This window comes from Xenopus tropicalis, chromosome 10 (genome assembly GCF_000004195.4).
Source record: "Xenopus tropicalis strain Nigerian chromosome 10, UCB_Xtro_10.0, whole genome shotgun sequence".
In the NCBI taxonomy this organism is placed as follows: Eukaryota; Metazoa; Chordata; class Amphibia; order Anura; family Pipidae; genus Xenopus; species Xenopus tropicalis.
In genome coordinates this window covers 17,845,907-17,915,251 of record NC_030686.2, presented here as the reverse complement: position 1 = coordinate 17,915,251, position 69,345 = coordinate 17,845,907, and the positions used below count along the sequence as shown (strand labels likewise).

The 69,345-nt window shown below is 42.3% G+C and overlaps 3 protein-coding genes across 6 annotated transcripts; 2 read left to right on the top strand and 1 right to left on the bottom strand.

The window, feature by feature from the left end:
• Positions 1-19,871: 19,871 nt before the first annotated feature.
• higd1b (HIG1 hypoxia inducible domain family member 1B) lies at positions 19,872-27,354 on the top strand. The gene is made up of 4 exons (XM_002935564.5): positions 19,872-20,021; positions 20,230-20,379; positions 22,627-22,761; positions 26,955-27,354. The coding sequence occupies exons 2-4, from the start codon at positions 20,283-20,285 to the stop codon at positions 27,050-27,052; spliced, it is 330 nt and encodes a 109-aa protein (XP_002935610.1). The 5' UTR covers positions 19,872-20,021; positions 20,230-20,282; the 3' UTR covers positions 27,053-27,354.
• Positions 27,288-51,514, bottom strand: eftud2 (elongation factor Tu GTP binding domain containing 2). Of its 2 annotated transcripts, none has more exon segments than NM_001030366.1 (28): positions 27,288-27,748; positions 28,263-28,370; positions 28,667-28,820; positions 28,898-28,992; positions 29,209-29,327; positions 29,440-29,527; positions 30,788-30,914; positions 31,269-31,355; positions 32,007-32,089; positions 32,173-32,274; positions 32,361-32,501; positions 33,777-33,888; positions 34,480-34,673; positions 35,340-35,467; positions 35,716-35,851; positions 35,937-36,027; positions 38,724-38,787; positions 38,894-39,018; positions 39,649-39,815; positions 40,440-40,522; positions 42,318-42,408; positions 44,487-44,522; positions 44,669-44,734; positions 48,053-48,128; positions 48,216-48,294; positions 48,514-48,679; positions 49,561-49,682; positions 51,464-51,514. In NM_001030366.1, coding segments are annotated over 27 exon segments (2,925 nt in total). In that variant the 5' UTR covers positions 49,672-49,682; positions 51,464-51,514; the 3' UTR covers positions 27,288-27,652.
• A 229-nt stretch (positions 51,515-51,743) lies between these two features.
• ccdc103 (coiled-coil domain containing 103) lies at positions 51,744-57,144 on the top strand. 3 transcript variants are annotated; one of them, XM_012971710.3, is made up of 4 exons: positions 51,744-51,864; positions 54,593-54,750; positions 55,314-55,446; positions 56,580-57,144. In XM_012971710.3, exons 1-4 carry the CDS (start codon positions 51,814-51,816, stop codon positions 56,979-56,981), a joined length of 744 nt encoding a protein of 247 aa, XP_012827164.1. In that variant the 5' UTR covers positions 51,744-51,813; the 3' UTR covers positions 56,982-57,144.
• Positions 57,145-69,345: the final 12,201 nt, after the last annotated feature.

The following is a 69,345-nucleotide window of genomic DNA, read 5'->3' as shown; positions in this document are numbered from 1 at the left end:
TCAAAATCTTTTGATCGGGCGTACGATATTATCGGTGCGTGTATGGCCAGCTGTAGGTAGCCATGTAGCAGGCCGAGACTGGGATTCATAATAGGCTCTGATATTTTAGGGCCACAGAGGCCGTTCCTGGAGCTGCTGCCGCCCATCTTTCCCACTCCGCACCTATAATTTTAGTGTCGGAACAGGTCCAGAGGGGACTGCATTGCTAGTTCCCTTTAAAAAGTAAATTCAGCTCTTAGTTACCAGAGGCGACTTTTTGCTTTTTAACTTTAGCTACACATATTGCAGGGCACTTCCTTACTATACACACTACCCCTGTTACATCCCTTTCACGTGACTCTGTGGTTCCTTACTATAACCGAATCCCAAGTTTACAACTTTTTCCTCTGACACCATTATGCCTTACTATTCACATTATTCCACAGTTACAGGTAAATATATATCTGTGGAGCATGGTGGAGTTACTTTATTCTGGTACAGTGAAAAGCCCTAACTGGCGCATTTGTCCAGTGGTAGATGGGTGTCTCAGTCCCAGTGTAAGGGGGCAGTCCCAGTCTGGGGCAGTTCTGGGGTTGAGTGATGGGTCCCAGTATCTCCTTTCTATTCCAGTTTAAATCACCTAAATAGATTCTAGTTTGACAAATTCATATGTGCCTCTCCCCTCTGAAGTCACTCATCGTTCTCCCCACCCCTACTATACACTATTGGACTTTCTCACTGCTTCCTGTCATTCCCAAACCAATTCCTTCCCTCCAGTCTGTTACTTCCCATCATTTTTGGATCCCCCCTTAGTCTTTGTCTTGCACCTTGGGTGCTTCTTCTGCTGCTCAGGGCACACTGGTCTTACACTCTCTTCAAATATTCCCCTTGTCACACTTCCAGCATTTAGCAAGTAGCCAGCCATATGTGTCAGGTTATTAGGAAAAAGGAATAGCCCCAGACAGTGCAGAATTCAGCCATGCAAGTTGGATGCAATGTAGCACTTTTTATTTTGTTGTCAATAAACTCGTCATTTCTAAAGAGGAGAAGAGAGCAGCACATTAAGTTGAAACAAAGTTCACCTCCAGCTAAAGGTGTCCACACAGATTTAAAGGAAAACTATACCCCCAAACATTGTAGGTATCTATAAAAATAAAGCTCCATTATTTCTGGTCATGCGATCTCTGAAGGAGCACACAGGCCATGACTCAATGGTGGCTCAAGGGAAAGGATGTAAAAGGGCAATCAGGCCCAGGTCAAGGCAAGGGGCTGGGGCGGCATCAATGTAGGCCGCAAGTTAAATTTGCTAACATACAGAGCACTAGGGATGGGATGCACAAAAAGCCTCAGTGTGTCCTATCCTATCCTGTCCTATTCTAACTTTTGCAAGATTAATAGGAAAGTAAACCCTCACATTTTTTTCCTTTGCCGATCTGTTTTGCAGTTCCTCCACTGGGTCACCAACTCAAAACAAAATACAGATCAGTACCACAGGTTATGGAAAAAAAAAATAACAGATCCTAGCGCAATATTGTTAACACCAGGGTGTGTGTGTCTAGAATCATAGAAAGTCTATACGCAGATTTTTCTTTGTGTTTTTAAAGTGCTGTAGCGATTATTGCTAAGCCTCTGAAGAAGCTGTCCTCAGCAAAACGACATCACTTCAGGTTGTGTCTTTGCAGAGAAAAGCAGTACCCTGAAGTTGGTACTGATATGCTTTTTTGAAATCAGGAATCTTGTAAATTGCTATTCCCATAGGAGAGGGAGAAGCCACATGCTGAGATTTGTTGTTTGGAGAGAGCACTATAGCATCTTGTTTCAAGTCATTTTATGCCTAGAGGAAGCACAATAACACTTGGCAATAATCACTACAGCACTTTAAAAACACACAGAAAAATCTGCGACTTTCTATGGTTCTGGACACACACAGAATTGTGTTGTAACACCCTGGTGTTTGTACTGAGTGTTAACAATATTGCGCTAGGTTCTGTTATTTGTTTTTATCCCATAACCTGTGGCACTGACCTGTATTTTGTCTTGAGTTGGTTTGCCATACTCTGCCTGCCTGGAAGGGGTTTCTTCTGGGATTTTGTTAGCATTTGGAAATAGCCATTATATGGTCTGTAAGGTGTGTAATTATGTGTTCAGGGTTGCTGTGCTATCCACAGGGGAGGAGGAGGCATATGGATTTAAGGGTATGTCTTAATATGACCAACCATTTGGGTGTTTGCTGCGCTACCACCATTAATGTGGGTATGGTCTTAAAAGCTCTTGTGATAACATGGGTATGGTTTGAAGCAGGTGCGGTTTTAAAAAGGGAAGTGGTGAAAACTGGGTTCCAGAATCGGCCCTCCACCATGTAGGCCAGAAAAATTGTGGCCCTTGGTACGACACAAGTTGGACAGCATATGGGTCCCCCCAAAGGCCCTGCCAAACTGATATCAGGCCAAAAATTGTCAGGTTTCCATTGGGCAGGTTTGAGTTCTTTAGTCAGATTGGGGAGCACATGTCATTTTAATTAGGTGGCCATATCAGGGAAAGATTCACTCATTTAGTGATCTTGCCAAACTAGCAAATCTGATGAATGTATGGCCACCGTAAGACTCCATTTACTACAGTATTTACATGCTTTTTTACAGAGCTATTAATTGAAGAACATGCAAGGCATTGTGGGAACTGAATGAGAGCTGGCTTCTTGATTTTTACAACCATATAGCAGAAGCCAGCTCTCCTCCAGCCAAGACTCTTGTTATGTCAGAGCTGTAGATTCTACATTTTAGTCACAACTAAAAAATTTGTATTATTGTATTTTATATATTCATGTTACTGTACAGGTCCAAAAGTTCAGCAGCCCTATAACTGAAATGATCTAGGCCTTCAAATGTATCCACAGAAGCTTCCTATCTTGGATTTGTTCAGCCATATTTTGTGTGCCAGTGGCACTGAACATGCTCTGTCCCTAAAGTCAGGCAACTGAAAGTAGCTCAGAGCCTGTGCATAGATCTGCATCTTCCTCTAATATTATACCACAGTGCCCAGCAGTAAAGATACAGAACCACAGTACCCAGCAGTAAAGATAGAGAACCACAGTGCCCAGCAGTAAAGATACAGAACCACAGTACCCAGCAGTACAGATACAGAACCACAGTACCCAGCAGTAAAGATACAGAACCACAGTACCCAGCAGTAAAGATACAGAACCACAGTGCCCAGCAGTAAAGATACAGAACCACAGTACCCAGCAGTAAAGATACAGAACCACAGTGTCCAGCAGTAAAGATACAGAACCACAGTACCCAGCAGTAAAGATACAGAACCACAGTGCCCAGCAGCAAAGATACAGAACCACAGTACCCAGCAGTAAAGATACAGAACCACAGTGCCCAGCAGTAAAGATACAGAACCACAGTGCCCAGCAGTAAAGATACAGAACCACAGTACCCAGCAGTAAAGATACAGAACCACAGTGCCCAGCAGCAAAGATACAGAACCACAGTACCCAGCAGTAAAGATACAGAACCACAGTGCCCAGCAGTAAAGATACAGAACCACAGTACCCAGCAGTAAAGATACAGAACTACAGTACCCAGCAGTAAAGATACAGAACCACAGTACCCAGCAGTAAAGATACAGAACCACAGTACCCAGCAGTACAGATACAGAAACCACAGTGCCCAGCAGTAGATATTCTGTAACCACAGTGCCCAGCAGTACAGATACAGAACCACAGTGCCCAGCAGTACAGATACAGAACCACAGTGCCCAGCAGTACAGATATAGAAACCACAGTGCCCAGCAGTACAGATACAGAAACCACAGTGCCCAGCAGTACAGATACAGAGACCACAGTGCCCAGCAGTACAGAAATAGAAACCACAGTGCCCAGCAGTACAGATACAGAAACCACAGTGCCCAGCAGTACAGATACAGAAACCACAGTGCCCAGCAGTATAGATACAGAATCACAGTTCCCAGCAGTACAGATACAGAACCACAGTGCCCAGCAGTACAGATACAGAAACCACAGTGCCCAGCAGTAGATATACAGTAACCATGATTCCCAGCAGCATAGATACAATAACCACAGTGTCCCAGCACTGCTTTTTTTGTGTTCCACTGCACAGCATGCTATATTGAATCTAGTGATCTCTAATGACCCAGAATGTATAGCAAATGTGCAAGTGGTTGAACCATTGGGTAATAGTGACCATAATGTTATTTCATTTGATGTTTGGTGCAGGAAACAAATATACGCTGGGGCAACAAAGACCCTGGATTTTAGGAAAGCAAATTTTACCTCTTAAGGGCAGCGCTTCAGAGCATATTGGGGCATTATGTTTTCTGATAAAAACACAGAGCAGAAATGGTTGTCATTTAAATTGATATTAAATCATTACTGTTCTCAATTTATTCTATTAAAGGAGAAGGAAAGGCTAATAAAGAGTTAATCTCAAGTATGTGAGTATATAGATTGGTAGGTGTCAAACAGCCAAACAGGAAGAAAAAACCTTGAGCTGTGTAAAGAAAGTTCCCATAATGCCTCACTCCTGCACAGACACCCAGACCAAGTGAACATGCTCAGTTAGTAAGACTATGAGTCAGCTTCCTGCTGATTGGCTCAGATCCACATCCCAAAGGGGGGGAGTGAGTTCCTAGCATTCTTGAGGGAGGGGGGAGCAGGAGAGCCTCTTCTGCCTGATAAAAGATAGAGCTCACTCTTAGCCCCTGACCCGCACTCTTAGCCCCTGACCCGGTGAGCAGGAGCAAGGAGAAGAATGCCCGCCAATGCTGATAGTTGACCCTTGCCTGTCACAAATGCTCCTCCCAGGACAATTAAACATCAAGGTAAACCTGTGAGCTTTTTTTCCGGAGCAGAGCAGGCACAGCAATCAATCAAATGGCAATGCTGAGAAGCGGGACATCTAACAATGAATCCGGGACAGCGGGCAGTGCTATATATATATCGGGACTGTTGGGAGGTATGATATTAACAGTAAAAAAATGCAGGTTGAGGGTGTGGCCCCATTGAGTTATAGTAACAATATGGTTACAGCGGATACAGAAAAGGCAGATGTGCTTAACCAGTTTTTTTCTTCTGTGTATACAGTAGAGGAGCCAGAGGGCCAAGTCCCACCCAATAGCTTCACTGTTGCCTCAGCTCCAACTAGCCAGTGGTAGACACAGGGATATCGGCAGCTACTATTGGCCCGTGTATGGGGACCGATATCGGCAGCTACTATTGGCCCGTGTATGGGGACCGATATCGGCAGCTACTATTGGCCCGTGTATGGGTACCGATATCGGCAGCTACTATTGGCCCGTGTATGGGGACTGATATCGGCAGCTACTATTGGCCCGTGTATGGGGACCTTAAGACTAATGGCCACATAGAGTGCTTTGTCTGATGCTGCTACTGCCATCCAGTGGAACGTCTCCAGGGTCGGACTGGGGGGTGCAGGGCCCACCGGGGCTCCTGCCCCAGGGGCCCTGCAGGTGCCCCAGCCGCGTCCCCTAACCCCCCCCCAGGGGCCCCCCTAACCCCCCCCCCCCGCAGGGCCCCCGCCTGACGTCCTCCCCGAGCACGTATAAACTGAACGCGTCAGGGGAGGAACAGTCAGTAGGGGGAGTGCCGGCAAAGGTCGGACTGGGCCGCTGGGGCCCACCGGGATTTTTCCCGGTGTCCCGGTGGCCCAGTCCGACCCTGAACATCTCAGTTATGAAGAAAGACAGGCCAAGTTGAGTTTGTTTACCCCGGAGAAGAGGTGCTTAAAGGAACAGTAACATAAAAAAATGAAAGTGTTTTAAAGTAATTAAAATATAATGTGCTGTTGCTCTGCAAAAAACTGGTGTTTTTGCTACAGAAAAGCTACTATATAAATAAGCTGCTGTGTAACCATGGGGGCAGCCATTCAAGTTGGAAAAAAGGAGAAAAGGCTCAGGTTACATAGCAGATAACTAGTAGATAAGCCCCATATAGTGGGGGTTTGTCTGTTATCTGCTAAGTAACTTGTGCCTTTTCTCCTTTGAATGGCTGCCCCCATGGCTACACAGCAGCTAACTTATATAAACTATAGTAGTCTTTCTGAGGCAAACACACCAGTTGTAGCAATGCAGGGCAACAGTACATTATATTGTTATTACTTTTATACACTTTCATTTTTTGGTGTTACTGTTCCTTTAAGGTGAATAAATATATAAGGGGATCATATAATAACCTCTCTAATGCTTTATTTACCAGTAGGTCCTTCCAACTGACACAAGGGCACCCACTCCGTTTAGAAGAAGGGAGGTTCCATTTAAATATTCGGAAAGGAAAGTTCGGAAAGTGTAAACTGATTGCATTCTACCCTTTGAATTTGTACCTCTAAGACTAATGGCCACATAGAGTGCTTTGTCTGATGCTGCTACTGCCATCCAGTGGAAACAGCAGCAAGTACAGGCAGACAAAATGCCCCTGTATGCCTTTCACCACTTGTGATGTTATTGATATAAAGCAGTCTGGCTGACACGTGCAGAATAGTGACAGGCGGACCTATGAGTGTTTTTGCATCAGGGCGTTATCTTTTAAATAACCCTTTACACTAGACAAAAGTTCAAGATTTGATTACAAGCATCACATTAAATTTGACTGCTTAAAACATTCTCGGACTGCAGTCAGGACAATGTTAATACCAGATAAAAGGCACTAGCAGTTGGGTCTCAGTTCCATTTGTTTGACTCCACATGATGACGTCCACGGGGGTTGCGATACCTCACGAGGCGGCTTTAACCACCTAACATAGCAGCGATCTTCTTCTCCTAAAAATGATCAGGCGTTCTATCGCCTCCTAGCAGTGAGTGACTGGCGCATTTCTTTGTGCACTCCTTATGGTAAGCCTTATCTGCGTTCTTGTTTGACTGATCAGCAATATTGTATCTAAATCTACCCGATACTTTCAGTGAGAGCTTTGGTTATAAGTATCTATTTGTTTCACTTCTTTTATCCCTATCTCTTCATGCACAGTAGCAATCCACTATACATGCTAATACCTCTATTTGTTTTCACACTTGTGTTTCTTATGTTGTTTATTGCCACATGTTATTTGTATATAGGGGTTACCATGGTTACGGCCAGTGTGTTTTGGCGCCGTTTTTCTGCAATAGGGTATTTAAGGGGTTTGTATGCACTTTGTCTTTTGGTTTGTCCCTGAGGAAGAGCACAGTTTGGTGCTCGAAACGTCGGATCTCTTTCAATAAACCTTTTTTTGTTTTTTCATAAAGTCCCTGTGTGTGCGGTACTCTGTTTGCTTATAAAAATTTTTTTGACCAGCACCGAGGGCATTCGTTAGCCTGATGGGTGTGCTCCTTTCTGTTTCTGTACCTATAGCCAACTGTTTGGCATGCAGGAAGCACCCCTAATTTTTGTTTTTCTTATTGATTTTGTTTTTCTTGGGCCTGTTACGACTGCCCACTCAATTTTCCCAGAGACTATTCCTTACATCCCCTTTTTTGTACAAGGAAGGGATGGCATTTGGCAACACTGAAGTGTTAGCTGAATTGGATCTTTCAGGTGAACTGTCTTACAGCGCTGAAGATGCGGAGAAACTTTACTTCACAGATACTTTGCTAGCTGATAGCGGTAAGACCCCCCTTGAGTTATATCACACACTGTTATCGTTGAAAAAACGTGAAATTGACCTGCTACTTCATGGTACATATTTATCCTCTTATCACAAACAAAAATTGATCCCTAGGGGTTTTCGTATTAAGAATATACCTACCATAGGCAGGAATAATCCTGAATTTTTGAGCAAATGGTGTAAAATTTTGAATAAATGCTCCCTGGACCTAATTTTGCTAGTGATAGAACAGGCGGGGAAAGACTTGCTACCAGTTAGACTAGATATTACTACTACAGAGAATCTTTCTCTAAACACTCTTAAACAGGATAAATCTATAGACTGGCTAAAAAAACTTGATGACAATATTAAGAAACATAGAGAGGATTTAATTAAGTTCAAAGAAAGTAAGCTTAACACTGTTAAAAGAGATTACCAAGACCGACGTGTGTATGGTTGGCTACTGGGTCTGACTGATCGCAAACAGAGACCTAGGACTAGAACCAGGTTCAACAAGAAACCACACGCACTGAGTACTATTGATAGCTCTGGACACTCCTCCGACTCTGATTTGACCACCTCCACTGAATCTAACACTCCCTCTTTTTTAGGGGTATCCACAAGGTCCCAGGGACCAAGAGGGGCTATAGAAATAGACGGCCTAGGAGGGGTGGGCACCAAACAAAAACCCCCCAGACAACCCCCCAGCCAGACGACCAAGAAACGGTGATCTTTAATTTATCCAAACACATTGTGTCTGAACAGGAGATGGCTGTTTTGTCTAAGGGTATGTCCTTTGTCCCCACACACCATGCAGATCCCTTTGAAATTACACAAGACATATTTAAATTTACACGCACCTTGAAACTTAAGGATCACTTTAGGAACTCGAACAACACGCCCATTACTCTATTTAAACCTAAGAGTAATTATATCCCCCCTAATACTCCAGCCTCCATTTCTACTTTTTCTCGTCTATTGATGAAAGACTGTAAAACTTTGTGCAGTACACCCGACAAATCACACACTACTTACAGTAATCTTTCCAAAGATGAATGGGGGGCCATTAAATCATTGAAGTCTGATAATGATCTTATCATACGTCGGGCTGATAAGGGAGGGGCCATTGTCTTGCTTGATAAACAATACTATCGAACCGAGCTCCTGCACCAGTTATCTGACAGAACCACTTACAGTAATTTGACCAAAGATCCAACTACTGAATATAGTCACGAACTGGGGTTGCTACTTCGCCTGGGAATAGACAGTGGCTGGATAGATATGCCCACCTATGAATATTTACTGAACCCCAATCCCAGAATTCCGTTTATCTATACCATCCCTAAGATACATAAGTCTTTGGACAAACCTCCTGGTAGACCGATTATTTCAGCCACAGATTCTTTATGCCAACCGGTAGCTGTTTATCTGGATCATTTTTTACAGCCTTTAGTAAGGTCCATGGATTCTTACATACAGGACAGCACTCATTTGATCTCCATGTTACGCACTTTGTCCATTCCTGATGACTGCACATTAGTCTCTATGGATGTGTCTAGTCTCTATACTATTATCCCACATAAGGCTGGGATAGAAGTGATTCGATCATCACTTACCAATTTCGGTCACTCAAAACCCCCTACTGATTTTTTATGTGCTCTCCTTGACTTTGTACTGACACATAATTATTTCCTATTTGAAAACAAGTTTTACCTGCAGACCTCTGGCACCGCCATGGGGTCAAATGTTGCCCCCTCATTCGCAAATTTGTTTATGCATCACTATGAACACACATACATCTACCCTAGAATAGGAACCTCTATACTATTCTATAAACGCTACATAGATGATTGCTTCATGATTTGGCAGGGTTCGGCTTCTGACTTATCTGACTTTGTTGGTTACCTAAATGACTTACCTAGCCCAGTAAGGTTTACAGCTGAGTGGAGTGACGATTGCATTCATTTTCTTGATTTAGAAATTTTCAAAACTGAGGATCGTTTAGGCACTACACTTTTCCGTAAGCCCACGGACCGCAATACCATCTTACACGCACGGTCGCATCACCCTAGTTCAACCACAAGGGGGGTCTTGTTCTCTCAGTTTCTCCGGGTTATTAGAAATAACTCTGACCGCAACAAAGCAATATCCCAAGTCAATCTGATGGCTGAGAGATTTCTACAACGCGGTTATAGCCAAAAACTGATTTTGGAACAGAAAACCAAAGCATTAAAATTGACCCAGGATGATCTTTTATTACCTAAGATTGAAACTTTGGTTAAACAGCCTCCATTGATTTTCACTAACACTTTTTCTGTGGAAAGTAGAAACCTACAGCATGCTCTCCTCAACAGATGGGACATTGTTAAGTCGGATGCTTCACTACCCTTCGCAGAAACCAAGAAACCCCTCATGGGCTACAGGAGAGCAAAGAATCTGGGCGATATGCTGATGGTCAAGGATTTAAAGCCTCCGATAAAACCCACTACCTGGCTGGGCTTACTACATAAACCAGGGTGCTTCAAGTGCACTGGCTGCCAGACATGCAGTGGGATGGTCCAGGGAACAACCTTTAGACACCCACACACTGGCCAAATTTTCAAAATTCGTCACAGACTGACTTGCACAAGCAATTATGTGGTATATTTAGCATGGTGCCCCTGTGGCCTTGCATATGTTGGAAAAGCCGCCACGGCCTACAGGGATAGGATGAACAATCATCGTTGTGCGATTCGAGCTGGTCTCTCCTCTGGGAGCGCGGATCAACCTGTAGCCAAACACTTTGTGACTGCTAAACATTCTCTCCCTCAATTCAGGCATATGCTGATAGACCATGTCCCTGTTCCTAGGAGGGGCGGCAATCGAGATTTGGAACTACTCAAACTGGAATCCAGATGGATTTTCAAATTGGACACTGTTAACCCGCGCGGATTGAACGAAGTACTTCCTCTCTCTATCTTCATTTGACTTTGACTTCTAATCTTCTTTTTTAGGACCAACTATACATGTGACCAGTATTCATTGGACTAGGTGTTTTTTCAGCTTTTGTTTTTTGTTTTTTCATTTTTCATTATTTTTTCATTTCTCTACTTTTTACTTGGCGTTAGCAACGCCATGCTGGACTTAATCCGAAAGTCCATATTACTGGTTGACAATACAATTTTGATCTAACTTACTTAGACACCCCAGTCCCTTCCTGTTCTAGAATGTATACAACTGATTTCTCCTCTACACAGTTCTTGCCCGATTAGTTTACACCTGTATTGTTCACTGAATGTTTTTTCTTTATGTGTATATTTATAATATGATTTTATGCTTTATATGTTGTTTGCTGTCCCCACAACACTTAGACCCTCACTCGTATGGTGTTTTGCATAATATCTCTCACTATATCTGGCTCTACACTTGCCTTTGTCTTTACTTACCTTACTCTATGATCCTGCAATGTTAACAAGGTAGGTTTCATGCCATATGCCCACCACTTACTGTCTAATGGAGTTATGTCCGTTTTTTCTTTAAAACAGTTAACATGTGGTAGCTTATATGTTTAAGCCACGTATTATGATATTAACATTCACGGGCTAGTTACTCCTTTTTTGGCATCCTTTAAGGATGCATACTATGCCCACGGCTAAATGTTTTGTCTTACACCTACTACCCATACAGGTGCCTCTTAGTAAGGCCTAATCTGATGTGGACACCATTAGCCACCTTTGTCCCCCGTGGTGGCGCAATTAATAACACCCGCAGTGGTGTTGGTGAACTAGCATTCACCTGATGCATATGGTGCCATTACGAACAGTTTCTTAAGAGGGACATGGAACAGCGCCTATATGTGTACTGCTACCAAGGCCCTCTGAGATACTATTGTTCAGCACCCGCAGTGGTGCAATTGATTAGCGCCCATAGTGGTGCAAGCTCGTTACACTGATATACAAATGAGCAGTGCCCGCAGTGGCACATTGCATTGGCATCTTTCTTGGTGTAACCATATGGGACTCGCATTGGGGCCCCCTGTACGATGGTACCACACGGTAAACTAAGTGATGTAGACAATTAAATCCCTTGATGGCACCTAAGATTTGACCCAATAACTTATGAAGCCTTTGAGCTGTTCAACAATTCAAATAATTTTGTTCTTTATATATGTTTTTATTTTATTTTTATTTTTTTCATCAGTTAAAAATATGACTCAACTTTAGGTACACCTGCTCTGTTGTGCCTAGCGGCTCAGGCAGGCTCTCCTCATTTGGGGTGCGCCAGCTTTTGCCCCCCCCCACAATGTTCGGTTTTAGCCATTACCATGACGACGGCGCTTTGTTTGACTCCACATGATGACGTCCACGGGGGTTGCGATACCTCACGAGGCGGCTTTAACCACCTAACATAGCAGCGATCTTCTTCTCCTAAAAATGATCAGGCGTTCTATCGCCTCCTAGCAGTGAGTGACTGGCGCATTTCTTTGTGCACTCCTTATGGTAAGCCTTATCTGCGTTCTTGTTTGACTGATCAGCAATATTGTATCTAAATCTACCCGATACTTTCAGTGAGAGCTTTGGTTATAAGTATCTATTTGTTTCACTTCTTTTATCCCTATCTCTTCATGCACAGTAGCAATCCACTATACATGCTAATACCTCTATTTGTTTTCACACTTGTGTTTCTTATGTTGTTTATTGCCACATGTTATTTGTATATAGGGGTTACCATGGTTACGGCCAGTGTGTTTTGGCGCCGTTTTTCTGCAATAGGGTATTTAAGGGGTTTGTATGCACTTTGTCTTTTGGTTTGTCCCTGAGGAAGAGCACAGTTTGGTGCTCGAAACGTCGGATCTCTTTCAATAAACCTTTTTTTGTTTTTTCATAAAGTCCCTGTGTGTGCGGTACTCTGTTTGCTTATATTTATATATAAATATATCAATATTTATATAATATCACTTATATATCATATACATTGCATATTACATATCATATATCTCATACATCAATTATCATATAGAGTAATAGATTTATATATATATATATATATATATATATATATATATATATATATATATATATACAGTATGTATATATGTGTGTGTGTGTGTACTGTACATCACATATGATATAGTGTATAATATATATTACATATATACCCTATACATTACATTAAAAAATCATAAGGTAGGACTTTAGGGAATGAGGCTCTTTATTGCGGCATATCATAACACCAAATGTACACAGTTCCCTCAATAATTTTACAGTTGCAAGCCTGCCCTTAGCTTTTGGTTGGTCAGTTGGGGGACCTATTAGACAGAAAAATAGATTGTGTACTTGTGTGTAGTAATACATTTAGGATGCTGGATAGGTAGGCTTAAGACCTGGATCAGGTTGCTCCTATCTATTTTTGTGTCTAATATGTCCCCTGTCACATAACAAGATCCTAGAGACTGCATAGATGCAACCACCACAGATAAACCTTCATGTTTCAGTGAACAACCAGTAGCAGTACCCAGCCACCAACCCAAACCTAAGTGCAGGCTTGCTACTGTAAAATTATTAGGGGAAATGTGTACATTTGGTGTTGCTGTGCTGCAATAAAGAGCCTCATTCCCTAAGGTCCTACCCCATGGCCAATGACCACCAAGGCCTGAGAATGTCATACATATATTATATACCGTATATACTCGAGTATAAGCCGAGTTTTCCAGCACTCCAAATGTGCTAAAAAAGGAATCCTCGACTTATACTCGAGGCAAGTAGTAAGGGCACTTACATGTCCGACCGGCGCAACCGCCGATGAGCATGCACACACGCTTGCACGTCACGTTGCGTCACACGGGGAGGGGGTGCGCACGACGTGCCGTGCGTGCATGCTCGGCACTCGGTGTCAGTACAGGGTCATAATACAGGAGCAGGAAATAACAGGAAAGTCAATGTCTTTGGTAAGTAAGAATGGAAGGCTTTATGGGAAAATAGCTTGTTTAACAGGTAAAGGTTGCTTTGATTCTGCAACTGGCACTTTGCTTGGAGAACAATGGTACAACATTGTGCATACTCGGCGACAGCCTCAAAGCTTTGGCCTCCTTTCCATCGCTGGCTTCTTCTCCAGGTTTGAGTAGTCAAATTCCATTGTTTCCTATGGGCTAAAACCTTCATCTTTCAATTTTACAGCTAAAAGTGATTTATAAAGTAACAGAAACAGTGGTTTCTGCCAACTAACAAGTATGGAGACCCAGTTAAAACAAATTGCTCATCTATATAGATCACTTGACCACACCTCTTTTTTGTCTAGTTCTGTCCAGTTGATGATGGCCCCTGTGGCTCCATAAAGTAGAGCTAGTCCTGTGTCAACTGGTCAGAGTTACATTAGCAGCTTAATGCTGTTAGATGGCCAGAGAATGTATCCATGTAACAAGCGCCGGTGATTTACACTAATTAGTCCATTTGAGTGTCCTTTTATTAAATAATTTGATTATTGAAACTTAGTAATAGCGGCTGCATTTCCCACCCTATAGGCTTATACTCGAATCAATACGTTTTTCCAGTTTTCTTAGGTAAAATTAGGTACCTCGGCTTATATTCGTATTGGCTTATACTCGAGTATCATATATCTAATATCAGATGTCTATTATATATCTAAAGCATTGTTTGGGTTCTTTTTTGCTGATGTTCAAGAAACATTGCTCTGGATTTTTTTCAAATTGAAAGTAAAGTAAATAAATAGAAATTGGTGTTAGCGTTCTTCCAGCTAAAAATGAAGCAACTGCTATTTTGTTGGCTGCTACACTGAAGAGCTGTTGGAGGAGAAAAGGCTGAAGGTCATCCCACCTGTCCTGTTGGGCCCTGAACCCTTTAATCCATTTTCACCACTGCTGCTATAGGCACCATCTCTCCCTACTATACCTGCTATCCCACAGCCCCAGTCCCTTCCCAGAGGCTATTATCCCCCCACTGCTACTATAGGCACCATCTCTCCCTACTATACCTGCTATCCCACAGCCACAGTCCCTTCCCAGAGGCTATTATCCCCACTGCTACTATAGGCACCATCTCTCCCTACTATACCTGCTATCCCACAGCCACAGTCCCTTCCCAGAGACTATTATCCCACTGCTGCTATTGGCACCATCTCTCCTTACTATACCTGCTATCCCACAGCCCCAGTCCCTTCCCAGAGGCTATTATCCCCCCACTACTACTATAGGCACCATCTCTCCCTACTATACCTGCTATCCCACAGCCACAGTCCCTTCCCAGAGGCTATTATCCCCCCACTGCTACTATAGGCACCATCTCTCCCTACTATACCTGCTATCCCACAGCCACAGTCCCTTCCCAGAGGATATTATCCCCCCACTGCTAGTGTAGGCACCATCTCTCCTTACTATACCTGCTATCCCACAGCCACAGTCCCTTCCCAGAGGCTATTATCCCCCCACAGCTACTATAGGCACCATCTCTCCCTACTATACCTGCTATCCCACAGCCACAGTCCCTTCCCAGAGGCTATTATCCCCTCACTGCTACTATAGGCACCATCTCTCCCTACTATACCTGCTATCCCACAGCCACAGTCCCTTCCCAGAGGATATTATCCCCCCACTGCTAGTGTAGGTATCCTATCATCTACTGTACCCAAATGTATTCCCAAAAACTGCAACTCTTCAAGGCTTTAAAATGTGAGGGGACCAGCAGAGTTTTCTCTAGGTCAGACAAATTGCTTGCTGTTAGATAAAAGTGCTGATCTATGCTACATGTACTTGTTACAGTGATGTATGCTTAATGTAGGCTATCAGTTTACATATTTCTGGTCATGTTTGATGCTTAATATGCTCTTGTACTGAAAGGGTTAATGACCTAGAGGAAAAGAGAAAGAAGCAACATGGACACATAACCAGTAGCCTGGGACCCAGAAATCCAATTAGCCTAATGAAGTGAGACAGGAGGCCACCTCCCCCATCCCAATAGCTCACTGTCTCTCCATTATGGGAAATATCAAAGCCAAACTCTACCCTGAGACGCACAGAGGAACAGATAATAAGAGACATTAGGATTTGGCCGGCCAGCACAATTGCATAGAGCAAGTTGTCAGTAATTACAAAATGCACAGTCAAGTATAAATTCGGATCGGACCGTGTACTTGTGTATATTTATAACTGCATTTTGCCAACAGGGTATTTAACTGAACAAGTAACAGGATTAGAGAAGAAAATACATTTTATACATATAAATGGCTGATATATAGGTCAATCAGATCGCACCAACAAATGTATGGTTTGCAAACCCAATGAGGTTCATACACATTGAGAATAAAACATTTTAAACACCTAAATCCCTGGGATTCTGGATAAAGTTGGTGGACGATACACTTTTGCGGCAGAAACTTACCTACCTTGCACGAGGATGTCCTGCTAAGTTTGATAAAATATGGAACCGCTGGCTGGCGGACCTACGAACGAACAGCACAATACATTAATTCTGCCCGGCTGGATGCTCAACAAACCCCAGACAAGTAGTTAGGCACTGTTAAAAATGAAACTCTTTGAAAACGCCCACCACCGACTATTCCACCTTTCCTTCTTTTCCTATTTTCTTTCACTTCCTACTTTACTACCTTCTTTGTTAAAAAATCAATAAAGAAAATCAGATATCAGAACCTATAAGACTCCATTCAAATTGCAGAAACCATCTGTCTAGTCTTCTACCATGTGCCATCAGGAAGATTCCAGCACCTCTCATTTCCCAACGCTGTTGCTAAAAAGGGGGTGTTCCCAAACAATGTCTGTCATGGTACCAGCATTGGCCACGGGCAGGTTTACAACCACCATTTACCCTGTGAGTCAAGACTTTTGAGCTTTTGAGCCTGGGCCTTAGGTAGATTTATGTAATTACACGTAGGTCACCTTTTCCATAGCACCCTAATACCACCTTTGCAGTGGTAGATCTTGATGGGATGGTATAACTTAGATAGAACCCCTCATCATGTAAAGTCTGGGTGCTCTCAACTTACAGATTGCTTGATTTATTTATGCATATTTGGATCCTGATAGACAGTTAACCAACTCATTGGTAGAAAAATTGTCTTCTGCTTATGTGTATTTTTTCAAGTGTAAACAGAAATAAGAATGATTTTAAATATAGCAGTGTGTAATACCTAATACATAATTACCTACACCCTTCCAAATATCTCATGACTAAGTACCAAAGGTAGGCTACAGGTCACATAGAAATAATCTTGCATGTCTACAAGGGGCAGTTTATAAGGGGAGTTTGCCAATGCAGACTTATGCCCAAGGGCAAGCCCCCAACCTCATCCACCCCCTACTTGTCTCAGTCCAGCACAACTCCCTCAGCTGGCTGCCTTGGCTGGCAGTGGACAAGTGGCCCTAGTGCCCCCTCCCCCACCATAGGCATGTGACTCTTCTGACAGGGTGATGGGTTACACCACCCATTCACAAACACACTGCAAATTTCCGAGCTTCAGGGTTCATTCTCAATTGGCAGCCAGAGGTTAAAAAAACCACTCGAGTGCCAATGGAGACTGAACCTGTAGCTCATGTAAAGCGTTAGCCCCCCTTGAACAGGGGCCCCCCAACCTTTTTTACTCATGAGCCACTATCATATGTAAAAAGACTTGAGGAGCAACACAAGCATGAAAAATATTCCTGGGGGTACCAAATAAGGGCTGTGATCAGGGTCGGACTGGGCCGAAAAATCCCAGTGGGCCCCGGCGGCCCAGACCCAACCCTTGCGGCGCCCAGACCCAACCCCTGCCTGACCGCTCCTGCCCCGACACGTTAAATTTACGCGCTCGGGGAAGGACATCGGGTGGGGGGCCCTGCGAGGGGGGTTAGGGGGGCCCCTCCGGGGGGGGAGGCTATGGACGCGGACCATATGGGCGGGCTATGAGCGCGGGCCCCGGTGAGCCCTTCACCCCCCAATACGACCCTGGCTGTGATTGGCTCTTTGGTAGCTCCTATGTAGACAGGCAGCCTACAGGAGGCTCAGTTTATCAGTACACCTGCTTTTTATGCAACCAAAACTTGCCTCCAGACTAGAAATTCAAAAATATGCACCTGATTTGAGGCCACTGGGAGCAACATCCAAGGAGCTGCTGAGCAACATGATGCTCATGAATCACTGCTTGGGGATCAATAGTTTGAAAGAACATTACAAAAACACAGTATAAAACACTAGTGTAACAGTCACCCAGGTGTAGTTTAAGGTTTATCCAGGGCAGCAAATGACAATTCCCGCCAGGCTGTGCCACCCACCTACAGTACTGTGCTCCCCTAGAGAAGTGAGTGACAGCCTTTAGCTTGTAGGTAGATCAATGCCTCATAAATAAATATATTTTTGCTGTTTGCTAGAGATATACAAGCTACACTCAGTTTCCATAATCATAAAATATTCTTCACATCAGGGGATCTATCAGTTAGGGTGGGGCTCGCTTTGCTCATCCCTGTGCTTTAGTATCTCTTGTCCCATCCCTTTTGTATTCATTTAGGAAACACAGTGAGGTCCATGGTTCTCCCAGGCCTTTTGCTTTATAAACATAAACCATGGGAAAGTGGAATACATTCAAATCCTATGGGAATCAATGATCACCCCAGCTGGAAAAGGCTTAGTTTTTTGCATTGTTTAGCCCACCCCCCTTAGAGCTTATTTATTACTAATAAATCAACAAATATTCTTGAGCTTTTCCCCCAAGTTCTGGAGAGTGATTAACACAATGTTAATGTGAACAAGCAAAATCACGCATTTGGAAATTTTCAGGAATCCATAAACTAAACGGGTTTTAGCAGGAAGTGGCAGATCATTAATTTATCCTTTCAACTATGGGAGGTCACCATCATGGAAAATGTGAGAAATGACTTCATGTCCACAATTGTCTCCCAGAAGAGTTGGTTTGTGCTTCTAACTTAAACAAATACGTATTGAAAGGAAGATTACAGATGTTTGAAAGGAATATTACAAGTGTCGCAGGCAAAAACTTGTGAGGGTCTGAAATGCAACCAATATGTGCCACTAAGCCAGAAATTTACAAATAAGCACCATCTTTGAGGCCACTGGGGGCAACATCCAAGATGTTGGTGAGCAACATGTTGCTCCTGAGTCACTGGTTGGGAATCACTGTAAGGAATCACATAATTCTTTCTCTTTGGACTCCACTCTATAGAGGGGGAGGCTGTGCTGGAGGGCAGGAGACAAGAGAAAATATTCAGCCTTTTCATGATTTTTAATAATACGGTTTGGAACAGTTACCTAAGCCTGGCCCCATGTTCTCCTGCTGATCTGGCTGACTACTTTGACAAAAAATGTAACAGTAGTCAACTGTCCTCAGCCTGCCCTCAGCCTTATCCTCCAAATCCCACAATTCCCTGTGCACATAATGTCAATAAGTAAAGTAATATCACAGTGCAATGTATCGTGATTTATGTAGTTCCTGCATGCTGTTTGTAAGCTGTGGAAAAGTTGCTACAATTTGGAACATCAATGTTTTAGCCCCTCCTCCTCTGTCAGGCTTTCAAAAGATGCAGAAAGGGAAGAACTGTTTTGCAGCTGGACTTCAGCATATGAAAAAAGTATCTATTCATACTTTTTGAAGAAACAGATTAAAGTGATAGGTATATTAATGGTTTCTGTGTTGTGTGGGGCTCAAACAAATTTTGGTTTGGAAGCCAGAGTTGCTCTTTAAGATTATGACTGAGGGTCATTGTGGAGTCTTTAAATGCTCATGTACCTGAGGGTCTGGTGATGGTGCACCATGGTCATGGCACAATATAGGAGTGGGAGATAGGCGAGGGAACTAGTAAGAGAAGTTACATGCTCCACTAAATAGGGACAGTGTGGGGTAAGTACAGGCTCAGTTGACACCCGCCAGTGCCATCGGTGCCCAAGACTTCCATTGTTTCACATCAGGAACTATCTGATGTGTCCTTGCTTGGCAGGTACTTTTTGCAGTGATAGAGAGTTCCCTTCCAGCTTCCCCAAGCTAAAGTAGTGGGAGCTACCAAGATAATAACATGGCAACCTCATAGGTACAATTCTAAAATTTTGAAAATATAATTTCTGCAGAAGGTCTATGTGACAAACAAGATCCAGAATTTACCATAAGGACACTTGACCGCAAGCTTTAGGCCTGGTGAAAACGAAACTTCAGCACTGACAGAGCCCTCCCTGTCAGAGAGAGAGAGGGTGACAGGGGGATTAGGAGAGAGGTGTGTGCCAAGTTACCCCCCCCCCCTCAAGCAGTCCTTTTTATGTGTGCAATGAATAAAGGCTCACATTGCAACCCAGTTACTCTTCCCAGGCTATTCATGGAAAGATGCCCAGCCTGATTCGTACATAAAGCAGTGCCGTGAGAACAGCCACCCAGCTCCTGCCAGAGGGACCCAGGAGAAGGATGTGCTAATACGTGAACCAAGTTGGTTGGAGTCCGAAATTATCTGTGAAAGTGGTAACTATTAGACTCCCCATGCTGTACTTGTACTAATGTTACCTTCTGTGAGATGCTGAATATCTTGTGTCTGTTAGTGAACTGCCAGGCTGTTGCTAGGACAATGCTTGGCTGTCAGTCTACCTGCTAATCAGTCCCTTTCTTCTGGATTTTGTCACAGTGATTTTCTACCTCTTCCCCTCCCTTTCTCTTCTCTCCTGTGCTTGAGGTGCCCACCCTGACACCATGTAGCACATCGGCACTGCTCTTCGTGGTGGCAAGATGTCCAAAGACCAGGATGGCTGGGTCTCTGAGAGCCAAGAAACAGTTACGGGCAAACTGCAGCGGAAGATGAAACAGTCACCTCTGGTCCCTGTTGGTGAGTGAGAGGAACAGATAAGCAGTGCCAGATTCATTTTGTGATCTGAGACCCTTTATTGTCTATATGCAGCATCCACAGTCAGTGTATTGGTACCTTAATGGGCAGTGTCTCATTTGCACCACTGAATGGCAGAAGTCATCTAACGCCCAATGATGGGAAGTGACACATTCAATAGTTAAAGGGGACATTCTCCCTAATAACTGTATGTAGAGCAGGTGTTTATTACATCTTCTGCTGCTTGCCTTCCCACTGCTTGGTATGGGCTACAAACCCCCTTTTGTTATAGCACATCATTCCATACTTTAAAGGAGATCCCAAAAAGTAAATTGACACAAGCTTTGCCACCTTTTGCAATTTACATTGCAGCCCCGCAGCTCCCTTTGAAAGGCAGAAAGCCAACAACCCTTAGTTATTAAGTGCTGCCTGGGCAGGGTCGACGCTGAGCCGAAAGTTTGGCATTAGTAGTCTATTGGGAGGCATTTAGCAAAGATCACTTTTTCTTTTTTTTTTTGCGATTTGTATTTTTTTGCACAAAAATGTTTTTTCGCTGAAAAAATTTGATCATTTTCACCTTTTCACTATTATACTTAGAGCTAAGTAAAAATACGCCATCTAAAAGCTGTAGAAATCAATGGCAGGCGTCCTTTTTCAGCAGGCTAATCTTTCTTTGCCTCCTGGTTTAAAATGTTTTTTTTTTTGGTGCTTTCATTTGTGCAGAAAAACTAAAATTTTGCGTTTTGGCGTTCTTTTCACGTTTTTCTGTTCGTGCTTTTTTTTAAAAGGCTGTTTTAACAAATCACTTGGCATTCCTGGTTTTAGAAAAAATTAGTTTTTTCATTGTTTCAAAAACTTCTAAAACCACAAACAATGAGAATGTTGATAAACGGGCCTCCCCAAGCGCTTTCTCAGAATCCATTAATAATAGAAATGTTATATATGATGCAAAAGTGCTCAGAGGAGCACACAAAGTTTATTTTTTGGGGGGGCTTAGATTGCCTTTGTAAATCCCAATAGGGATACAATATGATGTATGTGTGTAAGCATATACACGCTTCATATATTGGGGGTCATTTATAAACACAATTTGCACCTGGGCAGTAACCCACAGCAACCAGTCAGAAATTTGCTTTCATTGGTCTACCTGCTGCTGGCTGGAAAAATCTAATCACAGATAGGCTGCTATGGGTTACTGCCCAGGTGCAAATTTGCCCAGTGTTTATAAATGAGCCTCAGTGGATAGAGATCAGAACTGGAGGGATCACTAGGGGGAGTATTGATTAACATAGGACAAACATCACGGTTAAAGTCGCCTATAGCAATCAATCAACAATTGGACAGTCACCTACAAGGTAGAAAACAAAAACAAAGATCTGATTGGTTACCATGTGCAACATCATCGTTAATTTTTGTCTCCAATGTTAATAAATACTCCCCTAAGACCAAACTTACAAAAGATTAAGGAAACTCAGTTGTCCTAATGAAAACCATCTATACTAGGCTTCATGTTTTTCTACAATGTATCCCAGAACTGCATGCAGTGGGGGGGGGGGGGGGGGAGTTTAATATTTATAGTCATTTATACATTCAGAGTTTTATTATTAGTGTAGTGGTCACATGACAACCATGATGAGATCCCTGCCATGTATATCATTGGCTTTTGGATGAGGAACTAGTAGTGGTGTTTACGGTTGCCGGTTGCAGACTAGCGGTGACAAAGGGACAGGCCATGACGTCATGGCATCAAAAGGGACAGGGTGATGACATCACAGGCTACTCCAGGAGGATCAGGGAAAAGAAAAGGGGTTTCCACTGCTTAAGGGGCAGGCCAAGGGCTGAACTAAAGGATATTATAAATTTACCCAACGGTATTTTACTGGATGGGCCAGTAATGGGTGCCAACCTTATTTGTGATGCCAAAACCACTGTAGAACAATGCTAGGAAGGGTGTAGCTAGAAGCATATGAGCCACTGCTCTGCACCCCTGTCCCCGTCATCCCCAGGACCACAGTTGGCAGCAGTCTGGCCATCTCATTCAATATACCACTTAGTGGTAAATAAGCCATTTGAAGGGGCATTCTAGCATGTATATTTGGGCACAGTAAGTGCGCTGAAGCTGAAAGTGATTTTGTGAGCCATTGCTGTCACTATACAAACATGGTTCTTAGCTGAGAGCACTCAGTGGCTGCGGGGAAGGTGAAGCAATGACAGTGTTTGCTATACTGTATGTCTGTGCATCGTCCCCAGGCTTGGCTGGATTCGCTGTCATTGTCGCCTATGGACTGTACCGCCTTAAAAGCAGAGGAGATATGAAAATGTCTGTGCACCTTATTCACACGCGTGTTGCCGCTCAAGCTTGTGTGGTGGGGGCCACAGCTCTAGGTAAGACCCTTCCATTGCTGGCCTCTGTGCCTCTGTTCTTTCTCTCTGTGCATAACCTGTCACTTTACACTGATAAACAGAAAGAAGACCGTGCAGATATTTATTAACATGCTTCAGCGCTGAAATCAATATACGTAAATTGTGTCATTTCAACACTGACATCCGGACAATGACCCCAATGTCTATACAATGACTCATTGGGAATTTGCAGTCACATTAATGTCACTGAAACAGGGCTGCCGATACCAGAGGATCTCCCAGGGGGCCCCAGCCAATTCCCTTTAGCTCTAACATCTGTAACATTTAGTGCCATTTAATTGTGGTGGTGGGGGGGGGGGGCCTTGGTTTCTGGTTCTTCAAAAGGCCCAGTTTGACTGCACTAAATACAATGTTGTTTGCCCATTTGTAACTACACCTATGTACCAGGCCATCTTAATAAATGGGCAACCTAGTGCCCAACCTTAACACTATTAAAGGGGTGATTCTCCTTTAAGCTGAGTATGTTTTAGAAAGGCCTACCCGTAGCAACTTTTCTTTCTTTTTTTTCCTAAATATTCGCATTTTTCTTCTTTCCAGACTTTCAAATAGGGGTCTATGAGGCTATTTGTTATTTTCTCATTTCAAACCACTGCCTAGTTGCTATGGCAATTTGAACCCTAGCAACCAGATACTTGCTCAACCTCCAAACTGGAGAGCTGCTAAGAAAAAAAGCTAAATTATTCAAAAACTCACAGGAAATATAAGGTGAAGACTCAGAAATTTGTCTGGTGAACAACCCCTTTAAAAGTATATTGACAAGTTCTAATTTTAACAAGAACATATCTATATGCCTATATAAAACCTGCTTCCTTTTTAGAGCGTAAGTGCTCCTTGGACCCCCCCCCAACTTACAACCTGTATATCCTGATACAATTTGAAGAGCAGCTTGGGTGACGCCATGCATAGGGATGGGCCACTGATGACATCAGAACACTGTCACAAAAGTGTTACCACCTAAGCTGCTTGGTTTGTAAGAAGGGGCTGTGGGGGGCAGCAGGAAAGCCCCTGCATTAGAAAGGTTAGCAATGCTAGGATTTATATAGGCTGTGACATGAGTCTGTTAAAAACTGGAACCTGTCACTGTCCCTTTAACTACTATAAATTTGAAGCAGACCTCCCATCATGCCTGAAGCAGGGATCTAAGTCGTTACAAAAATGTTTAAATTTACTTAGTCAATCAAAGGTATCACCTACTCTATTATTTTCTGGTTCTCCCACCAATGGAAGATCAGTCAGAGTTTTTTTGGTTTTTTTTTTAAATCCAGTATAAAGGGGGATACTACTTTGCTTTATTAGCTGTGCAGCCCACCCTTGCAGAGGAACAGGTAACGCAAGACACTCACTATTGGACTGTTTGGGACACTGTGTACTTGAAATGCCAGGGCTGATTTTGAATCCCAAACCTGCATGGTTGGACTGGGCCGCCGGCGCTCCCCCAGATCTCCTTCCCATGATCGAGCTGAAGTATAATGTATGCATGATCAGGGAATTGGGGGCCATGGCTGGGCCCCTGGGATAGCAGCCCCGGCGAGCCCTGCACACCCCACAGTCCGACCCTGGTCATGCAGAAGTATTATGGACTTGTAAACCAGCCAGAGTTAATGCACTGACACACATCATTAATGTGTCTGGAGGCTGTGGTCACTTGTATGTTGCGTGCAACTGCCTGTAGTTAAACCCGGGCACCAGAACGGACTCCATGCTGTGTCAGTATAGATCCGAGTGTTTAAATAAAGCTAATGGCTGATGGTGCCTGCAGCTGCATGATCTAAGTGTGTGTGTGTGTGTGCATCTTGTATGTAAGTGGTATTGACTGCATGCTGCGTGCGTGTGAATATGGATGTGTATGTGACCCATTAGTGCACTCTGGCAGCCCTAAGGTCACACTTACAGGAAACGGATCTTTAGCTCACTCTGCTGTTTCCATGTGAATTCCAGCAATTTCTGTGGGAATGAAGAGGAAGCCATTGAAAAGCTCCAAGATATTAAAGTAAATGTGCACTGTTAATATAAATTATTTTTTTTACAACACGCCACCTGCTGGTCATTTTCTGTCCGTGATCCAGTGGAGGAAATTGTCCTGTTCTTATGTTTTTCTGTTTAGGAATGATGTTATATTACATTTCTATTTTTTATATTCCAAACCAGAAGAATGTCAGACCAGCAATCTTTCTTCCCCAACTGGAGCACAATGGGAAACTGACCAGCAGGTGGCACTGTTGTAACAAAATTCATTTATATTAACTAAATACACTCACCTAAAGGTTTATTAGGAACACCTGTTCAATTTCTCATTAATGCAATTATCTAATCAACCATTCACATGGCAGTTGCTTCAATGCATTTAGGGGGTCCTGGTCAAGACAATCTCCTGAACTCCAAACTGAATGTCAGAATGGGAAAGAAAGGTGATTTAAGCAATTTTGAGCGTGGCATGGCTGTTGGTGCCAGACGGGCCGGTCTGAGTATTTCACAATCTGCTCAGTTACTGGGATTTTCACGCACAACCATTTCTAGGGTTTACAAAGAATGGTGTAAAAAGGGAAAAACATCCAGTATGCGGCAGTCCTGCGGGCAAAAATGCCTTGTTGATTGCTAGAGGTCAGAGAAGGGTATTAGTATTGTGTTCCTAATAATCCTTTAGGTGAGCGTATTTCCCTTAATATCTTGGAATCTTACAACCAATAATGAATGTAAATTGCAAAAGTGTTTAGAATTGTACATTCATGATTTGTATGGAGTATTTTTATTTCTAAATTACATTGTTTACATTGCAAATAATTCACTCGGAAACAACAACAAGAGATCCTCTGCACTCACCCATTATCAATATATATATATATAGGACATTAAGACATTCAGTGCATTAAGCTACTAAGAAATGCCCTTCCCTTTAAGCAAAACAGGGATTGTTTGTCCATATATTGCAATATACTTCAAGCTGGCCAACTGCGTCAAAGTCATCCCTTCTGGCCAGTCCTACACTGACTTATACGATTCATTAAGAATTCTACTGCTTCAATATACATTTAGCCAAGGGACTAAGTTTTACCTGCAACTTTCTTGCTTTCAAGGTTAAAACCCCCATATGGTTGCCATATTATTGGCTCCACTGGGATCACCTGACTGCAGCTGGGAAGGGTGGGAGCTACAACATAGAGCTGGCCACTGCTCCTGTATAAGCTATAGCAAAAAAAGGGAAAGTTGTGCTCAACCACTAACTTATAAACCATTAGGCGGGGGTGCAATGAGGTTGTGACCACAAAATACATAGAAACAACAAGAGATCCTCTGCACTCACCCATTATCAATATATAGAACATTAAGACATTCAGTGCATTAAGCTACTAAGAAATGCCCTTCCCTTTAAGCAAAACAGGGATTGTTTGTCCATATATTGCAACTCTACCATTTAAATTTCATTCTTGAACCAATAAATGCATTTTTTTTTTAGTTGTAATATTGGTGTGTAGGCGCCATCTCAGTGCATTGTGCCTGAGTCTGAGCTTTCAGAAGGAGCCAGCGCTACACATTAGAACTGCTTTCAGGTAACCTATTGTTTCTCCTACTCCCATGTAACTGGAGGAGTCCCAAGCCGGACTTGGATTTCTTACTATTCAGTGCTATTCTGATATCGACTGGGAGCTGCTATCTTGCTCCTTTGCCATTGTTCTGCTGATCGGCTGCTGGGAGGGATATCACTCCAACTTGCAGCGCAGCAGTAAAGTGTGACAGAAGTTTATCAGAACATGGCTGTGGCACCCTGGGAAATGAAGACTATGTGGCTAGGCCCATGTGAAATTTCAAAATTAAATTAAAAAAAAAAAATCTGTTTTTGAAAAATGGATTTCAATGCAGGATTCTGTAGAAGCTCTATTAACTGATGTGTTTAAAACAAAAATAAAAAAAAGTTTTCTCATTAAAGTATCGCTTTAATAGGTTTACTTATCCTTTAAATATCTTGTTTATTTATGTATCACTGCATCCCTCCCTTAATTACAAAACCCTCTGCCAGTTAAGGTGCCTGTATAAAATCAGCCATCTATAGTGGCACTGCCCACAAAATGGGAAAAAATTACTTTTCTACTGTTCTACTTTAAACCAGTATTGGGCCGACTATAATTCACCTTATTACGGGCTTTATTTCCCAACAGGTGCTACTTATACAATGATCAAAGAGTACCGGCAGCGGTGGGCTGAGGAGAGAGATGCTGCACTGGAACAGCAGAACAGCAGAAATACTGATGAGTAAATGGATTGCCAGAAAATGGGAAATAGAAACAAAGTAGTAGGATTATTTTTCTCCTCCCTAATCTATAGGCAGGTTAGCTTGACTTCTGATGGGGAGATTTTAGTGCCTTTGTTGTAAAACATTCATGAAAATAAATGTGGTTTCTGGTCTAATGCCATAAATGCAAAGATTGGAGTGTAAAGACTGACCCCCCCAATTATCAGGAAAGTCATAGAACACAATAATGAAGCCACACTTACAAATTATCGTTATGTTTATTTTAAAACATAAAAATAAACAGTATGTACACGTCACACAAATAACCCTGCAAGGTCAGGCGTGCTTTATGCTTCCACTCTATGGACATTGTTTGGACAATTTGGGATTCTCAATCTCTGGACGCACTGCTCAAAAAAAATAGGAACATAGCGACTGGGGTTGTTTTACAAAGTGGCCAGAAACCTGACCTATGCCTGTCTAACCCCGCTGGCAGTGGTTTAACAACTGTAACTCATGTCTGGTTTGACGACAGAAGTACCAGGTAGCTGTTGTGTGAGAGTATGTGGCCTTATGGAATGAGGGAGAGTACAATCACGGGGGTTGGATGGACACATGTCCCTTTTACATAGGATAATTTAGCACCACATCCTGTTTCGCCAGTTCCAGCAACATAGGATCGTCGAAAAATTTGCTGATACTCACATCCTCGCTTAGGCCCTACGCATGGTAAAGAAATAATGTAAGAGGTTAAATGCAGAAGGGGGCGAGGCACTCCTTTATACAAGAACAGAGCATGAAGCTGTCTCTGCAGCAGTATTAACAGGAAAGAGAAATGCAACTCTGGGAAAAGAACTGGCCTAATTCCTAAATACAAAAGATGAATGTGTAACAGTTTGCAGCAGCCAGGAAGCTGAGCAGACTAAGTGAGCAAAACATTTGTTTCGAGTTCAGATGTAGCACTATCTGAGCCCACGGAAGATTTTAAAAAGTCCAATTTCTTAAATGACAAACTGGCATGACATTATTCCTTTCATTTGTATATTTCCCCACAACCTATGCTTCTCCAGGTGCTACAGCTGCTTATGAAGCCACGGAGAATTGCAGTTCCTCAGAAAAGCCACCAATTTACTCATAAACACACTGTTTAGGATTGAAATTGCTTATGAAAAGAAACCCCAAACAGTCTTTGAACAACCTGCCCTCTCTTCCTTCTCAGCCACATAGAACTTACCTTCCTACGCCTTGTCTTTATCATGAACTCCCTGGCAAGGTGTGGTGCTGGTTGTGGTTCCAAGGGCCGTATAATGATGCTTTTATCCAGAGGGTCTCCAGGAACAATCTACCAAAAGATAGCAGGCAAGTTAAACAGCAAACTGGCACAGTGCATTATGAAAATACTAGCGCCAGAACTAGGGGTAGGCACCTTCCCAAAGCACAGTGGGGGGTGCAGAAACAGAAAATGGGTAATGAACTATCAATAACTTCTACTTTCCCTTCCTTTGCAAGATGTTCTATGTCAGTATGCCACTAACTGTCAGAAAGCAGGAAATGGCGTGGTAAAATCACGGGGGTGCCACTATTTCAAACCATATCCAAGTTGATTTCCCAGGATATCCCAGATGGTTAGATTTGTACCTGCCAGTGATGGAAGACAGACAAGGAGAAGGCTTGTCCCTGGGTGTGTGTTCGCAGGTCAGTTTCAAACCCAAATGAATCTATTGCTGGGATGAAGGCTTTGATTGTGTAAAGAGGCGACCCAGGAATTGGGGCGTCCTGAGTCACATGCCCTCTGTAGAAAATGAAATATATTTAGAGTATGTTATGGGACAATACTGTTGGTCAGGAAGCGGAATCTCAATTACTCACCTTCTTCGGGCCAAAACAGTATAAACAGCAGAGACACAGTCTGCAGGGGCTTGTACTTCCACAAAATAATAGGGCTCCATTAGACGAGGAGTTGCCTGTATTTACAGAGGAAAGTACTTTGTGTTTAAGAGAGAAGAACCAAGGCACATGTCTTATATAAAGAGACGGTATGGTATAGACAGGAAATACATATATACATGAAGGTGCTTGTTTGTTATAGTGGGGGATACAGTTTTAGGGCACAGAGACACTTCTGTATTATATATAAAGGAACATGTGTATTGAGTCAATGTGGTGACAAAGGATGTTACCATTAGGAAGGCGGAGTAAACCACTCTTCGGGCTGTGGGGATGATCTGTCCCCCACCACGGTGTAGGGGCTCCTGTGCGATAACAGCATCCAAGATCTTAAATTTGACATTGCGGATCACTGAGGAGCAAAGGAGAGCAGAAAATCAGCAATTCCCTGTAGTGCCAAACTGTAGAATGTTTCCAATGTTACACTGTGACGGAACCAGAGAAAGGTGCAGCCAGATACTCACACTCATCACACAACGGACCCTCTCTTGTTCCCCACTGGAATCCCTGTACAATGCTGTCTTTGACTGAACTCAGCAACGCCTTATCCACCTATTAGGGCACAACGGAGAATTTCATTAACATGCAAGTTGATGGGCAGTGCACATAAGCAGCTCTAGCTGATAGATATAGAGATATAGATCCCTGTAGCAAGCTACTTCTGCATTTACACTCTAGGGTAATGTCGCTGCTAGAGCACTGGGGCAAATATGGATGTAGGTTGAGGTTAATTGTTAATCACTGCGTTGTAATAAAATATTTTAAGGGGAACTAAAGCTTAACTAAAGAATTAGGCTAAAAATGTTGTACATTTTGGTTAGGGCTTCTGTAGCAGCCCAAGCGACCACAGCCCTTTAGCATTTTTAGGGTTTAGTTCTCCTTTAATCAGGACCTGCTTTTCTTCCTCAACCAGAATTGTGAGCATTAAAAAAAATCTTAAAAGGGAGCCGGTCTTTATATTTTGGCTGCTGGCTTGTTTCTCCCAGTGGCCGGAAATGCAAACCTGGCTGGCAGAAGTGGTACCTGGAAGAAGAGCACTAGACATTCATAAGAGAGGCTTTGTCTGTGTCAATACCTTGCTAGTTTGGCACAAAAATGTTTGGCCAGGGAAGGCAGCTCTGATTTCATCTGCACTCCCTGGAACTCAATTGCAGAAATAATTCTGAGAGCAGAATGAAAGTCTTTGTCTAAAAGGAAACCTGAATTTAAATCACCAGCTGAGTTCTGGTACTATAGGCAACATCTGCACCCCAATCAACTGATACAAAAACCAGGTGGATCATACTAGACTACTGCAGTATAACCTAAAGAGGTTACATCAGCCAATCATGAAGCTGTAATCACTTAAGCCAGTGGTCTCCAACCTTTTTCACCAGTGAGCCACATTCAAATGTAAAACAAAACAAACATGCAAAAGGTTCCTGGGGGTGCCAAATAAGGGCTGTGATTGGCAATTGGTAACATCTATGTGGACTGGCAGCCTAAAGGAGACTCAGTTTGGCAGTAATCATGGTTTTGATGCAACTAAAACTTGCTTTCAAGCCTAGAATTTAAAAATAAGCTCCTGCTTTGAGGGCACTGGGAGCAACATCAAAAGGGTTGGTGAGCAACATGTTGCTACTGAGCCACTGGTTGGGGATCACTGCCTTAACCCATAGGTGCACTGGCAGAAGTCATTTTATCAGTGTTCTTTTGCCCATGGAAAGCTAAAACTTATGCAGGTGCTTTTACACTAATAGGTAAGGAAAGCCTGGAGGATAAAGGATGAGTACAAGAACAAACAATCTCCTCTACTGCACAAGTGCCACCTACCTCGGAGGGGAGCGTGTCATCAACCAAAATATTTGGTCCAGTTGTGTCTGGTCCAAAAGCCCAAATAGAACGGGCAGCAAGCAAATCCCAGTCATATTTGGTCTGAAAAAACTCTCCCAGCTTCTTCCTGAAGAGGAAAAGATATAGAGTTCACACACAGCTTTAACAATCACGAGAGGCAATATTTCAGGTGCTGTCAATATACAGAAACTAAACATATACATTACAGCATCAAGAACCAAAATTTGCAGAATCTTCTATGTTTAGCGCTAATTTGAAGGATATCGGTATTTTATGTACATTCATATTTTTAAAAATATTTTTGGTGTCAGTATCACACACCACCACTTCTGTGAATTCTACAAAGATTCCCACTTTACATGCACAAAGCTTACGGCTCTCTGTAAAAAGGCTAAAAGATACATGATGGTGTAACCCAACCACGGCTTTCAGACAGCTGGGTGCAGTTCTCATGCAATACCTGTTCCAGGAAATCTGCACCACTTCATTTTCTATGTCCTCAGCCAATCCTTTCTCCAGCGGCTCCGCAATCATTGTGATCTTATTTCTGCAAAGAAAACTCATGCCTGTTAGCACTGAGGCAGCTCCAGCAAATATATATTATCCAACCATTCATTTGAAATAAATGTTTCAAAACAAAAATAGGGATATTTGTGTTCAAATATTGAACTTCTCACTGTGGGAAACACTGGCCTCTAGTGGCCAAAATGTCATGAAACTGTTAAAAAGCTTTGCTTAAAGGAAAAAACATCCCTTTGTTTGGCATGAGTACATTTATTTGGGCTTATGTAAAAGTCATTTAACCTCTCTCTCTCGCCTTGTTCCATGCTGAAATGATGGGTTCTGAAAATGGAAGTCCTTCTGCTTTCCAGGGAATCTCTGTCCACCATAGAAAGCAAAGGCACTTCAAGTCCCAGAAGCCATCACTTTAGCATTGATAAATGGTCAGTTAAAGGTTGATGCATGAAATGACTAAGGTGCTGTATATTGAAGATAACTAGAAAGATGACCAAGATCACTGGCCACTTGGGCAGTCTGAGCTTCATGTTTATAAAGCCCGAAAAAACAAAGTCCAGAAACTGCACTGAAATGGCCCGACATGTACTTGTTCCAATTTAAGTCTAGAAAGGGGCTGTTTAATGTGCTTTGCAACAAAGAAAAGTTCTGAGGAAAAAGCTAATAAATAACATGGACCTACTTCTTGTTTGGTGTCTCAGCAAAACATTTCAGTGATGAGGTTTCCACTACAGTCTCGCAGAAGGTAACCACGGGATCTGCCACCTGAAAACAAAATGTTGAGTTACTCCCCAAGTCCTGTAGGCTGCGAGTCCCACCCTCCCCAAACAGATACCACCCAGCCTAACCTTAATGTCAATCTCTGAATACATCTTGCGGAGGTCATGCATGACACAGTCCAGATACAGCTCTCCGGTACCGAGGATCACATGCTCCCCGGACTCCTCCACCTACAGAGACAACAGGTATTTTAGGCTAAGCCTCAAGCCTAGCAGTAGAGGTTAAAATGATATTATGTGGAAGAATTGAGCAGTACCTTGGTAGTAAGGGAAGGGTAGCTCTTGTTGACCTTCCTCAACCCATCCAACATCTTGGGCAATTCTGAGGGGTTGACTGGTTCCACAGCAATTTTAATAACGGACGTGGTGTTGAACTTTAGCGGTCGAAAAATCTGAGCCTAAGATGCAGGATTCAAATTAAATTGTTATTTGATTTATAACAGCATAAGTGGTTTTACTCTATTATTAAGCTAATTCCTAGATGATTGCTCAGGACCAAGTGATCATTTAAACACATCAATACATAGTCTGCATAATGAGATGATATAGCATACTCTGCGCTGACACATCTAGGCCAATGTACTAACTGATTTACATTAATAGCTATTGACAGGGAAATCTTTTTTTGCACGAGCAAACTGGGGGGCAGGGCAAAGGATTTCCCTGATGACAGCACTAATTAGGGAACTACCTTTATTTATTTATTTAAAGGTTTTTATTTTGCATTTTTAACATAGAAACAATACATATAAACGTGTAACATTAATAAACATCATGTGGTTTTACATCATGTTGTCCTGAGTTTTGAATAAGATAGCACATATGAGATTTGCATTCAGTCTAGTCTAGAGTAATGGTCCTTACGATGGGGAGGGAGGGGACCAGTTCAGTCTGTGGCATCTATCCAGCTCCGCCAGGTTTAGCTATCTATCTACTGTGGGAGGGGCTTGAGCCATCCAGTGTAGTAGTATACATTTCCTAACATAGAACACTAAACTGCGGAAGAGAGTTCTCATGTGGATTGTTGGGGTGAGGTCATCGACCACTCCCAATAGGCAGACCTTGGGTGTTAGTATGTTTGGGTTTTCTCTTTGATATAGCTCATTATTTGTGCCCAGTAAGATTGGATGGTTTGGCATTGCCAAAGGAGGTGTATATAGTTTGCCTATAGGGCATTGCATTTGGGGCATTGAGATGACTCACGTCTATTCATACGATACAGTCTCAGGGGGGTTAGTTGAAGCCTGTGCATGATCTTAAATTGTATCAATCTGTCTCTGGTTGAGGTAATCATAGGCCCTGTCAGTGGCTTCGTCTCTGAGGGAAGTCTCTGTGCCACATTGTATAGGGAACTACCTTTTACATGTTAAACACATGCACAGAAGACTACAATTGCCTAAGTTAAGTTTTAAGCATTTTTGTACCAGATACTGCTGCATGCAAAAATGAACTTGACTAAACACTAAGGCAAAAAAAAAAAAAAAAGTCCTGGCATAACCAATCTTATAGTTCTACACACAGTAAACTAACACACTCGGTGTAACAGAGATGCAAGTACCAAAATACAACAGGGCCAAAAAAAACTGCTATGTGGCAGAAAAAAGAATGTTATCATACCCTCTTCATAAAAGAGCTGTGGTCACTGTTATGTATAATTGTTCAATCATTCATACCTCCTCATTGCCCCGTGGCTCTGTGATGGTTGCCGTCTTCACAATTGGCTGGTCCACACCCTCAATCAACACCCAGTTTCCAGCTGGAACTCTGTTCACTTCAATGTGATACCTAAATGAAAGATCAATACATTTGGGAGGCAGATAACTAAATATGACTTATTCATTCACTTCTCTTTAGACATGCCCCCCAAAACCTGTTAATCATAGGTTACTGGAAAGTAATACTTCTATGAGGGATCCTTTGTTTCCAAATTCTTAATCTTCCGCAAATTATTGTTCAAATATTACATTATAAACCAAATTAAATGCAGAGCTGAGCAGTGGGGTTGCAGTTGCCATGTTTGCTCAGTGCTTAACTCAAGGCTCTACGTTATTGATTGCTACCCATGTGAATGCAAACAAAACCCATGATGGCAGCCAGTAATCATGCTCCTGCTCGATGACTATTGCTATGGATCCCTGGTCTGGTAATGAACCCCACTGCCCAACTACTTTGGAACCAGGTACCGGGCACATGACTTTTACCCAGTCAGGTTTATGCGATTAGGGATGGGACTTTTAGTTCCCCTTTGACATTAAAGTCCTGATTTCAATCCAGTGGAGGCACTGTGACACAGTTTCTAAACAGAGATGCCATCTGACTAATTTGAAGCAAGTCTGCTTGAAAAACATGTCCAAATCACCCCTGTATATCACTCACCTAGCTACAGACACCCACAGCCTCCCTACAGTGCAAACTTGAGAGTCCTCTTCATCCTCCAGTGTATAGTTCTCTCCCAAAACTTTGACTGGTTGCCCAGCATGGATTGTTCCACTCAGTAACCGCCCAAATGCATGGAACTGCACCCCATCATCTGTGCTATACATCTTGGTGGTGTGACACATAAGAGGGCCCTGAAAGGGAGCAACAGTTTTGTGGCGAATGTCAGTTAATAAGATACTTCAAATTATATCAAATATAAACCAGCATGCTTGTGGTCACTATCTAGAGTGTGTGCTCTTACAGTTTTGCCAGAACTTAAATCTTTCCTTATCCTACTTTAATCATGCACCAATAACCAGAGAGTGAAAACAGGGTGTCAGGGAGTAAAGCCAGAGAAAAGGCTTACAAGTAATTTGCACACCTAGGCACAACAAAGATAGCACCCCCTTGTCATTTTACACTTTGACTCTCTTTTAATTGTCTCTACAGAAAACCTATAGTGGATTTTTAAAAAAATGCTCATGTTTCATAAACAAACTTCTATTACTACAATAGCATTCCAGGTTATATCAGTGAACTGTTAAAGCCCTATCCCTTGTCTGGAACCTAATGATGCTACAGATTCCTGTACGCCTCTTTTCAGATTTCATGTGCTTCTACATTAGCTGCATGAGAGCAGGCTGAGAATTCAAACTATTACATAAAATAAAGATGTGTGGGGGATAGTGAACACATACTGAGTCAGGATTCATACATGTAAATAATCTGTTAGTGGAATCAATACCTAGCAGAGAATTTTCAGCCATACAGTAAACAAGAAAAAAAAAAAGTAATCTGTGCATGAGCTGTGTACTTACATCTGGGTCACATTCACTCATGGCCTCCCCTAGTTCACAATCAATGCCCCCTGCGTAGGTGTGTTCAATTTTGGCTCTTGCCCCCGCTTTGGGTGAAGGGATGTGCTGGACGCACATATCCACAAAACCTGTAGAGCAACAATTTCATCAGCAAAAAAGCTCAAAAAGAAAAAACACATATAAGTGGGGCAAGCAAAGACTGATTTAAGATCCTAAACAGAATTTAAAGCACATTTTTAAACCATATAATCTTTAACCTACTTAAAAGGTTACATTCAAAGCAAGTTTTAAAAGCAGAGCACAAATTTACAGCCTTAATGAAAATCCAATACACGGTGAGCTCGCTTTAACAAAATTAGGAGCAGCTGGCTCTTACCGGTAAATTCCCCGAAGAAGCGGTTACAGACAAGTCTCAGGAGGGGACGGATGTTCAGTTTCAGCTCCTCTTTGGTCAGATGAATTCCCAGCTCCTCTAGAGTCTGCGGCAGAGTGGTGTCTACATCCCCCACCACCTACAGCGCAGAGAAGGCGCTAAAATTATCAAGCGATCTCAGATGGGCAAAGATAAGCTTGGCACTATTAACACCATCCACATACCTGAGCCAGAATCTTGTAGAGAGGTTCCAGTACGAACTCCACAAAACTGCGTTGTGAGCTGCTTGTAGGGGCTTTCTTGGTGAACTTGCGGCTGGAGAAAGAGAAGCGCTGTGAGCGAGGCGTGCCTCAAGGGGTTATTTGGTTCAAAAGAGACTACAAGCAGACTTTTGTGGAAAGGTCCTGACCAACACTTGAGTGGGTTTTGGCAAAGAAGTAAAGCTAGCCATACTCAGCAAGGTCAACTCATCTTGCACCGTTATTCTGCATGGGTATGATAATTACAAGTGTGACTTTTGCCTAAAGTGGGTCTTTTATTTATATCAAGTTAAGTACTACTGCTTTAAACGCCTCAGAAATGACTTTTCTGTAATTAGTAATAAAGGGCAATTTGAACTTGTAGGAATAATCTTCTGTCACTGCCCTCCCCCAGGTCAAATACAGATCAATAAAATACTGCAAAAATGATCAGAGAAGGAAAAAAAAACCCCATTTGGTGTAAAAATTATAATTTGTAGTCTTTAAAGAATAAGTACCGTATATACTCGAGTATAAGCCGATCCGAATATAAGCCGAGGTACCTAATATTAACTAAGAAAACTGGAAAAACGTATTGACTCAAGTATAAGCCTAGGGTGGGAAATGCAGCCGCTACTGCTAAGTTTCAATAATCAAATAAATAACAGATAAATAGATAACTTTAGGGAAAGAAAAATGCTACAGCAGCAGACAAAAGCAAGTTTGGGAACGCTAAGGAAGCTGCCATACTAATTATCAAGTACTTGGACCCCAGTGTACAAGTCCCACCACAGTACTACAAAAATAATTTTCTTACATTTTGAAAATCAGTCTTGTGATTGCAGTACAGCAGCTCTGCTTTATGGCTGAGATTCTAGTCATTAGGGCAGTAAAATTCTCTGACTTTTCTTTTGTTATTTTTTTGTATTCATCAGACTGTATTTGTGTGTGGTTTCACACAGGAAGAAACACAAATCACAGTTGATGTAAAAGCAAAAGGCAGGTGTCTTTGTAGTGTAGGCAGTGTAAAAAGGACTTGCTTGGTGCATAAATCTTCCTTACATACAGTATAAAGGGGAAGTCCTGTTGGCAGCCATTCTGCTGAAGTGCCAAGAAGATGTAACGCGCACCCAACCCCCCCCTGCCCCCCGTGAACGGACGTGTGTCTAGGTAGATCAGGGGAGGGGGTACTAAACTAATGGCTTGTCCCGAAGAGCTTACACTCTTATTACACAGTTACAATGGCCACCACGCTTCCACTCCTACTCACCAATGACTTGCCCCTTGCTGGTCCCATCCTGCTTCCCCTTGACCCCCACTGCCTTAAGAACTCCGCTCCTTCCCCTCCTTGTTAGTGGCCAGAGACTGCCACTCATGACAAGCCCATCCGTGCACCAATCGCCTCCTTAGAAATACATATCCCACAATGCGGTGCGACCGAACTGGGCAACTTGTGATTGGCCGTGCGCTGATCTTGAAGCCGCCCCCCATGGATGGAGGTGAGTCCGTGCACGCAAGGTTAAGGAACTCTTCTGAATCATGTACAGTATCTGGGACAAGTGAGTTTTTGCGCAGGTGCTTGGCCGCCGTGTATAGTGATGAGTCGCTGTGCTGATCTGCCAGCCACATAATCTGCAGGCAGTTCTTTACCTGCACTGTCCGGACCAGGAAGCGGGGCCGGGAGCATTCTTCTTGATCTGACGATGTAATGCGCTCGGAGGTGAGTGTGTGTGCATTGCATCGTCAGATCAAGAGCCAACGGAGTGCACGGTGTCCATGCGCGCACACGCTATGCGACGTACGAGGTGGCAGATATGTTCCAGCTTACGGCTCTGTTTGAAGAATGCTCCCGCTTCCTGGTCCGGACAGTGCAGGTAAAGAACTGCCTGCAGATTATGTGGCTGGCAGATCAGCACAGCGACTCATCACTATACTCGGCGGCCAAGCAAGGGGGTTCGAACGCGTTACGTGCAGGACGGATACAAGTGGAGGGAGGTATACTCGAGTATAAGCCGAGGGTTACTTTTTGAGCACATTTTTAGTGCTGAAAAACTCGGCTTATACTCGAGTATATACGGTAAACCTTTTTTTTCTATAAGTAAAATTACTCTAAACAGCCTCCAGAATTACCTACCTTTGTCCCAGTATTCTCTCTGGCCTGGTTCCTCAGTTAGAAGGTAATCGTTTTTCTTTGCTTCCTTGTGCAGAGTGAAGCCCCACCCCCACTTCCTGTTCAGTTCTCTCTTCAATTCGACTACCTGTAGTCGACCTGGAGAGCCTTCTGGGCATGCCTGGAGGAAGCAGGTGCCAGTCTGTGCATTAGCAGGGGTTTTTTTTTTTTTGATGAGAGACCTGAACAGGAAGTGGGGGCGGGGCTTCACTCTGCACAAGGAAGCAAAGAAAAACGATTAACTTCTAATGGAGGAACCAGGTCAGAGAAAATGCTGGGACAAAGGTAGGTAATTCTGGAGGCTGTTTAGAGTAATTTTACTGATAGTAAAAAAAAAAAGGTTTACTTATTCTTTAAGCACTAGAATATTGCAGTAACTGGCATTAAACAAATAAATGTCAAGTCGTTTTTTTTGCTTTCTGCTGTGAATGAGTTTGTGCCTTTGCATTGTAGCAAATTTCTGACATTGTCAAATACAGCCATATGAAAGGAATTCAGAGGCCATTTAATTAGGGATGCTTAACAATGATGGGGTTTTAACAACTGGTTTAGCCTCTGCTTCAGGCAGAAAAGAAAATTTACACCCTCCTACAATTACATACGTTTTCGGATTGAAGTAGATGTCTCCCCACAATCGCTTTGCAAACTCCTGGTAATTGATGTCCCCTGCAAAGAAAGGGACGGATTTAACCCATAAACAACTGGGATCATTTAATGATAAGAAAACCTGCAAGGCTTATATTAGAATAGACTTTAACCTATGTCCCCTTACCGTATGTGTCAGCATAAATCTTGGCAAATGATCCCAATGTAAAGCAGATGCTGTACTGTGAGCTAGCAAAACAGACGTTTCCCAGGAGAGGAGAGAGAATTAGGTTCTCGTCTGTGGAATACATGCTGTAGAGAAAAAACAAGACTTGTCAGGGAGTGTCATACTCTTGGGACAGAAGACGACAGTGCAGTGCAGTCAGGGCAGGACCCGCTTAAAAATGTAATGGTTCTTAGCCAGCCCTGTAAAAAGCAGAATGTTTACAAACTCTGATTTATTAGCAGATTTATACTTCTAATACCAGGGTCTGAGGCTCTGATTATTTCTTAACTGATTATAATGTGTGAATATCTCAAACCACATAAAAAAAAAAATTATATGTACATTGCAAAAGAGACACGCTCAACATTGAAGTGTGTTTTTAAATTGAGTTTAAATCCCCTTTAAGGGCCATATAAAAAGTGGCCTTTTCTCCACTGGTGTATGTAGGCTGATCCGCTGCTTTCTGCGCCTAAATCACTGTGCTTTGACAGGCTTGGCGTTGGTCTGCATTAACATGGAAGCTTTTGATGCAAAAATGCTTACTTTCAGGTTTCCGCAATGGAATCTTCCCTGACTGTGCACTAACAGGTTAATGCTGTGCCTGTCAATCCACAGTGATCTAAGGTGTGTAATGAAGCAGATCAGCACTCTCTCTTCTGGCATCGATACATCATCAAAATGCCATGCAGTTTCTTAAACCCATTCTACCCAATCACCTAAGCAGTCCATTCACTTCATCCACAATGTGCCGCAGTTTGTAATAGGCGTCAGTCGGAGGCAGCTTAAGCTCAAGAATCAGCCTGTCTATCTTGTTGATGCAGACAGTGACGGCAAGACGTTCCTGAACAGCATGTTTAATCAGTCTCTCTGTGTTCAGCATAACCTGGGGAGAAAGAAAAAAGTAAACAAGGGTCTTGGCAAGAGATAGCACTAAGTGAACTACAAATAAAGGAGAAATAGATGAACAATGATTGCTGCATTGGTGAAAAGTTCTGTCTACTTGAGAATCCATTTTTACTCTTTGGCAAGTTTAGAAGGTGGTCACTGGAGAGAGATGACATTTACATCACATGGGGAACACACCTAAAGCTAATGCCCCATGGGGAGATTTAGTTGCTGCGATGTTAAAAAAAAACAGGTTCCAGCGACAAGTCGTTTGTTTTGTCTCTACATAGAGAAATTTAAATCGCCAACCAACAATACTACTTTAAATAGCTTATCGCTCCAAATAGCTATGAGACCCTTTTTCGAGCAATTTTACAAAGAAACATTTGTCATTCAAAACTACTGAAATCGCTGAAAGTAAAACCCACTAAATTTGCTTCGATATCCCCATTGCACTGAATGTAATTTCTAATTGTGGGTGTGGAATATGACACCTGCATGAAATCTCTAGTAATCGATTGTTAGTAAAGGATGAGCGACTTGTCCCTGGAACTCGTGTTTTAAAAATCGCAGCGACTAAATCTCCCCATGGGACATTAGCCTAACAAAAGTAAAAACGTACCCCCTCAGCAGCATCAATAAACAACACCACTCCATCAGAGATCCGAAATCCAGCTGTAACTTCATCTGAAAAGTTAACATGACCTAAAAAAAAAAAAAAAGAAGGCATTACTATAAGTAATATAAGTTCCATGCAGGATGCTGCCGCTTTGCAGAGCGATTTGACAAAATTAGATAACTGGGCAGCAAACTGGAAAATGAGGTTCAATGTTGATAAGTGCAAAGTTATGCACTTTGGTAGAAATAATATAAACGCAAACTATCTACTGAATGGTAGTGTGTTGGGGGTATCCTTAATGGAGAAGGATCTAGGGGTTTTTGTTGATAACAAGTTGTCTAATTCCAGGCAGTGTCATTCTGTGGCTACTAAAGCAAATAAAGTGCTGTCTTGTATAAAAAAGGGCATTGACTCAAGGGATGAGAACATAATTTTGCCCCTTTATAGGTCCCTGGTAAGGCCTCACCTTGAGTATGCAGTGCAGTTTTGGGCTCCAGTCCTTAAGAAGGATATTAATGAGCTGGAGAGAGTGCAGAGACGTGCAACTAAACTGGTTAAGGGGATGGAAGATTTAAACTATGAGGTTAGACTGTCGAGGTTGGGGTTGTTTTCTCTGGAAAAGAGGCGCTTGCGAGGGGACATGATTACTCTGTACAAGTACATTAGAGGGGATTATAGGCAGTTGGGGGATGTTCTTTTTTCCCATAAAAACAATCAACGCACCAGAGGTCACCCCTTTAGATTAGAGGAAAGGAGTTTCCATTTGAAGCAGCGTAGGTGGTTTTTCACGGTGAGGGCAGTGAGGTTATGGAATGCCCTTCCTAGTGATGTGGTAATGGCAGATTCTGTTAATGCCTTTAAGAGGGGCCTGGATGAGTTCTTGATCAATCAGAATATCCAAGGCTATTGTGATACTAATATCTACAGTTAGTACTAGTGGTTGTATTTATAGTTTATGTATGTGAGTGTATAGATTGGTAGGTGTGGGTTAGGTGTGCTGGGTTTACTTGGATGGGTTGAACTTGATGGACACAGGTCTTTTTTCAACCCTATGTAACTATGTAACTATGTAACTATTATATTCAGCCACTCAAATTCCAAACTCTTAATCTACCTTGTAGTATGTTTACATTGCTAGTGTTAGGATACCAGATTCTAGTCATAATGAACAGCCACCTGCAACATAAATCTTAAGGTGACCATACACGTTAAGATTTGCGTTGATCTTCTCCCGATATCCCCACCTACGGGTGGGCGATATTGGGCAACTGTAGGCTAATTCAATTGTTTGGCCCTGGGGCCTAACGATCAAATTATAACAACGGCAATGGGCGCAGTCGGTTCGGGGACCGCATCAACGAGCCAATGCGGTCTCCAATCCGACTAAATCTTCTAACCTGCCCAACTGATATCTGGCCAATTTCAGGCCAGATATCGGTAGGACATGCCCGTCGTTCCTGCCCCTACATGGGCCGATAAGCTGCCGAATCAGTCCAACGGACCGATATCGGCAGCTACAATTGGCCCGTGTATGGCCACCTTTACACAGCTGTGTACAGTGCATTAGTTTGGTTATAGCATTTTAGTAGCAAGAAATTGCCACGTTGTGTTTAGCTCCATGGCACTGAACTTGGGTACATCTGCAGATATTTGCAGTAACCACTCAGCCGCAGGCTGTCACATAAAATCCACTAAATGCTAGTACTCCAATAAGCACCAATAGTACAGCATGAAGAAAAAAGCTCCAGGTTTCGGCCCACAACAAGGGGACAGAGCAGAGAAAACAATCAGGTATAATTTAGTTAATAAGAGGTATATATTTATTAACTAGCGTAGATTTTTTGTGAAGCACCAATAAAAACATCTAGTTCTGTAACTGACCTGGTGTGTCCATAATATTGAACAGGTAAGACTTCTCCTTGGTGTCTGGAACCACAATTGTCACAGGTGTACTCTTCATACCAACTCCTCTCTAACGGAAGAAGATTAATCTGGCATTATCTTGTGCAGGTGCACTTAGATATGAAGTGCCTAAACACAAACTCATTATCTAATGAAGAGTACAGCAGCAGAGGAAAAGACTTACGAAGGACAGGAAATTGCTATGAAACGAATACTGCTCAGGTTAGTACATGGCAACATTCCAGTTTGCTATGGCCTATAAAGAAAAAACTAGACCAGTGGTTTCCAAACTGTGGGGCTGGCCCCCACAGAGGAGCATAAAGTAGTCTGACATCAGTAGTAGGAAAGCTTTTGGAAGGGGTAATAAGGGATAGGGTACTTGAATACATTGCAGTTCACAATACTATTAGTTTGTGCCAGCATGGTTTTATGCGTAACAGATCTTGCCAGACTAATTTAGTCGCCTTTTATGAGGAGGTGAGCAGGAACCTTGATGCTGTAATGGCAGTTGATGTCATCTACTTGGACTTTGCCAAAGCGTTTGATACAGTAGCTCACAGAAGGTTAATGAGCAAATTGAGGAATATTGGCCTAGAACATAATATTTGTAATTGGACAGAGAACTGGCTGAAGGATAGATTAATGGTAAATGAAACATTTTCTAATTGGACCAGTGTTGTTAGTGGAGTACCGCAGGGGTCAGTCCTTGGTCCTTTGCTTTTTAACTTGTTTATTAATGACCTGGAGGTGGGCATAGAGAGTACTGTTTCTATTTTTGCTGACAACACTAAATTGTGCAAAACTATAAGTTCCATGCAGGATGCTGCCGCTTTGTAGAGCGAATTGACAAAATTGGAAAACTGGGCAACAAACTGGAAATTGAGGTTCAATGTTGACAAGTGCAAAGTTATGTACTTTGGTAGAAATAATATAAATGCAAACTATCTACTGAATGGTAGTGTGTTGGGGGTATCCTTAATGGAGAAGGATCTAGGGGTTTTTGTAGATAACATGTTGTCTAATTCCAGGCAGTGTCATTCTGTGGCTACTAAAGCAAATAAAGTGCTGTCTTGTATAAAGAGGGCATTGACTCAAGGGATGAAAACATAATTTTGCCTCTTTATAGGTCCCTGGTAAGGCTTCACCTTGAGTATACAGTGCAGTTTTGGGTCCAGTCCTTAAGAAGGATATTAATGAGCTGGAGAGAATGCAGAGACGTACAACTAAACTAGTAGTGGGGATGGAAGATTTAAGCTATTAGACTGTCGAGGTTAGGGTTGTTTTCTCTGGAAAAAAGAGACGCTTGCGAGGGGACATGATTACTCTGTACAAGTACATTAGAGGGGATTATGGGCAGATAGGGGGTGTTCTTTTTTTCCATAAAAACGATCAACGCACCAGAGGCCACCCCTTTAGATTAGAGGAACGGAGCTTCCATTTGAAGCAGCATAGGTGGTTTTTCACGGTGAGGGCAGTGAGGTTGTGGAATGCCCTTCCTAGTGATGTGGTAATGGCAGATTCTGTTAATGCCTTTAAGAGGGGCCTGGATGAGTTCTTGAACAAGAATAGTATCCAAGGATTTTGTGATACTAATATCTACAGTCAGTATTAATGTTTGTATATATAATTTATGTATGTGAGTGTATAGATTGGTAAGTATAGCTGTGTGTGCTGGGTTTACTTGGATGGGTTGAACTTGGACTCTGGTCTTTTTTCAACCCTATGTAACTATGTAGTGGCATAAAGATCAGTTAGGGTAAAAGTGGAGGAGAATGGCAATTTTCTCTCCTAGATGCTCCCTGAAGTCCAGCTAGAGAGTAAGGATGATGGCTTATTTGCAGAACGACATGATGACCAAATGACTAAATAATGGATGTCAAAGACTGAAAACCTCTAAATTAGGTCTGAACCAGGTCATAACAGCACTGTAACCACTCCCTGAATAAGGAATCGTTTCAAGTTAAAATCTACTTTTTAACTTGTGCATTTGTAGCTCTATACGAGTATAGCACAATTGTTTGGGTGTTGCATCACCTCTTCAATAACCTAACAAGCATTGGCATGTTAGAGATGAAGTAACATGACAGCTACAGGCTGCCTTTCACTACATTAGACCATCTATAACAGTAGTACAGTACCGCCACTTACCTCCTGCTCGGTAAAAAGAATATCTGTGTAGCAAAGCTGAAAGGGAACAACAGCAGATCAGTAGGATTGAAATACTGGAGACATCTCTGTCTGTAAGTTTTCAAACAAACAGCAACGAACTAAATAATTTTTTCCTTGCCATTAACAGGGGCCAGACAGGAAAAAAAATCTGGATTACTCACATCTTGGTCATGGCGCTTGCGGATCTCTGGGTGCGTTTGCTCAATCAAACAGTCCACAAAACAGGTCTGGGTAGAAAAAGAAATGTAATGTCAGATGTTACCAACCGCTATATAGCAATAAGAGGGGAGACACCCTGATAGCAATATATCTTAATGTGACATTACAGTAACAATGACCCAGTAAAAGCCCAGCCCCCGAGTGACAAACACCAGTGGAACACAGCTATAATGAATAGTGGCTATCAAGCGCTTAGCAGTTATAGCCATTATCATCATCAGGACTAAATTTTGATCTTTGTGTATCAAGTGGGACAGTTTTCACCATCCATTCTGATTCCATGGTATGCCTTGTTAGTCTACAGGCTTTTAAAGCTGCCGGCCCTTTCAGCTTTTTAGTAGGAACATTTTATTTTAAACCACGAAAAGGAGCCTACACAGAACTGGGCAGCTTTCAGAATTGATGGCACTATGTACCCTACTTATTAGAGAGGCACTTGCTTTTTTTTTTTTTTTTTTTTTTGCTGCAATATAAGATCAGTAAAACATACTGGAATAGGTTATTCTGCACAGTCCATCACAATACCAACTTCTTTAGATATACCGTATATAAAAATATATTTTCTGTTGTGATGTAGATAATTTTTGTTTGTTTTAAAAAAAAAAAAAAAAAAATCCCCAAGTTTCTGATTGTTGAGGGTTAAATGAGGTCTAAGTAAAGTAAGAGCAAATGTAAGACAGCTCTTGGTGCATACACTTAGGAAGATGCTTTTAGCCTGCGATAGCTCCAAGCCTTTCATCTTCCCACGACACTGGCTGCAGTGCTTTGATGGTCCATTTGTACTACAAAGCTTTGATGGAACTAAGAAGAATACTGAAGCAAAGATTGGAAAATGGACACTGAAAAATGGTATGTAAAATCCCCAGTCATAAATGATCTGCAGTGCACTGGGCAGAAAGTCAGCAGATATCAAAGCGTCTTTTACCAGGAAAGGCAACAGCCATGAACATCACTTCTTTCATTTTTATGAGCTGCAGATAACCAGACTATTAACTCCCCAACAGACTTAATCCTGACTGCAAGTGTAGTGTTAATCAATCTAAACTGCATAGAACAGTGTGCGGTCCAGCCCAGTGTCTGTGTACAGCCCTTTACATTTCTGTTGTGTGTGCATTCAAACACCATGCTCAAAAATCTTGAATTGGGTGCAGAGCAGTCGAACCTTTTTGCCAGAGGTTACATGTATTCTGTAAATGAAGCAATACTGCATCAAAGGCGAAAAAGTGATTTATTTAGGTCACACATACAGGCAACATTTTGGAACAAGGCTTGATAAAGGGCAAGGAAGGCCGAAACATTGCCTGTATATATAACCTAAATAAATTGCTTTTTCTTCTTCTATAGCCTATTGCATTAGCGATCACATCCACTGACTTCTCTCAAAATCCGGAGTGTGCACAGTCTACCATAGAGCCTATCAGAATCTCCTGGACTATTGTTTTTACAAAGAAATTGACAGAAACTCAATCCCTAGGTTTAAGTAAAAAAAAAGACAAAGGAGCATGATACATGTTCAAGGAAAGACAGAACTCTTACTGCCAAGGTGGACCAGAAGCACTGGGGGGAGAAAGCCCCTGCCACATCACACTTAATACCATAGTTAGCCTCCAATGAAACTGGTGTAGTGCCGCCTATTGCACAGTCTGACCAACATCCAGCACTAACTTATAGACAGCAAGGGAGAATGTAAGAATTCATTAGCAAAGACAAACCAAGCTAATAATTCCTGAGTAATCAACACCTGCCATAAATATTATGTTACCCACCTGGATGAACAGAAAGGGGCTGCAAGTCAGGAATAATGTCTGACAACCATTATTATTAGAAGTAGAACAGAGTCTTTTGCCCCCCATATTCCATATATTTCATAGAAAAATAACAAAGCACCTTGTAACAGCAGCCGCCACCAGGTATGGCTGTAGCACCCACTTTGCATTGCAGACATCAAATAAGCCCTTCAGAACATAATGGTTCCAGTGGTTAAAGGAAAATACCTGATTAAACTGGGCTTCCGATCATTTGAAGTAAGGCGATACGGCGAAGGAAGGAGCAGCATCCACTTTGCGACGATCAATTGATCAAGCCTTCCTTCTGTATAGGAAGGAGTAAGGCTAAGCTTGATCAATTGATCATCGCATAGTGGATGCTGCTCCTTCCTTCGCCGTATCGCCTTACTTCAAATGACCGGAAGCCCAGTTTAATCAGGTATTTTCTAATAAAGCATTCAAAATACTAAGTGATTTGCAGGATAGGGCAATTATTGGGGCAGGGTAGAATAGATTTTTTTACTTAAAAATTTTTAGTGTTACTTTTCCTTTAAAGGGATGGTTCACATTTGAGTCAACTGTTATAGAATGACCTATTCCTAACAATTTTTTTTTTTTACAGTTTATTGATTATTCGCTTCCCTCTTTTTCCACTTTCAAATGGGGGTCAACTAACCTCAGCAAAAACTCTCTGTGAGGCTACAATTTTTATTGCTAATGTTTCTATTCAGCCCCTCCCATATTCATATTGTAATGTAAATAAGACCCTACGGCAACCTAACCTACTGAACGAAAGGCTAAACACAAAAAGTAAAAAATTAAGACCAATTACAAATTGTCACAGAATATCAATGTTCACATTATACTAAAATTTAAAGGTGAACTTGGCCTTTAAGCCAGGCCCGGGCTGGCAAGCTGTGAATTCTGGCAAATGCCAGAGGGGCTGCTATAAGATGCCATAGACAGTCACTATTTAGTGGGCTGGTGGGGGGCTGTTTGGGTCTCTCTGTATGTGGAATGCCAGGACCTGTTTAGACTCCCAGTCCAGACCTGCATTAAGCAGTAATAGATGTCATTCACAGCATCCTGAATCAGCACAAAACCACAAATAGCATACTAAATGCACTAGCCCTGCCTTTGTGAAAGTGAAATACTCGTGGCAATATGCAATGCTACACTTACTTGATACAGAGCAAGTAACAACAGCTTGATCACCACCACAAACAGATATAGACAAAAGCCAGCAAAGGATGATGGCCTTTCTTGTACAAAATAGGGCTGTTCTTGCCGAGAGCTATTGTATCTGAAGTTGTCCTACAAGCATTTATAATCTATTAAATTATATATTTTTATAAAAACAGGGTAAGGGTATGGATTCATTGTGAGCACAGCAGCTGACAAACAAGATAAGGCACATCATAAGCTTTGCTGCACTGCTGCATGTCTACTCTTTCAATTTTCTTCAGTAATGTTCTCCTACTCATATTTAAGAAGTAATGTAAGTTATATGACATTTAATATGTTTTCTAAGCTGTTTATAACTATGGAAAACTTCCTTACCTTTCCATGGTGCAGGTGGCCACAGAGAGTCACATTCCGGATCAGTTCAGGATTGTCCATTAGATCGGCGAGGAAGCTGAAAAGAGTTTGGAGAATGGGGTTATTAGCTACATACAAGAGCCACCAGCATGCCAATGGCAAAACATTATAAAGAGTTACTCACTCCATCTCATAAACAGTTGCTGGCAGTCCCTGCTCCATCATAGAAAACTTTTTAGCCTTCACTGGTTTAATAATTGGTTCTAGAAGGAGAGGGGAAAAAAATGTTAAATAGTAGTAATTAAGTAAGTAGTAATAGTAGTAAGGCGACCTCAGGCACCAGGTGTAGAAATAAACTGATTTAGAAATCAGGTACATTTATATAATATAAAATGAATTGTTAGAATTATCTGAACATGGCCACGTGGATATTTGTTCAGTTTGATGCCTCCAAATGTCAAGAGTGTTTTAAGTTATTTTACCAGTAAGCGGCTGGGTGTCTTCCTCCTGCACAATGGTTTCCACCTCTGGGCCATAAATTTCCTCTGCGGTGGGATAATATTTTTTGTCTTCATGCAGCACAACTTCCATTCCTCCACGATCATCATCAGGATCCCCCGTATACTCATCATCATCCTCATCTTCTGCCTGTAGTGAGAAAGTAAATAAATGAGGGGTGCCAACCATGCACCATGGCATTGTATAAATGCCATCAGGGGATGGTATTTCTACAATGCTCAAGAAAGCATGACATTTATATTTAATATGTGTCCAGTTTCTTTTGGTAGGGTATTTGGTGGCAATTTAAGAATAAATATTATCTGAGAGTCCGATAAACTTTTATAGACTTAGTGAGGCTTTACATTGACAACAATAAAAAAAATAAATCAACTACAATAAAAACAACAAGGAAAGGCAAAGTCACTTGGGGGTGCCAAAATGTTAGGCACCCTCAAGTGACTTTAACCGCATACCTTGTACCCCGGGCTGGTGCCCCTGTTAGGAGAAAATTGCACCAGCCCGGGGTACCTGTAGCGAGCGCTTCCTCCTTCCGTATTTGCGCTTCAGGCAAATTCCCAGGACAATCGCATGCGTAGTAGAGTGAAAAGCCGACTTTATAGTTTAAGTTCGTCTTTTTCACTCTACTGCGCATGCAAGCGAAGCAGGAAGGAGGAAGCGCTCGCAGCTACCCCGGGCTAATGCTATTCTCTCCGAACAGGGGCACCAGCCCGGGGTAAAAGGTAAGGTGATTTAAGTCACTTGGGGGTACCTAACATTTTGGCACCCCCAAGTGACTTAGCCTTTCCTTCTCCTTTAACCCATGCAATGCCATAAATATAGGATCCATGGCACTTGCATGATGGTAATTTGGTGTTGTGCCACATATTCTCTGGTGCGGGTATATAAAGGGACTAACAAAATTGTTGTTCTATGGTAGGCCCTGATTAATACATCTTCATGTTTTTGGCTTTATTGTTACAGAGGTCTCATGTGCAGGCCATGTATGTATGTAATGAGAATTGCCTTACCACATCCACATCCCTGTCATCTCTCCCCATGTCATCGTCATCATTATCATCATCTGAATCCAATTCAGGCCCAATGTAGTTACCAAATTCATCGTACAAGTCAGCGTCCATTTTAGCTGAGCCTTATTTTAAAATATAAAAAAATAAATAAACTCACTGGTCAATGACAGAATCCCCACCACAAATACACACATTAAAGGAATACTCTCTTTCCTTTAAAAAAATAAAAAAAATCAAGGTTTCGAGGCAACTTTTCTTTAAAGTCAGATGAAAGGAGACCCAAGGAGCCATTATCTATTGCCAGCCTACTTCCCCACCAGCAGCAAACAGGCTGGTGTTTATTAGCACTGCTTTGCTCACTGCCTATCCATGCATCTGCCCAACTCTATCCACTCCCCTTGGACGCTGGGTTGTATGCAACATGTTATCTCAGAAAGTGAATACAAAGGAAAGGCTACTCACTAATGTTCTTGCCGGCAACTGTTAGCAACAGTTATAACTGTTACCTTAAAATCAAGAAGCAATTATTTGTATTGGGGTAACAGTATAACAGAATAAGGTGAAAGTAGAAATAAAGGCAAATAGGATCATTCTACAAGTGAAATATAAGCCAGAGATGAATTATGACTCTCTACGTTCCACAGCCACAGTTAACCTTAAAGGAACAGTAACACCAAAAAATGAAAGTGTATAAAAGTAACTAAAATATAATGTGCTGCTGCCCTGCACTGGTAAAAGTTGTGTGTTTACTTCAGAAAGTCTACTATAATTTATATAAATAAGCTGCTGTGTAGCCATGGAGGCAGCCATTCAAAGAAGAAAAGGCACAGGCACATAGCAGATAACAGATAAAACACTATTGTATTCTACAGAACTTATCTGTTATCTGCAATGTAACCTGTGCCTTTTCTCCTTTTTTCCAGCTTGAATGGCTGCCCCCATGGCTACACAGCAGCTTATTATATAAATTATAGTAGGGTTAAGCTGGCCATACACGCACCAATACTATTGTACGAAACCCCGTTTCGTACGATATTCGGTGCGTGTATGGCATGTCGGCGAGTCAACCGATATCGCAGGAAGCTGCTGATATCAGACGACTCGCCGATCGGCCAGGTTAGAAAATTTTGATCGGGCGCCATAGAAATCTGCCGTCAGGGCTGAATCGGCAGAAGGAGGTAGAAATCCTATTGTTTCTACCTCCTTATCTGCTGTTTCAGCCCTGACGGTGTGTGGCGGATCTGACATCATCAGATCGCCACGTGTATGGCCAGCTTTACTGTAGCAAACACACCAATTTTACCAGTGCAGGGCAACAGTGCATTATATTTTTATTACTTTAAAGCTCTTATTTTTGGTGTTACTGTTCCTTTAAGCTTTTACCATAATACAGACTGATGTAGTCTGGCCAACTGGAGGACTGCAGGTTGGACATCCCTGACATAATTAGCAGCTACAGTAGGGTATCCATCATTCTGCTCTAATGTATAAAGCATAAAAGAGGAAGGCTTATGCCATACACCCAATGGCCCAACACCAAATCAAGGGTACCCAGGTAATGTGGGGGTTTACTACTTGTCACATCATTGCCCCTGGGTTATCCACCCCAGATAGGACACCATAAAAAATGTACTTTTACTGCATTACACCTAGAGGAAAAAAATGGCAAAAACATTACCATTATTTGAAAACTTTGCCCAGATTAAAAAAAAAAGGGGGGGGGACTTTCCCTTTAATGCAATATGGCAACACAATAAATGTAGTTAGCCGTGCTGCTTCCTACACCCTCTAGCAACCCAGCCAGGCCCTGTGCTTACTGTATATCCACCTAAAGGTATCAAGCGAGATTCATTTCTAGCTACAAGGAAAATATCCCGTTTCCTTTCCATTCATTGCAACTTACCCGCTCACGCCGCTCTCACACACACAGACACACGCCACTTCCTGCGACAAGGCCACGAAGGACCCCGCACGTCGGCTATACGCTTCTCAGCGTGCAGTACTCGCAGGCCTTCAAAGTTAAAACGCCCTTTCCTTTTTATGACTCAAATGAGGCTACATGCTAGCAATTGTCATAATGTGCAGTTATACCTAGAATTGCACTAATTTCATATGAAACTTGCAATTTGATCAGGCACCCTGTTAAACACCTATTCAAATAAGCTCGCCTTTAAAATACGTAAAGGACCTAGATGTTTTCTGATTGGCCAACAACAGTCTTTGACGTTCGTTCGTGTGATTGGCTGATACGAAATGGAACGTTTCCATAGGAACGGAGAAGCGGAGGCAGACGGTGAGGAGCAGGTAGGTTTGTATGGCGCTTTCACTTGCTGGATTGCGTGCAGTTTGCTTAAAAGTACATATTCCGATTTAGAATTGTTAGATATTTTCAGGGTATGCACCTGAAATCTCCAACCTGCTGCACTCCAATATGTTGAGTCTAAGCAGGGCCGCTGCTGGCCAAATGGGTGCCCTAAGCAGAAATGTACTTTTGTGCCCCCTCCCCCAAATATTACGGAAGTAAAAATAAAATAATAAAAAAAACACCTACTATAGGGGCCCCACTAACAGTGCCCCCAATTGCCCCCATAGACACTGCCCCCATAGACACTGCCCCCATAGACACTGCCCCCATAGACACTGCCCCCATAGACACTGCCCCCATAGATTGATTGAACTATCTGGGACAGCGGGATGCGCTATAAAAACCGGCGGGACAGTGTTGGGGGTATGTTATAATATATAAAAACGATTTTTTTGAGCAGCAGGGATGGTGCCTCCCTGGGAGTTGGTGCCCTATGCAGACTACATACTCATAGTTACATAGGGTTGAAAAAAGACCAGAGTCCATCAAGTTCAACCCATCCAAGTAAACCCAGCACACACAACCCACACCTACCAATCTACATACTCACATACATAAACTATAAATACAACCACTAATACTAACTGTAGATATTAGTATCACAATAGCCTTGGATACTATGCTTGTTCAAGAACTCATCCAAGCCCCTCTTAAAGGCATTAACAGAATCTGCCATTACCACATCACTAGGAGGGCATTCCCCAACCTCACTGCCCTCACCGTGAAAAACCACCTACGCTGCTTCAAATGGAAGCTCCGTTCCTCTAATCTATAGGGGGGGCCTCTGGTGCGTTGATTGTTTTTATGGGAAAAAAGAACATCCCCCATCTGCCTATAATCCCCTCTAATGTACTTGTACAGAGTAATCATGTCCCCTCGCAAGCACCTCTTTTCTCATAGTTTAAATCTTCCATCCCCTTACTCTGCTTATAGGGAGCGGCGGCCCTGAACCTAAGCCCCCACCATAACCAGCGGGTAGGTAGGGTTTTTAACTTTGACAAAAAGTCACAGGATTTTAAGGATTCAGCCAGGCACTTGGATTTGGCCGAATTCTGCTGAAAAAGACCAACTCTTGCCCGAATCCTGTAATGCTGGATTCAGTTCATCCCTAATGTAAGGTAAATACAGGTCCTTTTCAAAAAATTAGCATATTGTGATAAAGTTCATTATTTTCTGTAATGTACTGATAAACATTAGACTTTCATATATTTTAGATTCATTACACACAACTGAAGTAGTTCAAGCCTTTTCTTGTTTTAATATTGATGATTGTGGCATACAGCTCATGAAAACCCAAAATTCCTATCTCAAAAAATTAGCATATTTCATCCGCCCAATAAAAAAAAAGTGTTTTTAATACAAAAAAAGTCAACCTTCAAATAATTATGTTCAGTTATGCACTCAATACTTGGTCGGGAATCCTTTTGCAGAAATGACTTTTCCAGACATTTACCAGTGGTTTTGGCACTGTGAGCAGGTGCCAGGTCGTGCTGAAAAATGAAATCTTCATCTCCATAAAGCTTTTCAGCAGATGGAAGCATGAAGTGCTCCAAAATCTCCTGATAGCTAGCTGCATTGACCCTGCCCTTGATAAAACACAGTGGACCAACACCAGCAGCTGACATGGCACCCCAGACCATCACTGACTGTGGGTACTTGACACTGGACTTCAGGCATTTTGGCATTTCCCTCTCCCCAGTCTTCCTCCAGACTCTGGCACCTTGATTTCCGAATGACATACTTTGGACCACTGAGCAACAGTCCAGTGCTGCTTCTCTGTAGCCCAGGTCAGGCGCTTCTGCCGCTGTTTCTGGTTCAAAAGTGGCTTGACCTGGGGAATGCGGCACCTGTAGCCCATTTCCTGCACACGCCTGTACACGGTGGCTCTGGATGTTTCTACTCCAGACTCAGTCCACTGCTTCCGCAGGTCCCCCAAGGTCAGGAATCGGTCCTTCTCCACAATCTTCCTCAGGGCCCAGTCACCTCTTCTCGTTGTGCAGCATTTTCTGCCACACTTTTTCCTTCCCACAGACTTCCCACTGAGGTGCCTTGATACAGCACTCTGGGAACAGCCTATTCATTCAGAAATTTCTTTCTGTGTCTTACCCTCTTGCTTGAGGGTGTCAATGATGGCCTTCTGGACAGCAGTCAGGTCGGCAGTCTTACCCATGATTGCGGTTTTGAGTAATGAACCAGGCTGGGAGTTTTTAAAAGCCTCAGGAATCTTTTGCAGGTTTTTAGAGTTAATTTGTTGATTCAGATGATTAGGTTAATAGCTCGTTTAGAGAACCTTTTCATGATATGCTAATTTTTTGAGATAGGAATTTTGGGTTTTCATGAGCTGTATGCCACAATCATCAATATTAAAACAAGAAAAGGCTTGAACTACTTCAGTTGTGTGTAATGAATCTAAAATATATGAAAGTCTAATGTTTATCAGTACATTACAGAAAATAATGAACTTTATCACAATATGCTAATTTTTTGAAAAGGACCTGTATAGTAGGTGGGGGGGATTGCTAAACCCAAATGTCAGTTAGTAGCCCACTCAATCACTCTTCAGCTCCTGGCAAGGACACGTAGCATGTCCACTACGGTACAGGTAACAGGTCCTAAAACAAAGGTCATAGCTAACATAACTACAGTGTTCCCCACTTTCCTCACCAGATTGGTACTGCAGTGATGGACGATCTAGAAACACTTGATTTCCGAGAGTTGGAACGGGAGCTGGCCAATGCACTGGCTGCAGATCAGAAGTATTCCAGAGAAAATGACGCTAAGTTTCGGGCCATTCACCAAAAAGTGGCATCTTATGAGGAATTCAGGTATGGAAAGCCAAGAGGGGATAGGTTTTACTTTCAACTAAATTAAGAAGACCCAGCTAAAATTCTTGATCCCATTTAACACTGGCCTGAGGGTAAAGCAGAAAATCAAACGTGTTGCTTAATTGCTGATAAATAAAAGTCAGAGTGTGCACTTGCATGGGGTTATCGGGGTAGTGAAGGATTACACATCCATCTTCTGTATGTGCTCAGGGCAAACAATAATGTTCTACAGATATCTATATCCTGTATTTTTTTTATCTGCAGGACCTAACGTCTTGAGGGGGCTCTCAAATTGAGCAGATACTTTTTTTTTTTTTATCTCTGCCACCCCAGTGCTGTTAGCCACTGTTGCTGTCCAGGCACTTTTTTTTTTTTTATTAATGGTCCCACAGCCTGAGAAATCTTGTTTGCTGCCTGCCTAAACTCTACCCACCACCTGGATCAAAACCTTGTATAAACCCATTGTTGCATATCATATTTTGTCTCAACTAATGAAATACTAGTAATCTCCCTCTTCTTCATTTTTATTTCTCAAATTTCCTGTCCTTTTTTGCTTTCTGCAGAGATATTGTCCTGGCATCTAACCTGAAACCCCTTGAGCGTAAGGATAAGGTGGGAGGAGAGAGCAAGCAACCCTGGAACCCAAGTTTCAATACAACTAATTGCACGCAAAAATCTGAAGATGTAATGCTCAAGGTAAGGAAAACCTAGGCCAGTGTCTCACCATGCTTTTTCATTTTCTTGTTCACACACATTTATATTTATTTCTAAATCTTCTATTTTCTTTCTTGAATTACATGACAATAGGTTGCTTTACTACTTTAGTACTAAACCCTATAAATGAACATGGTTAGAATTGCCATATTTTATACACTAAACTTAATGCACTAACCTTAAATTTTAATATCTAATAGTAGTAATGATCCAGGTCTTTGAAGTTGTCACAGAAGCTCCCCATTTTGGATTTTGTTAGAAGTGCTAGTGACTTCACAGTGTTCTGGGCAGCTGTTGAATCTAAGCTAAGGGGTTGCCGCGAAGCCAATTCTACAGGGCTGTTTAAATTCTCATGCTAATTGCATTGGTTTCAGAGGTGCCATGTATTGATAGTCTGCATTATTTACTAAACAGCCTTATGTTATGACTTTTATATTCTGTATATGCAGTGTATTGTGCATCGACCCCTAAGCGCAGGTAAGTCACAACAGCACAGAGCATGTGCAGTGAATCGGCAAAAGAGTAGATGGGGACATCTTTAGGGGCACAGATCTTCCCTGCTAAAAGACTTTGGGCTGGTAGAGAACACTTAAAATATAATGTACAACATTTCTAGCCTACTTCTTTAGTTCTCCTTTAAAATGCAACAGAAGCTGGTTTATTAGTAACTGATGTGCAATTCACTTGGGCACACTTTGGTTGTGGTCACAATGCAACTTTAAAACCAACACAATTGCCAGATACACATAAAAAACTTTAAACTGAGCAATCCAAAATACACATCATAATGACAGCTCTTTTTGACATAGATAGAGGGCTAATAGAAAGACAGACAGGCAGGCAATATGCAATAAAATGTGCCAACTGAGATGATAAATATGACTGGTAACAAAAGGCTATTGCTTCTTTATTAGATATAAACGATATGGGGGGCCCCCCTCAGAGATAAGTAGAGATGAACACCCCCCATATACTAATATTACAAAGACCAGTTGCTTGGTTAGTGAAAGTGCTGGGATGTTTCCCTATACCAACATCACACTGCTGTGACACATTTTATAATATATCATTTCATATCCTTATATTTCATTAAAATTTTTCTATTTGTCTCTTAGAAATCTTTGTCAGATCCCACAAATGCATTTGAATTTGCCCGAGACTGGCGCCGATTAGGGAATGTGGAGAAGTATGACTTCCTCTTGCAACTCGGAGCCGAGAAGCTATCTCAACTTTTCCATGCTGAAGTGTGTTCTGGACTACTTGGAGAATTCCTCTTAGTGCTCAGCGAGAGCTTTCAGGCCATTCATGTGGAGAAGGTCCTAAAGATCTTACAGACCCTAGCAGAGACCAAGCGTTTTGACCTTAATCTGATTTTTATCAGCAGGTCTGAGGTGGAGAGTTCCCAAAAGCTATTTGGAAAATTACAAACCTGTGTTGGAGCTATGAAAGATGAAAAAAGGGGTTTAGGAGATGAAAATCTAAGAAAATTAATGGCCTGCTACAAGATCAGCTGCTGACTTGGTTTACGTGTACCAGAGCAAAGATTACTGTTATCATTTAGACAGCAGTGACTATAGGGCCCTATATGAAACCACATGGGATGCCTGAAACAGTTGTTGTCATGATCATAGAATGTTTCCTGTCAAGCTCCCTGCTTCATTAAATTCTTCTATAACAGTACATATTGGGTCTCTGTCTCAATTTGCACCCTCAGCTCGCTCAATTCTCTAGCTGGGTGTATGCAGGGGTGCAAATACAGCCCTATGCTGTTTCTGCTTCACTCTGAAATGTCAGCACTAAAGTTTTATCTTTTATGATAGTCAACAGTATGATGTTGGTATGGGGAAACATAACTACCCAGCACTTTCACTAACCAAGCAACTGGTTACACTGGCCACAGGGAGAGGTGGATGTTAGAGCCACTGCTCATTCTTACTTTAGTTCTGAACAAAACAATGCTGTTTTGTCAGTATGTGTTCTTTCGCAAAATATATGGTTTTCTAGGGTCTCTGTACTGTTAGGGGGTCTTATGGCACATAATACACAGCCAGAGCATCAAACCTGCAAATTCATATGCACTAGTTTATTCTGGGTGCCTCTGTACACCACATACTTTGGTAAATCGATGCATATTGGGCATCAAACTATTCAGTAGGCCCCTGACACTCATATTTAGAATGTTTTATGTTGATATGTTACAAAATGTGGGGGTACGTAATGAGGTAAAATGCATGCTTTGTGACTGGCCACAGGGAGAGGTAGATGTTAGAAGAGCCACTGCTCATTCTTACTTTTAGCCTGAACCAAGCAAAAAAATGCTGTTTAGCAATGGTTATGATAATAAAAATCCAAACAGGTGTCGCCACTTTTAACCGTTTAAGTGCCACCCCACACAGAATCTACATTCTGTGGATGAAAGTACTGAAGTGCCACAGATCGTAGATTCTACATTGTGCTGCACTTTTGGGAGCAGAGGAACAGCTTTAAAAGCCACTCCACGCTCATTCCCCAGCCCCTAGTGTCACGATCGGTATCCCAAAACTCAGAACAGGCTCCAAGGGTCCGGTCTCGGCTCACGCTTCTGCCTATAACCGCCGCCTTTCACGTCGGGAGGAGCCCTTCGCTACTCGGATGCCACCATGTCTTATTGTGAGAGATGCAAGGAGAGAGTTCTGAGCAGGCACGGGAACCAATCGTATGACAGGCAGATGGGGAACACTTCAGAGTGGTCAGGACAGGCCGGGGTCAGCAACAGTCAGGCAGCGCAGCTCAGAATCCAAGAGAATAGTCAGGCAGGCAGAGGTCGGTTCAGGCAGCAGACAAGAAAGGTCAAAACAGGCAAAGGTCAATACAGGCAGCAGGCAAGAGAGGTCAGGTACAGGCAAGGCCAGGAACACGGCAGAACAGCAGAATAATCGCACCCAGGAAGTAACCAAAGGAAAACCTACGTTGGGCAACCATTTCCATTCAGTAAGCGCTTTAAATATTTGATTTTGGCGCCGAAAATGACGTCACGCGCGCGCCGACGACAACGCGAGTGCGCATGCCTAGAAGACAACGGCGGGCGTTACCGCACCGGAGGAGGCGGCGGGCGTCCCCGCCTCCCCACTAGACCACCAGGTATTGTTACATTACCCCCCCTCCAGAGGGGGCTACCGGACCCTAAAGGTGGCCATACACGAGCAGATCCGCTCGCTTGGCGATGTCGCCAAGCGAGCGGATCTTCCCCCGATATCCCCACCTACGGGTGGGCGATATCGGGGACCATTTAGGTAAAAAAAATAATAATCCGATCGTTTGGCCCTGGGGCCAGACGATCGGATTATGTGGGCGGCAATGGGGCAGTCGGATCGGGGACCGCATCAACGAGCCGATGTGGTCCCCGATCCGACCAGATTTTCTAACCTGGCCGATCGAGATCTGGCCAATTTCAGGCCAGATATCGGTCGGCCAGGCCGCTCTGCTCTCCCAATACACGGGCCGATTAGCTGCCGAATCGGTCCAAGGGACCGATATCGGCAGCTATAGTCGGCCCGTGTATGGCCACCTTTAGGCTTATCAGGGAACCTGGTGTGGAATTGTCGAACAAGATGATCTGCCCGAACATCAGAGGCTGGGACCCATGACCTCTCTTCGGGGCCATAACCTTTCCAGTGTACCAGGTATTGTAGCCTACCCCTAGAGAGGCGGGAGTCCACTAACCTTTGTATCACATACTCGGGCTGTCCTTCAACAGAAACGGGAGGAGGAGGAGGAGACCTCTGCTGAACCACTCTAGCAGGTTTTAACAAAGAGACATGGAAAGAATTAAAAATTTTGAGTTCAGGAGGGAGCTCTAATCGGACCGTGTTGGGGTTAATAACTTCAGATACAGAAAAAGGACCAATATATTTAGGTGCAAATTTGGAAGAAGAAACCTTCAGAGGAACATTTCTAGAGGAAAGCCAAACTTTATCACCAACCTGATATTCTGGCGATGCTTTATGATGTTTATCAAAGGCCTTCTTTTGAACAGCTACTGCGGTGGATAATGACTTTTGAACTTTTTGCCAAATGCTGGAGAACTGATTGACCAAGGAATCAACAGCAGGCACATCAGAAGATGTGGTAGAGAAAGAGAACACTCTGGGATGATACCCAAAGACAACAAAAAATGGAGACTCTCCAGTGGATGAGTGAGTGGAATTATTAAATGCGAACTCTGCCCAAGGGAGAAACTCAGCACAAAGGGATGGGTTACTGGAGCTATAACACCTGAGGTACTTCTCCAGAGACTGATTTGTCTTCTCCGTCTGTCCGTTGGTCTGTGTATGATAAGCAGAGGAGAAGGACAAATCTGTACCCATCAGTGAACAGAAGGCCCGCCAAAATTTTGAAACAAACTGAACTCCTCTATCAGAGACAATGTTCTGTGGAGCACCATGGAGCCTAAAGATATCAGTCAGAAAACGTTCTGCAAGAGACTTTGCAGATGGGAGGGCGGGGAGGGGAATAAAATGAGACATTTTACTAAAGCGATCCACAACCACCCATATGACAGTATTCCCCTTGGAAGGAGGTAACTCTACAATGAAATCCATGGAAATGTGAGTCCACGGCCTTTCGGGAATTGGCAGTGATTGTAGCAGACCCTGAGGCAAAGATCTGGAAGGTTTAGAGCGCTGACAGGTTGGACAGGAGTCAACATAATTACTAACATCTTGTCTCAAAGTTGGCCACCAGAGGGTGCGGGACAAAAGAGAACAGGTTTTATAGCGACCAGGGTGCCCAGCCAACTTAGAATCGTGGGCTTCTAAAAAAAACCGCCTCACGGAGGTTTTCTGGAACAAACAACTTCCCCGGGGGTAAGTTGGGAGGAGAGTTATCCTGGACCTTAGACAAAGAAGAAAGTAAATCTGGACTTAGGGCCGCTACAATTAACTCTTTAGGAACAATAGAATCAGGTTGACACTTCTCCAGTGGATTGGAATCAAAACTTCTAGACAAGGCGTCAGCTTTAACGTTCTTTTCGCCAGGTCTATAGGTTATAATAAAATTAAAACGAGAAAAGAATAATGCCCACCTAGCTTGTCTAGGATTTAACCGCTTAGCGGATTCAATATATAAGAGGTTCTTGTGGTCTGTGATTACTGTAACTACATGTTTTGCTCCTTCCAAAAGGTGTCTCCACTCTGTGAATGCCAATTTTATGGCCAGTAATTCCCTATTACCAATATCATAATTCATCTCGGTGGGAGAAAACTTTTTAGAAAAGAAACCACACGGGTGAACCTTATTGGTCACAGGGTGACGTTGAGACAGGATCGCCCCAGCCCCAACTTCAGAAGCATCTACTTCCACTAGAAAAGGGAGATCCGAATCAGGGTGCAAGAATACAGGAGCAGAAATAAAAGCTTCTTTTAGCATTTTGAAGGCTGTTAGGGCCTCTATCGACCAAATACTTGGGTCAGCTCCCTTTTTAGTGAGAGCAGTAATTGGAGCCACTAGCGTAGAATAGCTTCTAATAAATTGTCTGTAATAATTGGCGAAAAAAAATACAAAAATCTTTGTATGGCCCACAGAGACAAGGGTTGTACCCAATTTAGGATAGCCTGAACCTTGGCCGGGTCCATTTCTAGACCTTTATGGGAAATTATAAACCCAAGGAAGTGAACCGAAGAGACTTCAAAGATGTACTTCTCAATTTTAGCATACAAATGATTTTGTTTTAATCTAAGTAAGACCTCCTGAACATGAACACGATGATCAGACAGACTATTAGAATAAATCAAAATATCGTCAAGGTAAACTACTACAGAGCGACCTAAAAGATCGTGGAATATGTCATTTACCAACTCTTGGAAAACAGCAGGAGCATTACATAGCCCGAAGGGCATTACCAGATATTCGAAATGCCCATCGCAGGTATTAAAGGCTGTGTTCCACTCATCCCCTTCCCGGATTCGTATTAAATTATACGCGCCTCTTAGGTCAAGTTTGCCTTGTTACACCTAGGCAACGAGCAGAGGTGGGGAAAGAGTGGCCCCTGGGGTGCGATCGCCCAGGGGCCCCATAGGGAATTATTGTTTCCTGTTTCCAAGTCCCCCCCCCCCACAACCACCCAGGAAGAAGATGCTGCTCCGGTTCCTGGGTCCCTACTGCCTCCTCCAGGACAATCTGCCTGCCTGCCTACCAACTCCAGGTAAGTATAAAAAAAAAACGCACAAACACATACTTATAGCACTAATACACACTTATACACGCACACATACATGTTTGGGGGGGTTTCACACATTCACAGCACTCAAACTTATTTGCGCACACACAACACACATTTTGCCTATTGTACACTTACACACATAATTTTGTGTGTTTTTTTTTTTTATCGCATTGGGTTTTTTCTGCCTGACAAAAATGTTTTATTGCCATCGGATAGTGTATTCGTTAACCACACTGAGCAATACCTTATGTATGTTATTTTGGTGCTTTTATTACATTTTCTGTGACTTTGGTGCATTTGTATTCATTTTATTGCTTTTTTAGCCATTTTATTGCATTTTATATTCAGTTCTGCATAGGTGTTGTTCGCTTGATTTTGTCCGTATAACTAATTTACCTAAGCCAAAATACTTAAACTGTAATTCTGGCTGCAGATTACACCAGGCAAAAAAAACACCATTGATTTTAGGGATTTTTTTGAGATTTTAGCGATTTTATTGCATTTCGCATGGTTCTTTGTTACTTGTCTTTGCCCATCGATTTGGGTGCTTCTGTACGCCACATAGTTTGGTAAATCTATGCATATATCAGTAGACCCCTGACACTCATATTTAGAATGTTTTATGTTGATATGTTACAAAATGTGGGGTTACATAAAGGAGTAAAATGCAAGCTTTGTGAAGATTTTCAGAAATTTAATAAAAACCATTATGTTTAGCATAGCCTTGTAGTTTGGAAGTTTTCAGTAGAAAGATGTATTTACCCATTTCTGTTTCATCAGAATGTGTTCTTTTGAAAAATACACGGTTTTCTAGGGTCTCCATACTGTTAGGGGGTCTTATGGCACATAATACACATTACATTAACATTTATTTATAAAGCGCCAACATATTCCGCAGCGCTGTACAATAAGTGGGTTACATACATTGGACATACAGAGTAACATATAAAGCAATCAATAACCGATACAAGAGGTGAAGAGGGCCCTGCCCAAAAGAGCTTACAATCTACAAAAGAGCTTACAATCTACAAAAGAGCTTACAATCTACAAATATGTGATATGGGAGCTCATATTGCAGCGTTCAGAGCATTAGATGTGAAAATTCATATGCACTATTTTCATTATCAAACTGTTCAGTAGGCCCATGGTGTTCATATTTAGAATGTTTTATATTGGTACATTATGAAATGTAGGATACAGAATAGGGGTAAAATGCAAGCTTTGAGACAATTTTCAGAAATTACATAAAAATTGCCACATTTAGCTTAGTTTTGCTGTTTGATACTTTGTCATGCAAAGAAATATTTACCCATTTCACATATGTATTTTCTGAAAATATGAGGTTTTCTGGGGTTAACTTCATTATTACCCAATTTTCCCACATTTATTTCTACTACCAAAAAATACACCGCCTGATTTATCTGCCATGAAATATATATGCACTTCCTTTTGGGGTGTCTAAATACCAGATACTTTGGTGATTCTAAATTGAATTCACCCGGATGTGTAAAAACACAAAAAAATATGTTGACCCACCCAAAACCATATGGTTTTGGGTGGGTCAACATATTTTTTTTGTCATAATATTTAAAAAAAATATTTTTTTTATCATAATATCAACCCACAGACCATACTCCTATCCCTTATATCCTATCAGTGATTAATATATATATATATATATATATAACTCATATTATAAAATATTCTATACTAATAAGAAAACATTCTAATTCCCCTCTGTACCCCTAATCCTCCATTCCTTCCCCTACAGACCCTAACCCTGAACCTTTTTACCCCAAAAATCCTAATTCCCTTCTACTTTCCTCTATTCCCCCCCACAGACCCTAACCTTCCACCATTTTACCCCACAAATACAAAAAATATTATATACACAGAAAAAAATATTCTAACTCTCTCTTACCCAAATCCTCCTTCACTCCCCCACAGTCCCTTATTCCCTCTCGTTTACCTCTATGAATCCAAAAATTCTAAAGTGTAATAATATAATTAATATAATAAAATATTATAATTTGCTTAATAGCCCTAAACCCCCTCAAGTCCTATTTTCCTCCCATTTCCCTCAGCCCTTTAACCCCACAAATACATATCCCCTTCTAATTTCCTCTACATATTCTGCAAGTTAAAAATTCATATTGTAAAATATTCAAATTCCGTCCCATTTCCACTCCCCACAAACCCTTAACCCCTCCATTCACTCTATAAATCCTAAAAGTCTATATTATAATATAAATAATTAATAAAAAAAGTTCTATACCTCTCTATTTCCCCTAATAATTCATTTCATAAAATATTCTAATTCACTTAATAGCCCTAACCCTGTTTAAGTTCTAATTCTCTCCAATTTTCCTCTATAAATTCCAAAACAATAATATAAAATGAATCATATATAAAATATCCTAAGCCCCCTTGCCCACAAACCATAATCCTATCCCATTTCTATTAGTAAACAATATAAATAACTCGTATTATAAAATATATACTAATACTCATAAGAAAATATTTTAATTCCCCTCTACCACTAATCCTACATTCCTCCCCCTACAGACCCTAACCCTCAACCCTTTACCCCACAAATAAATATCCCCTTCTTCTTTCCTCTACATATTCTACAAATTAAAAATTCATATAATAAAATATTCTAATTCCCCCATACCCCCCACATACCCTTAACACCTCAATTCAATCTATAAATCCTAAAAGTCTGTATCATAATATATATATAATACCCTGGGATGAATACCATCCGGTCCTGGACCTTTGTTTACCTTTACATGTTCAAGTCTCTTTTGAGTTTTCTCCTGAGTGACCCATACATCAGTAGCTATATTACTAGAGTTGGGTATATTAAAAGGGAAGATATATTATCTGTGATATAAGTGATATATTATATATTAAAAAAATCAAATCTTGACCTTGTGTCCAGTAAAAAAGGTTATTAATAGATAACACCATGACACAAAAACATAGGTCCGTCTGTCACTTTTCCGCACGTGTCAGCCAGACTGCTTTATATCAATAACATCACAAGCGGTGACAGGTGTACAGGGGCATTTTTTCTGCTTGTAATTGCTGCTGTTTCCACTGGATGGCAGTAGCAGCATCAGACAAAGCACTCTGTTGCCATTAGTCTTAGAGGTACAAACCCAAAGGGTAGAATGCAATCACTGTGGTTTCTGTATCTGTACTGCTGGGCACTGTGGTTCTGTATCTGTACTGCTGGGCACTGTGGTTCTGTATCTGTACTGCTGGGCACTGTGGTTTTTGTATCTGTACTGCTGGGCACTGTGGTTTTTGTATCTGTACTGCTGGGCACTGTGGTTTCTGTATCTGTACTGCTGGGCACTGTGGTTTCTGTATCTGTACTGCTGGGCACTGTGGTTTCTGTATCTGTACTGCTGGGCACTGTGGTTTCTGTATCTGTACTGCTGGGCACTGTGGTTCTGTATCTGTACTGCTGGGCACTGTGGTTTTTGTATCTGTACTGCTGGGCACTGTGGTTTCTGTATCTGTACTGCTGGGCACTGTGGTTTCTGTATCTGTACTGCTGGGCACTGTGGTTTCTGTATCTGTACTGCTGGGCACTGTGGTTTCTGTATCTGTACTGCTGGGCACTGTGGTTTCTGTATCTGTACTGCTGGGCACTGTGGTTTCTGTATCTGTACTGCTGGGCACTGTGGTTTCTGTATCTGTACTGCTGGGCACTGTGGTTTCTGTATCTGTACTGCTGGGCACTGTGGTTTCTGTATCTGTACTGCTGGGCACTGTGGTTCTGTATCTGTACTGCTGGGCACTGTGGTTCTGTATCTGTACTGCTGGGCACTGTGGTTTCTGTATCTGTACTGCTGGGCACTGTGGTTTCTGTATCTGTACTGCTGGCACTGTGGTTCTGTATCTGTACTGCTGGGCACTGTGGTATAATATTAGAGTAAGATGCAGATCTATGCACGGGCTCTGAGCTACTTTCAGTTGCCTGACTTTAGGGACCGAGCACACAAAATATGGCTGAACAAATCCAAGATGAGAAGCTTCTGGATAAATTTGAAGGCCTAGATCATTATAGTTATAGGACTGCTGAACATTTGGACCTGTACAGTAACATGAATATATAAAATACAATAATACAACATTTTTTTTAGTTCTGCTTGAAATATAGAATCTACAGCTCTGACATAACAAGAGTATTGGCTGGAGGAGAGCTGGCTTCTGCTACATGGTTGTAAAAATCAAGAAGCCAGCTCTCATTCAGTCAAGACTCTGGTTCCCACAATGCCTTGCATGTTCTTCAATTAATAGCTCTGTATAAAACCATGTAAGGTGCTGTAGGAAAAGGAGTCTTAAGGTGGCCATACATTAAATTCCACTTTAGGCCAGGGACTATCTTGTGGTGCTTCAGTAAAGTGACCTGCAACCAAATTTAAAAGGATATTATGAAGGGTAACTGTTACACATGAATATAACATTAGTTTAAGTAAAAATGAAACCTTAGCATCTGACCCATTAAATGCCACCGCCTGCTGCTACCTATCAATTGGATGGTGGCTCACTTAATAGCAGGGAGTGGATACAAGTGCTCTCTGCAAAATGGAAATAATCTGCAGCCTGTGCAGCAAGCCCTTGTCAGACAGCTTCATAATAAATCCCACCATGGACCCAGATGGAATAACTACAGCCCTGTCTGTAACATTCAGTTTATAGGAAAGGTCACTGAGAAAAGTCTAATCAACATAACTGAAAATCCCACCTTTCCGCTCCTGACATCAGGGACAAATTCAATTCAGCCGTCAGCAAAAGGCACAACACGGTAGGACACGTCTGTGATTATTTGTATGGGGCTCTGGGCAGGGGGTAATTGCTCAGCCATGTTACTCCTGCACCTGCCCATGATATCCCCAGTACTGGATGGGACAGTGTCAGTGCAGGAACAGGGCCCTAAAAGAAGTAATAAGGTGCACCAACCAGCAAAGTGCCATAAAAACCAAGGTGGCGCCATGTGAATAAGAATTTGCTTTATTTTATCATGGGGCTAAACTGCCATCACACAGTCCCTTATGCACAGATATGAGTGGAGAAAAGGACTACATATAAATGGTGGTGATGCCATACACGGGTGCCCCATGTGTCTCCAGTTAGCAGGTTGACCACTGGGGGTAATGAGGCTGTCTCCACGTAACCATTTAAAGAGTATCTGCCCCCTGGCAATAAGTATGTATGTATATATATATATATATATATATATATATATATATATATATATATATATATATATCCAAAAAAGACCAGCAACACCGAGTTATATTCCAAAAACAATCAATTGTGTATTAAAAACGCATGACAATTGATTGTTTTTGGAATATAACTCGGAGTTGCTGGTCTTTTTTGGATATTTAAATCATTTACCTTGCACCGGAGCTAAGAGCTGAAGCAGAGTGCCACCCTGGGTTCGCTATATATATATATATATATATATATATATATTTATTTATTTAATACGTTTCATTTAATGTATACTGTATATGGATTTCCAATAAGGCTAAGCCTCCCCAAACCTGCTTGGCACCTTAAAATAAAAAGTAAAAATAAAAAATTCACTCCGTTTCTGCACTGCTCTGGAACCTTTAACTTTGGGGAAATCTTGCATTCCTCTTTCCTGCAAGCTGGTACTCAGCTGTGCTCGGATTGGATATTTGTTCTTGTGGTTTCTCCAATCAGAGCACAGCTGTCTTGAAAGACAGTAAAATTGACTCACATTTGCCTATGTGCAGTAGCCCATGGCAACCAGTGACATTGTTGCATTCATTGTTCTATCTGCAGCTGGATTATAAAAGCCATTTGCTGATTGGTTGCTCAGGGTTACTGCCCATGTGAAAATTTGCCCAGTGTTGATAAATACACCTCCCAGGTCTTTAGATTGTAAGCTACTCAGGAGTAGGGGCTAATGTAAATAATGTCAATGTGTAAAGCACTGGGATACATGTCAGCACTATAGGAAGAATCAGGCTCACACTGGGTGCCTTAGACATAGAAGCCCCCCCATAAACTCCTGTAGCCCCCCAGAGTGAACGTTATTGGTGCAGACGCTATATGGATTTACACATACACAGAGAATTCACATTGTACAGATCAATAATAAAGCTGTTACTGCACTACAAATACCAGCATCCCCCAACAATTATTATTATTATTAACATTTACTTATAAATGCTACTTACTTATAGATGCTGGGGAAGACAGCTCTGAGCTGGCATGTATGGAGCGGGCTGACTCTCAGAGCACCCTGGGAGCCGGCACCTCTAATACAGGTGGGGGGAATAGTGCTAGGAAGGGAAGGCAGGCTATAGTTGTAGGGGATTCAATTATTAGAAAGGTGGATAGGGTAATTTGTCGCAAAGACCCTACATGCCGAACTGTGTGTTGCTTGCCTGGTGCTAGGGTTCGGCATGTGGTGGAACGAGTGGACAGATTGTTGGGAGGGGCTGGGGAAGACCCGGCGGTCTTGGTACACATAGGTACCAATGACAAAGTTAGAGGAGGGGGGGAAGTCCTCAAGAACGATTTTAAAAAGCTAGGTGCGAAGTTGAGGGCGAGGACTTCCAAGGTAATTTTCTCAGAGATATTACCTGTGCCACGAGCAACATTAAGAAGGCAGCGGGAGCTTAGGGAGATTAATGCGTGGCTGAGAGATTGGTGTAGGGAGGAGGGCTTTGGGTTTCTCCAGAACTGGGCTGATTTCTCAATCGGCTACAAGCTCTTTGCCAGGGATGGGCTGCACCTCAATGATGATGGGGCAGCTGCTTTGGGGGAAAAGATGGCTAGAGGGGTTGGAGGAGATTTTAAACTAGGAGTGGGGGGGGGAGGGTGCAGAGGGAAATTCTGTGGTAGACAGGATAGATGAGGTAGTGGGCATAGTAAGGGAAAATGGGGGAGGAGACTTGTTTCGGGATACTGATAATGGCAGGGAGGCCCATAAGTTGTTTACACGTCATTCTCACGCCGGAACCAGTATTAAATGTATGTTTACCAATGCAAGGAGTCTGACTGGTAAAATGGGAGAGCTGGAGGTACTGGCGTTGGAGCGGAAATATGATGTGATTGGAGTTGCTGAAACTTGGTTGAATGAGTCTCATGACTGGGCAGTTAATATTGGGGGGTATACATTGTTTCGGAGGGACAGGGGCAATAGAAAAGGAGGAGGAGTGTGTCTGTTCATTAAGCAGGAATTAAAAGCAAATATTAGGGAGGAAGTGATGGGGTTAACAGAGGGAGCTGAATCCTTATGGGTTGAGCTTCTCACAGATAGTAAGGAATCTACCAAACTAATTGTAGGGGTATGCTATAGACCCCCTAATGTAAGCGAAGAGGAGGAGCTCCTGTTGCAAATAGAAAAGGCTGCTAGTTTGGGGCAAGTGATAATAATGGGGGATTTTAATTACCCTGATATTGACTGGGGCAATAGTACTGCCAGGACAGTAACTGGGAACAAGTTTATAAACTTGCTGCATGACAACTTTATGTCACAAGTTGTTGAGGAGCCAACCAGGAACCATGCTATACTAGATCTAGTGATCTCTAATGACCCAGAACGTATAGCAAATGTGCAAGTGGTTGAACCCCTGGGTAATAGTGACCATAATGTTATTTCATTTAATGTTTGGTGCAGGAAA

What these genes read in the sequence shown, in the direction of transcription:
- higd1b (XM_002935564.5), top strand. Translation starts at nt 20,283, where the DNA reads ATGTCCAAAGACCAGGATGGCTGGGTCTCTGAGAGCCAAGAAACAGTT. An exon ending in GTCACCTCTGGTCCCTGTTG is followed by an intron (nt 20,380 to 22,626) that starts GTGAGTGAGAGG and finishes CATCGTCCCCAG; the next exon opens with GCTTGGCTGGATTCGCTGTC. An exon ending in GGTGGGGGCCACAGCTCTAG is followed by an intron (nt 22,762 to 26,954) that starts GTAAGACCCTTC and finishes ATTTCCCAACAG; the next exon opens with GTGCTACTTATACAATGATC.
- eftud2 (XM_031894130.1), bottom strand. Translation starts at nt 49,671, where the DNA reads ATGGACGCTGACTTGTACGATGAATTTGGTAACTACATTGGGCCTGAA. An exon ending in ATTCAGAGATTGACATTAAG is followed by an intron (nt 32,090 to 32,172) that starts GTTAGGCTGGGT and finishes TTTTGTTTTCAG; the next exon opens with GTGGCAGATCCCGTGGTTAC. An exon ending in ATGACACGCTCCCCTCCGAG is followed by an intron (nt 29,528 to 30,787) that starts GTAGGTGGCACT and finishes GTGCCCTAATAG; the next exon opens with GTGGATAAGGCGTTGCTGAG.
- ccdc103 (XM_012971710.3), top strand. Translation starts at nt 51,814, where the DNA reads ATGGAACGTTTCCATAGGAACGGAGAAGCGGAGGCAGACGGTGAGGAG. An exon ending in AGGCAGACGGTGAGGAGCAG is followed by an intron (nt 51,865 to 54,592) that starts GTAGGTTTGTAT and finishes TTTCCTCACCAG; the next exon opens with ATTGGTACTGCAGTGATGGA. An exon ending in GCATCTTATGAGGAATTCAG is followed by an intron (nt 54,751 to 55,313) that starts GTATGGAAAGCC and finishes TGCTTTCTGCAG; the next exon opens with AGATATTGTCCTGGCATCTA.